At 38.3% G+C, this 72,089-nt stretch overlaps 1 protein-coding gene and 2 long non-coding RNA genes across 5 annotated transcripts; all 3 read right to left on the reverse strand.

The window, feature by feature from the left end:
- Positions 1–4,398: 4,398 nt before the first annotated feature.
- On the reverse strand, positions 4,399–6,862 carry LOC140946945 (uncharacterized). Its single transcript, XR_012166891.1, has 4 exons — positions 6,625–6,862; positions 5,902–6,002; positions 5,583–5,672; positions 4,399–4,967 (listed from the first exon to the last, which is right to left on the reverse strand). It is a non-coding gene; the product is annotated as an uncharacterized lncRNA (long non-coding RNA).
- A 27,725-nt stretch (positions 6,863–34,587) lies between these two features.
- On the reverse strand, positions 34,588–40,668 carry LOC140946687 (uncharacterized). The gene has a single exon (XM_073395796.1). It carries the CDS (start codon positions 40,666–40,668, stop codon positions 34,588–34,590), a length of 6,081 nt encoding a protein of 2,026 aa, XP_073251897.1.
- An 18,100-nt stretch (positions 40,669–58,768) lies between these two features.
- Positions 58,769–67,255, reverse strand: LOC140946792 (uncharacterized). 3 transcript variants are annotated; one of them, XR_012166863.1, is made up of 6 exons: positions 67,170–67,255; positions 65,147–65,219; positions 61,102–64,447; positions 60,473–60,572; positions 60,154–60,236; positions 58,769–59,638 (listed from the first exon to the last, which is right to left on the reverse strand). It is a non-coding gene; the product is annotated as an uncharacterized lncRNA (long non-coding RNA). The 3 variants fall into 3 exon arrangements; XR_012166862.1 differs by having other exon boundaries at positions 61,102–64,457; XR_012166861.1 differs by having other exon boundaries at positions 61,102–65,219.
- Between the last annotated feature and the right edge of the window lie 4,834 nt (positions 67,256–72,089).

Here is a 72,089-nt window from a genome sequence, read left to right on the forward strand (position 1 = left end):
ACCCTAACCCTAACCCTAACCCTAACCCTAACCCTAACCCTAACCCTAACCCTAACCCTAACCCTAACCCTAACCCTAACCCTAACCCTAACCCTAACCCTAACCCTAACCCTAACCCTAACCCTAACCCTAACCCTAACCCTAACCCTAACCCTAACCCTAACCCTAACCCTAACCCTAACCCTAACCCTAACCCTAACCCTAACCCTAACCCTAACCCTAACCCTAACCCTAACCCTAACCCTAACCCTAACCCTAACCCTAACCCTAACCCTAACCCTAACCCTAACCCTAACCCTAACCCTAACCCTAACCCTAACCCTAACCCTAACCCTAACCCTAACCCTAACCCTAACCCTAACCCTAACCCTAACCCTAACCCTAACCCTAACCCTAACCCCTAACCCTAACCCTAACCCTAACCCTAACCCTAACCCTAACCCTAACCCTAACCCTAACCCTAACCCTAACCCTAACCCTAACCCTAACCCTAACCCTAACCCTAACCCTAACCCTAACCCTAACCCTAACCCTAACCCTAACCCTAACCCTAACCCTAACCCTAAACCCTAACCCTAACCCTAACCCTAAACCAGGGTTAGGGTTAGGGTTAGGGTTAGGGTTAGGGTTAGGGTTAGGGTTAGGGTTAGGGGTTAGGGTTAGGGTTAGGGTTAGGGTTAGGGTTAGGGTTAGGGTTAGGGTTAGGGTTGGGGTTGGGGTTGGGATTGGGGTTAGGGTTAGGGTTAGGGTTAGGGTTGGGGTTGGGGTTGGGGTTACGGTTAGGGTTGGGGTTGGGGTTGGGGTTAGTGTTAGGGTTAGGGTCGGATTTGGAGTTGGGTTTAAGGTTTGGATTGCAGTTAGGGTTAGGGTTAGGCTTGGGGCTGGGGTCGGGGTTGGGGTTAGGGTGACAGCTTTACTTTTTTTTGTTTCTTTCAGGGTGATTCTTATTAATTTTTCACCCTTCAAGGGTGAATTGCTTCAAATTTTTTCCCTTGTTGAGATTTAATTTTGTTGCAAATGGACCAAAATTTTCTTTTGAAAGCTTTTTGGCTAAATTTATCCTTTCTTTATGATTATTCGTTGACTTTTTTCACTCTTTGTGGGTAAATTGCTTTAAATATTTAACTTTTTGCGTGTCCTTTTGTTGACAATTGACAAAAAATTACTGTTTTAAGGGTAAATCTTTTCAAATTTTTATATTTTCTGAAGTGAGTAGGGTTATTTTATCTGGAATTCTTTGAGGGTTTGTTTTTGGCGCAATTCAGTCGTTTTTTTAGGGTGATTCGTTGACATTTATTACTCTTTTAGAGTAAATTGCTTAAAATTTTTACCTTCTTGAGATTTTATTTTGGTGAAAATGGACCAAAATTTACTCTTGTAAGGGTAAATCGTTTCAAATTTTGATATTCACTTTAATGATTGGGGTTATTCCATCCTCAGAGACCCAGGGGCAGATAGTGGGTGCGAGGGAAAGACTAAACGGACTGGAAAATATAGCACGAAGAAAAGTAAAGAACGGCGAGAAGAGCACCTGGGGACAATGTCTTACCAGACCAGTTCCAAACAGTCGCCGCCGTTCTGACTTCTGATTGGTGCCTGAAAACTTTTGTGTTTTTTTTTTCCATTAGAAGGCAGAACGGCGGCGACCGTTTGGAACTTGTCTGGTAAGACATTGTCCTCAGGGGCTCTTCTCGCCGTTTTTTACTTCTTTCGTGATATATTTTTCCGCCCGTTTAGACTTGCCCTCGCCCCCACTATCTGCCCCTGGGTCTCCGAGGATGGGGTTATTCTATCTGGAAATCTGCGACTGTGATTTTTCCACACGATTCACTCTTTTGTGAATACAGTGCTTTTTTTTTAATTTTGGTATGGGAAAATGAAGTCAGAAACGATGGCGGGTGATATTTTAGGCTCGTACTTAGGTAATTTTTATTTAATTTGAAGATTTGAAACTTCGTTTGGCGCCATCTTGGATTTTTTTGAAGGGGTTAGTCTATGAATTTGGGTGGAGATTTCAATTTTTTTCAAGTCTCCTTTTTTTTTTCAGGTTAGACCAGGAATATATTTTGGGGATGTTTTCGGGATTTAAAGGCCACCATCTCTTTTCCAAAGATGTTAGACTATGACTTAATGTGAAAATTTCAATTCTTTAAAAGATTCGCATATGGTCAAATTGATGATGGCAATAATGTTTGGGTGATTGTTTAGAGTGGTGGCAAAAACATTTACAGTCTGGTGGATTTGCCCCCTTTTTATATTTATTTACCTCCTTAAGTGCTTATATGCCCTCATGTGTGCCGACATGCCCTCCTCGTGTTTGTCGATTTGCTCTCTTTTGTATGTTGATTCGCCCTTTTCTGTTTTGTTTAGTTATTAGGGGTGAAGAGAGGCTAATTAATGTTTTTTAATAACTTAGCCTAAAGTCTACAGTTACATATCGGGAGCATGTGCCGAACTCTACTGGCCGTGGCGTCCCGTCTCAACAATGATTAACATTCAATTGTCACTGTCAATAAGGACCGGGCAGGAGCCACGGATGATGGTGAGCCAATCTCCTTCAAACTTTTACCGTTTGTTCTCTATCCGATAAGATTGTGATGGGTGATATTATTGGAAATATGAAATAAATCGTATCCAATTTTGACCACCCCTTAAGTTTTCGCGTCATTTTAGAAGGTTGAGAGAGGAAACATTGGTGAAATTAAAATGCTACTTTTTCTTGCTTTGCATTGTTCTCCTGAAATTGTATGATGCATACGTATTTGTGTGTATTTTAACAACTTATTTCTACCATGACATGGTATTTACGCAAAAACTGGTTGCTCTGGCACCCTTTAAAACACTACCACTGTATTGCGTCAAGAGGATAAACACGATTTTAGTCAATTTTAAAGCTTAATTTTTCCAAGGTTCGGCATTTTACTGATAAACTGGGGCTATTCTTTATCAGTCCTTCTATAGCTTTCGGGAAAATTAAAATCGTTTAGAGAGAGCTTTCTCGAAAGTTTGGCCTTATTAGCATAATCGTGTAAATTTCCGAGAAAAATGTCACGTTTTTATAGTCACGAGATCAAGCGATAACGTAAGAACCATTTCATAACATACCATGGGGAATTGTTTTGCAGTTTCTGTCATATGTTCTTTTACAGGGCAGGTGCTCTGCGTTTATCCGAGGTATATACTATTATAAATCATTGAGTTCAATAAATTAACAATTGTACGACGTGACTTTATTAAAAATGTTGAAGACGTACGGTTTCGAAAAATTGAATTACTTTTCAAACTTTTTATTAATGCTAACAAAGAAAAAGAAAAAAACAAGAATAATTTGACCTGTCACTTAAAAATTATCTTGCGCAAAGAAACGTGGTTGTAATATGATACCAACTGATGACACAAGGCAAATTTATTCAAAACGCCAAGTATGAGTTGATCTTTCAGTTGGCCCGACTCTGTTTGCGGTTTAGAGGGCACAGGATCCAAAATCCTACCCTTACTCGCTTGTAAACTGTAGCTTGTAGACGCGAGGATCATCGATTACTGTTCTTTTTTCCAAAGTTTTCTTTAACCTTTATCTTGTTACTGTCTGATTTTGTATATATATGTAAACAGAAAGTCCCTGGTATTATGATGTGTCTGTCCTTCAGAAACTGACGTTAAGGTTTTTTGGCTTTTTCTCTTTTACTTCGCTTACGTTTCAAAAACCTTCCTTTGTAATTAGTAACAAAGCTTTAACAACTCAGGCCAGGCATGACTCCCTAATTGAATATGCATATTTTAGTAAATGCTATTTAGAACGGTTTGCTTCCACCAGTGCTCATGAAAAGTGAGGTACGAATGTGGCTCAACGAAAAAAACACGTGAAACGTGATTTCAAATAACACGTGACATCGCTTCGTCAATGACATCACAAAACACGTTTTCCTAAACGGGAAAGGGTTGCAAACCTTAATCTTAGGAACATGTTACATAAACAGTGTAAATCGTGTGCAGTGTAAATCTTTCCCCACTTTAGGGTAAATATTTTGACCGTTAATTCTCAATTATCAGTCACGTGACGAAAATTTGAGCTTCTAAAATGCACTCATATTGCTAAGGCTATTAAGCTACATTTTTAGTTCAATTTTCAGGATCATTGATACAAGCAAACCGTTCTAAATGGCATTTTATCAAAATATGCATATTCAATTAGATAGTCATGCCTTAAGTGGCCAGAGGAGGCGATCTGTTTCTGCGATAAAATGGCTGGACCACTTTGAATGCGTTTTTTAATGCAAAACGTTCAGAAATTAATGGCTCTCAAATGCGCAATAGTGTCTAAGTGGAAAAAAGAGCGGTGGTGGTTTAAACTTAAGGTAAAAATCTAAATTAAAAACAGACAATGTAACCATGTTTCATTAATCGATAACTTTATTTCAGTGCCAAAGAGGTCAGTACTCTGCAATTTCTGAACTCTACTTCACTCTAATTTGATAAAACCTGAAAATTGCTATGTCGAATAATTAATTATATTACAAACTTGCATTCGGCAAGACTGAGATATTGAAAAAGGGTATCAATAGAGTGCTGTTTAGTGAAAATCAAAACCATCTGGGTAGTTCTTTTAACTTCGTCTAGTCAGGCAAAAAATACTAGAAAAACGAAAGACAAAACGTTTTCAGGGGAATACGAATCAACTATCCATAGGATGAAAAAACCCTTACGCGATTGCTACAGAAGCCATAGTAAGGGAAAAATCCCGGCCCTATGGATCGTATACCCCGACCTGCCGGGCGCGGTCTTCGTTTAAGGAAAAAAGGCTGAAATGTTCCCTGAGGTAATCACGCCTCTATGTTTTTCATTATTTAAGGCTTCATTCACGACCTAGCTTAGCCGTAGGAACTGTTACAACTATACATTATTCTCATTATTGTAGACATCTGCATCGTGCTGTGTGATTCTTGTTTATTGTTGAGCCAGTCATCATTCTGAAACTCAGGGATAATTCACAGGAATTAGTTAATTACGCGTTTCCGCCTGCCTTAATTTGCATTTAGAAGGCATGCCTTTATCATTGTATCTTACCGTTGTCATTTCAGTAAATTTATCCCTAAATGAGATTTGAACTGTGAATAAGATGTACTACTTGATCCATGGCTATCAATTCAACAATGTGAACTTTTGTTTTTGCAAGGAAAACGTAGTTAAGAAATATTATTGTACGATTTTCATTCTTTGAATTGCTAAAAACTTGAAACAAAACCGAGTGGTAATTAACTGACCATGGAAAGGGGGAAAGCCTAAAAACTTAAGTTTTAGACCAAGAGGAGAATTGTGCTCATAATCGAAGTAAAACTGGAAAGGTATCTCAAAGAATACAGCTAATTACCAGTGACGGATCCTGGGGAGGGGCCCGGCCACTACGCCCTTATTTTTAGACCAAACTGCAGGCCCGAAGAGCCTGAAAAATAATTGCTTTAGGCCTGGCCCATTCCCTTATCTCAGGGTTTGGATGACCGCCCCCCCCCCCCCCCCCCCCCACTTTATCTGAAGGTCTGGATCCGCCACTGTTTACATTTCAGTACTGTTTCTATGTACAATACATCTGCATGATTCGTTCTTGAAGATCCAACAATGAAGGTTGTTGGTCCATCCGTTTGAAATCGTCTTTGCCCATCTTCTTTATACTGGTACTGAAACGAAACAGTATTTCTAACTTAAGTGTTAATCAGTATTATGTATTTCCAACAAGCGAGGGTACAACGCGACAAGAATTTAACCAAGCTTCAATGGATTTAAGCACTAAACAACTTCCCCGTGAACTCTCAAATGCGTAGTTTCTTTATTCAACAGGTCGTCCGTTATCTATCCATAGTGGTAATAGAAAGCAAACAAAGTGGATGTCTGACCTAACGTACATACCTTTAACCCTGTCTGTTTCTTTCTAAATATTCTTCTCTGCTTCCTGTCACTTTTTGGATGCTGTTTAAATTCCTCTTAATCGCGGCGCTTCCTTCTTCCTGCTGCAAAAAAACACATATTGTAACTGTAGCAAAAGCTAGCAAACATGGTTTAATGACAAGTAAACCAGAACCAAAAAATTAAAACCTACCAAAGATTTAAATATACGACAACTCTATAGATTAAATAAAAAATAAAGCTTCCTTTCAAAAAAAATCCTTTAACAATAAGGCATACGTTTTAGTCTGATCAAAAATTACTGTCCTTCCCTAAAACTGATCTACAATGATAGGCCAAGTGTCCACTCGGTCACGATAAATTTTTTTTTGGATAGCAAGACTTTTAAAAATTAGCCCACTAAGTCAGTCAACCAGGTTTTCCAATGTCTTTTTCCCGATTTAAATGAACCCCATAAAAATTGTGACCAATAATCCATGGTTTTTACTGAGTTAAAGAGCTCAATTGTCTGATAATTTAATTTTGTTACTGTCCTCTAAAATGCAGGTTGGTTTTGGACACCAACGACTGGCCAGGCATAATTTTCACGCAGTCAAAAAGGGCCCTTTCAAACTGTGGTACACTCAATACTTCCCCAGCTGTCATTGATCAACCGACTTGTTCTTTTCTATTCCTACACACAGAGTTGAATGAATATAACAATTAGGAAAAATCTAACATAATTACCTTAAAGGTTAATGCACCAGTTGGCAACTGGCAGGAAGCTGACATCATATACTAGGTTCAGAATGCAGATGCAACGAATGCATTGAAGGCAATATCCATCGGTCCAAGATTTCCGCCCCCTTTTCCTCGGCAGTGCGAATACCTCCTAACAACGGATGGACTTGACACGGTTGATTGACAACATAAAACACAGAATGAAGTGTCTGTCAGCTAAAGGCTGCAGCTGACTGCATGTAGTAACGAGTTATATCAAATCTAAGGCACCTGATGCAGTCGGAATACCCTGTCAAATATTAAACCAGATGACTCGGCTGTTATGAATTTAATGGGTGCCCCCAGCTCAGCGCAACTAAACAATAAATTAACACCTACTGTAAAGACTGTTATAAATGTACAATGAATGAAAGGCTTATAAACTCTTTTCAACTCAGAGACTTATAAGTCAGACTCTAAAAATTAAAAACTACCAAAGATTTAAATATAAGACAACTCTATAGATTACAACAAAATTATTAAGCTTCCTTTAAAAAAAATCCTTTTTAATAAGGCATAAGTTTTAGTCGGATCAAACATTATTGTCCTTCCCTGAAACTGATCCACGCTGATAGGCCGAGTGTCCACTCTGTCACAAGAAACTTCTTTTTGATAGCAAGAGTTTTAAAAATTGGCCCACTGAGTCAGTCAATCAGGTTTTTAAATTTTCTTTTCCCCTTTTTAAATTAACCCCATAAAAGTTTTGACCAATAATCCATGATTTTTACTGAGCTAAAGAGCTGAATTATCTGATAATTTAATTTTATTACTGTCCTCTGACGTGCAGGTTGGTTTTGGACACCAACGACTGGCCAGGCATAATTTTCACGCAGTCAAAAAGGGCCCTTTCAAATTGTGGTACACTCAATACTTCCGCAGCTGTCATTGATCAACCGACTTGTTCTTTTCTATTCCTAAACACAGAGTTGAATGAATATAACAATTAGGACTAATCTAACATAATTACCTTAAAGGTTAATGCACCAGTTGGCAATTGGTAGGAAGCTGACATCATATACTAGGTTCAGAGTGCAGATGCAACGAATGCATTGAAGGCCACATCCATCGGTCTAAGATTTCTGCCCCCTTTTCCTCGGCAGTGCAAATACCTCCTAACAACGGATGGACTTGACAGGGTTGATTGACAACATAAAACACAGAATGAAGTGTCTGTCAGCTATAGGCTGCAGCTGACTGCATGTAGTAACGAGTTATATCAAATCTAAAGCACCTGATGCAGTCGGAATACCATGTCAAATATTAAACCAGCTGACTCAGCTGTTATGAATTTAATGGGTGCCCCCAGCTCAGCGCAACTAAACAATAAATTAACACCTACTGTAAAGACCGTTTTAAATGTATAATGAATAAAAGGCTCATAAACTCTTTTTAACTACATAGACTTATAAGCTAAAAACTACCAAACATTTAAATATAAGACAACTCCAAAGATTAAAACAAAATCATTAAGCTTCCTTTAAAAAAAAATCTTTCGTAATAAGGCATAAGTTTTAGTCAGATCAAACATTACTGTCCTTCCCTGAAACTGATCCACACTGATAGGCCGAGTGTCCACTCTGTCACAAGAAACTTCTTTTTGATAGCAAGAGTTTTAAAAATTGGCCCACTGAGTCAGTCAATCAGGTTTTTAAATTTCCTTTTCCCATATTTAAATTAACCCCATAAAAGTTGTGACCAATAATCCATAAATTTTACTGAGCTAAAGAGCTGAATTATCTTTTATTTTACTTTTGTTACTCTCCTGTAACATGGAGGTTGGTTTTGGAAACCAACGACTGGCCAGGCATAATTTTCACGCAGTCAAACAGGGCCCTTTCAAATTGTGGTACACTCAATATTTCCGCAGCTGACATCGATCAACCGACTTGTTCTTTTCTATTCCTAAACACAGAGTTGAATGAATATAACAATTAGGACTAATCTAACATAATTACCTTAAAGTTTAATGCACCAGTTGGCAACTGGTAGGAAGCTGACATCATATACTAGGTTCAGAGTGCAGATGCAACGAATGCATTGAAGGCCATATCCATCGGTCCAAGATTTCCGCCCCCTTTTCCTCGGCAGTGCGAATACCTCCTAACAACGGATGGACTTGACAGGGTTGATTGACAACATAAAACACAGAATGAAGTGTCTGTCAGCTATAGGGTGCAGCTGACTGCATATAGTAACGAGTTAAGTTGTGACCAATAATCCATGATTTTTACTGAGCTATAAAGAGCTGAATTGTCTGATAATTTAATTTTGTTACTGTCCTCTAACATGCAGGTTGGTTTTGGACACCAACGACTGGCCAGGCATAATTTTCATGCAGTCAAAAAGGGCCCTTTCAAATTGTGGTACACTCAATACTTCCGCAGCTGTCATTGATCAACCGACTTGTTCTTTTTTATTCCTAAACACAGAGTTGAATGAATATAACAATTAGGACTAATCTAACATAATTACCTTAAAGTTTAATGCACCAGTTGGCAACTGGTAGGAAGCTGACATCATATACTAGGTTCAGAGTGCAGATGCAACGAATGCATTGAAGGCCATATCCATCGGTCCAAGATTTCCGCCCCCTTTTCCTCGGCAGTGCGAATACCTCTTATCAACGGATGGACTTGACACGGTTGATTGACAACATAAAACACAGAATGAAGTGTCTGTCAGTTATAGGCTGCATGTAGTAACGAGTTATATCAATTCTAAGGCACCTGATGCAGTCGGAATATCATGTCAAATATTAAACCAGCTGACTCAGCTGTTATGAATTTAATGGGTGCCCCCAGCTCAGTGCAACTAAACAATAAATTAACACCTACTGTAAAGACTGTTATAAATGTACAATGAATAAAAGGCTTATAAACTCTTTTCAACTACATAGACTTATAAGTCAGACTCTAAAAATTAAAAACTACCAAAGATTTAAATATAAGACATCTCTATAGATTAAAACAAAATCATTAAGCTTCCTTTCAAAAACATCCTTTTTAATAAGGCATAAGTTTTAGTCTGATCAAACATTATTGTCCTTCCCTGAAACTGATCCACACTGATAGGCCGAGTGTCCACTCTGTCACAAGAAACTTCTTTTTGATAGCAAGGGTTTCAAAAATTGGCCCACTGAGTCAGTCAATCAGGTTTTTAAATTTTCTTTTCCCATATTTAAACAATAAATTAACACCTACTGTAAAGACTGTTATAAATGTACAATGAATAAAAGGCTTATAAACTCTTTTCAACTACATAGACTTATAAGTCAGACTCTAAAAATTAAAAACTACCAAACATTTAAATATAAGACAACTCTAAAGATTAAAACAAAATCATTAAGCTTCCTTAAAAAAAAAAATCTTTCGTAATAAGGCATAAGTTTTAGTCAGATCAAACATTACTGTCCTTCCCTGAAACTGATCCACACTGATAGGCCGAGTGTCCACTCTGTCACAAGAAACTTCTTTTTGATAGCAAGAGTTTTAAAAATTGGCCCACTGAGTCAGTCAATCAGGTTTTTAGATTTCCTTTTCCCATATTTAAATTAACCTCATAAAAGTTGTGATCAATAATCCATAAATTTTACTGAGCTAAAGAGCTGAATTATCTTTTATTTTACTTTTGTTACTGTCCTGTAACATGGAGGTTGGTTTTGGAAACCAACGACTGGCCAGGCATAATTTTCACGCAGTCAAACAGGGCCCTTTCAAATTGTGGTACACTCAATATTTCCGCAGCTGACATCGATCAACCGACTTGTTCTTTTCTATTCCTAAACACAGACTTAAATGAATATAACAATTGGGAATAATCTTACATAATTACCTTAAAGATTAATGCACCAGTTGGCAACTGCTAGGAAGCTAACATCATATACTAGGTTCAGAGTGCAGATGCAACGAATGCGTTGAAGGCCATATCCATCGGTCCAAGATTTGCACCCCCTTTTCCTCGGCAGTGCGAATACCTCCCAACAACGGATGGACATGACAGGGTTGATTGACAATATAAAACACAGAATGAAGTGTCTGTCAGCTATAGGGTGCAGCTGACTGCATATAGTAACGAGTTAAGTTGTGACCAATAATCCATGATTTTTACTGAGCTATAAAGAGCTGAATTGTCTGATAATTTAATTTTGTTACTGTCCTCTAACATGCAGGTTGGTTTTGGACACCAACGACTGGCCAGGAATAATTTTCATGCAGTCAAAAAGGGCCCTTTCAAATTGTGGTACACTCAATACTTCCGCAGCTGTCATTGATCAACCGACTTGTTCTTTTCTATTCCTAAACACAGAGTTGAATGAATATAACAATTAGGAATAATCTAACGTAATTACCTTAAAGGTTAATGCACCAGTTGGCAACTGGTAGGAAGCTGACATCATATACTAGGTTCAGAGTGAAGATGCAACGAATGCATTGAAGGCCACATCCATCGGTCTAAGATTTCTGCCCCCTTTTCCTCGGCAGTGCGAATACCTCCTAACAACGGATGGACTTGACACGGTTGATTGACAACATAAAACACAGAATGAAGTGTCTGTCAGCTATAGGCTGCAGCTGACTGCATGTAGTAACGAGTTATATCAAATCTAAGGCACCTGATGCAGTCGGAATACCATGTCAAATATTAAACCAGCTGACTCAGCTGTTATGAATTTAATGGGTGCCCCCAGCTCAGTGCAACTAAACAATAAATTAACACCTACTGTAAAGACTGTTATAAATGTACAATGAATAAAAGGCTTATAAAATCTTTTTAACTACATAGACTTATAAGTCAGGCGCTAAAAATTAAAAACTACCAAAGATTTAAATATAAGACAACTCTATAGACTAAAACAAAATCATTAAGCTTCCTTTCAAAAAAATCCTTTTTAATAAGGCAAAAGTTTTAGTCTGATTAAACATTATTGTCCTTCCCTGAAACTGATCCACACTGATAGGCCGAGTGTCCACTCTGTCACAAGAAAAAACTTCTTTTTGATAGGAAGAGTTTTAAAAATTGGCCCACTGACTCAGTCAATCAGGTTTTTGAATTTCCTTTTCTCCTTTTTAAATTAACCCCATAAAAGTTTTGGCCAATAATCCATGATTTTTACTGAGCTAAAGAGCTGAATTATCTGATAATTTAATTTTATTACTGTCCTCTGACGTGCAGGTTGGTTTTGGACACCAACGACTGGCCAGGCATAATTTTCACGCAGTCAAAAAGGGCCCTTTCAAATTGTGGTACACTCAATAGTTCCGCAGCTGTCATTGATCAACCGACTTGTTCTTTTCTCTTCCTACACACAGAGTTGAATGAATATAACAATTAGGAATAATCTAACATAATTACCTTAAAGGTTAATGCAACAGTTGGCAACTGGTAGGAAGCTAACATCATATACTAGGTTCAGAGTGCAGATGCAACAAATGCATTGAAGGCCATATCCATCGGTCCAAGATTTCCACCCCTTTTTCCTCGGCAGTGCGAATACCTCTTATCAACGGATGCACTTGACACGGTTGATTGACAACATAAAACACAGAATGAAGTGTCTGTCAGCTATAGGCTGCAGCTGACTGCATGTAGTAACGAGTTATATCAAATCTAAGGCACCTGATGCAGTCAGAATTCGATTTCAAATACTAAACCAGCTGACTTAGCTGTTATCAATTGCATGGGTGCCCCCAGCTCAACGCAACTAAACAATAAATTAACACCTACTGTAAAGACCGTTTTAAATGTACAATGAATAAAAGGCTCATAAACTCTTTTTAACTACATAGACTTATAAGCTAAAAGCTACCAAACATTTAAATATAAGACAACTCTAAAGATTAAAACAAAATCATTAAGCTTCCTTTAAAAAAAAATCTTTCGTAATAAGGCATAAGTTTTAGTCAGATCAAACATTACTGTCCTTCCCTGAAACTGATCCACACTGATAGGCCGAGTGTCCACTCTGTCACAAGAAACTTCTTTTTGATAGCAAGAGTTTTAAAAATTGGCCCACTGAGTCAGTCAATCAGGTTTTTAAATTTCCTTTTCCCATATTTAAATTAACCCCATAAAAGTTGTGACCAATAATCCATAAATTTTACTGAACTAAAGAGCTGAATTATCTTTTATTTTACTTTTGTTACTCTCCTGTAACATGAAGGTTGGTTTTGGAAACCAACGACTGGCCAGGCATAATTTTCACGCAGTCAAACAGGGCCCTTTCAAATTGTGGTACACTCAATATTTCCGCAGCTGACATCGATCAACCGACTTGTTCTTTTCTATTCCTAAACACAGACTTGAATGAATATAACAGTTGGGAATAATCTTACATAATTACCTTAAAGATTAATGCACCAGTTGGCAACTGGTAGGAAGCTAACATCATATACTAGGTTCAGAGTGCAGATGCAACGAATGCGTTGAAGGCCATATCCATCGGTCCAAGATTTGCGCCCCCTTTTCCTCGGCAGTGCGAATACCTCCTAACAACGGATGGACTTGACAGGGTTGATTGACAACATAAAACACAGAATGAAGTGTCTGTCAGCTATAGGGTGCAGCTGACTGCATATAGTAACGAGTTAAGTTGTGACCAATAATCCATGATTTTTACTGAGCTATAAAGAGCCGAATTGTCTGATAATTTAATTTTGTTACTGTCCTCTAACATGCAGGTTGGTTTTGGACACCAACGACTGGCCAGGCATAATTTTCATGCAGTCAAAAAGGGCCCTTTCAAATTGTGGTACACTCAATACTTCCGCCGGTGTCACTGATCAACCGACTTGTTCTTTTCCATTCCTAAACACAGAGTTGAATGAATATAACAATAAGGAATAATCTAACATAATTACCTTAAAGGTTAATGCACCAGTTGGCAACTGGCAGGAAGCTGACATCATATACTAGGTTCAGAGTGCAGATACAACGAATGCATTGAAGGCCATATCCATCGGTCCAAGATTTCCACCCCCTTTTCCTCGGCAGTGCGAATACCTCTTATCAACGGATGGACTTGACACGGTTGATTGACAACATAAAACACAGAATGAAGTGTCTGTCAGCTATAGGCTGCAGCTGACTGCATGTAGTAACGAGTTATATCAAATCTAAGGCACCTGATGCAGTCGGAATACCATGTCAAATATTAAACCAGCTGACTCGGCTGTTATGAATTTAATGGGTGCCCCCAGCTCAGCGCAACTAAACAATAAATTAACACCTACTGTAAAGACTGTTATAAATGTACAATGAATGAAAGGCTTATAAACTCTTTTCAACTCAGAGACTTATAAGTCAGACTCTAAAAATTAAAAACTACCAAAGATTTAAATATAAGACAACTCTATAGACTACAACAAAATTATTAAGCTTCCTTTAAAAAAAATCCTTTTTAATAAGGCATAAGTTTTAGTCTGATCAAACATTATTGTCCTTCCCTGAAACTGATCCACACTGATAGGCCGAGTGTCCACTCTGTCACAAGAAACTTCTTTTTGATAGCAAGAGTTTTAAAAATTGGCCCACTGAGTCAGTCAATCAGATTTTTAAATTTTCTTTTCCCCTTTTAAAATTAACCCCATAAAAGTTGAGACCAATAATCCATGATTTTTACTGAGCTAAGGAGCTGAATTATCTGATAATTTAATTTTATTACTGTCCTCTGACGTGCAGGTTGGTTTTGGACACCAACCACTGGCCAGGTATAATTTTCATGCAGTCAAAAAGGGCCCTTTCAAATTGTGGTACACTCAATACTTCCGCAGCTGTCATTGATCAACCGACTTGTTCTTTTCTATTCCTAAACACAGAGTTGAATGAATATAACAATTAGGACTAATCTAACATAATTACCTTAAAGTTTAATGCACCAGTTGGCAACTGGTAGGAAGCTGACATCATATACTAGGTTCAGAGTGCAGATGCAACAAATGCATTGAAGGCCATATCCATCGGTCCAAGATTTCCGCCCCCTTTTCCTCGGCAGTGCGAATACCTCCTAACAACGGATGGACTTGACAGGGTTGATTGACAACATAAAACACAGAATGAAGTGTCTGTCAGCTATAGGCTGCAGCTGACTGCATGTAGTAACGAGTTATATCAAATCTAAAGCACCTGATGCAGTCGGAATACCATGTCAAATATTAAACCAGCTGACTCAGCTGTTATGAATTTAATGGGTGCCCCCAGCTCAGCGCCACTAAACAATAAATTAACACCTACTGTAAAGACCGTTTTAAATGTATAATGAATAAAAGGCTCATAAACTCTTTTTAACTACATAGACTTATAAGCTAAAAGCTACCAAACATTTAAATATAAGACAACTCTAAAGATTAAAACAAAATCATTAAGCTTCCTTTAAAAAAAAATCTTTCGTAATAAGGCATAAGTTTTAGTCAGATCAAACATTACTGTCCTTCCCTGAAACTGATCCACACTGATAGGCCGAGTGTCCACTCTGTCACAAGAAACTTCTTTTTGATAGCAAGAGTTTTAAAAATTGGCCCACTGAGTCAGTCAATCAGGTTTTTAAATTTCCTTTTCCCATATTTAAATTAACCCCATAAAAGTTGTGACCAATAATCCATAAATTTTACTGAGCTAAAGAGCTGAATTATCTTTTATTTTACTTTTGTTACTCTCCTGTAACATGGAGGTTGGTTTTGGAAACCAACGACTGGCCAGGCATAATTTTCACGCAGTCAAACAGGGCCCTTTCAAATTGTGGTACACTCAATATTTCCGCAGCTGACATCGATCAACCGACTTGTTCTTTTCTATTCCTAAACACAGAGTTGAATGAATATAACAATTAGGACTAATCTAACATAATTACCTTAAAGTTTAATGCACCAGTTGGCAACTGGTAGGAAGCTGACATCATATACTAGGTTCAGAGTGCAGATGCAACGAATGCATTGAAGGCCATATCCATCGGTCCAAGATTTCCGCCCCCTTTTCCTCGGCAGTGCGAATACCTCCTAACAACGGATGGACTTGACAGGGTTGATTGACAACATAAAACACAGAATGAAGTGTCTGTCAGCTATAGGGTGCAGCTGACTGCATATAGTAACGAGTTAAGTTGTGACCAATAATCCATGATTTTTACTGAGCTATAAAGAGCTGAATTGTCTGATAATTTAATTTTGTTACTGTCCTCTAACATGCAGGTTGGTTTTGGACACCAACGACTGGATAGGCATAATTTTCATGCAGTCAAAAAGGGCCCTTTCAAATTGTGGTACACTCAATACTTCCGCAGCTGTCATTGATCAACCGACTTGTTCTTTTTTATTCCTAAACACAGAGTTGAATGAATATAACAATTAGGACTAATCTAACATAATTACCTTAAAGTTTAATGCACCAGTTGGCAACTGGTAGGAAGCTGACATCATATACTAGGTTCAGAGTGCAGATGCAACGAATGCATTGAAGGCCATATCCATCGGTCCAAGATTTCCGCCCCCTTTTCCTCGGCAGTGCGAATACCTCTTATCAACGGATGGACTTGACACGGTTGATTGACAACATAAAACACAGAATGAAGTGTCTGTCAGCTATAGGCTGCATGTAGTAACGAGTTATATCAATTCTAAGGCACCTGATGCAGTCGGAATATCATGTCAAATATTAAACCAGCTGACTCAGCTGTTATGAATTTAATGGGTGCCCCCAGCTCAGTGCAACTAAACAATAAATTAACACCTACTGTAAAGACTGTTATAAATGTACAATGAATAAAAGGCTTATAAACTCTTTTCAACTACATAGACTTATAAGTCAGACTCTAAAAATTAAAAACTACCAAAGATTTAAATATAAGACAACTCTATAGATTAAAACAAAATCATTAAGCTTCCTTTCAAAAACATCCTTTTTAATAAGGCATAAGTTTTAGTCTGATCAAACATTATTGTCCTTCCCTGAAACTGATCCACACTGATAGGCCGAGTGTCCACTCTGTCACAAGAAACTTCTTTTTGATAGCAAGGGTTTCAAAAATTGGCCCACTGAGTCAGTCAATCAGGTTTTTAAATTTTCTTTTCCCATATTTAAACAATAAATTAACACCTACTGTAAAGACTGTTATAAATGTACAATGAATAAAAGGCTTATAAACTCTTTTCAACTACATAGACTTATAAGTCAGACTCTAAAAATTAAAAACTACCAAACATTTAAATATAAGACAACTCTAAAGATTAAAACAAAATCATTAAGCTTCCATAAAAAAAAAAATCTTTCGTAATAAGGCATAAGTTTTAGTCAGATCAAACATTACTGTCCTTCCCTGAAACTGATCCACACTGATAGGCCGAGTGTCCACTCTGTCACAAGAAACTTCTTTTTGATAGCAAGAGTTTTAAAAATTGGCCCACTGAGTCAGTCAATCAGGTTTTTAGATTTCCTTTTCCCATATTTAAATTAACCCCATAAAAGTTGTGACCAATAATCCATAAATTTTACTGAGCTAAAGAGCTGAATTATCTTTTATTTTACTTTTGTTACTGTCCTGTAACATAAAGGTTGGTTTTGGAAACCAACGACTGGCCAGGCATAATTTTCACGCAGTCAAACAGGGCCCTTTCAAATTGTGGTACACTCAATACTTCCGCAGCTGTCATTGGTTAACCGACTTGTTCTTTTCTATTCCTACACACAGAGTTGAATGAATATAACAATTAGGAATAATCTAACATAATTACCTTAAAGGTTAATGCAACAGTTGGCAACTGGTAGGAAGCTAACATCATATGTTAGGTTCAGAGTGCAGATGCAACAAATGCATTGAAGGCCATATCCATCGGTCCAAGATTTCCACCCCTTTTTCCTCGGCAGTGCGAATACCTCTTATCAACGGATGGACTTGACACGGTTGATTGACAACATAAAACACAGAATGAAGTGTCTGTCAGCTATAGGCTGCAGCTGACTGCATGTAGTAACGAGTTATATCAAATCTAAGGCACCTGATGCAGTCAGAATTCGATTTCAAATACTAAACCAGCTGACTTAGCTGTTATCAATTGCATGGGTGCCCCCAGCTCAACGCAACTAAACAATAAATTAACACCTACTGTAAAGACCGTTTTAAATGTAAAATGAATAAAAGGCTCATAAACTCTTTTTAACTACATAGACTTATAAGCTAAAAACTACCAAACATTTAAATATAAGACAACTCTAAAGACTAAAACAAAATCATTAAGCTTCCTTAAAAAAAAAAATCTTTCGTAATAAGGCATAAGTTTTAGTCAGATCAAACATTACTGTCCTTCCCTTAAACTGATCCACACTGATAGGCCGAGTGTCCACTCGGTCACAAGAAACTTCTTTTTGATAGCAAGAGTTTTAAAAATTGGCCCACTGAGTCAGTCAATCAGGTTTTTAAATTTCCTTTTCCCATATTTAAATTAACCCCATAAAAGTTGTGACCAATAATCCATAAATTTTACTGAGCTAAGGAGCTGAATTATCTTTTATTTTACTTCTGTTACTGTCCTCTAACATGGAGGTTGGTTTTGGACACCAACGACTGGCCAGGCATAATTTTCACGCAGTCAAAAAGGGCCCTTTCAAATTGTAGTACTCTAAATATTTCCGCAGCTGACATAGATCAAGCGACTTGTTCTTTTCTATTCCTAAAAACAGACTTGAATGAATATAACAATTGGGAATAATCTTACATAATTACCTTAAAGATTAATGCACCAGTTGGCAACTGGTAGGAAGCTAACATCATATACTAGGTTCAGAGTGCAGATGCAACGAACGCATTGAAGGCAATATCCATCCGTCCAAGATTTCCGCCCCCTTTTCCTCGGCAGTGCGAATACCTCCTAACAACGGATGGACTTGACAGGGTTGATTGACAACATAAAACACAGAATGAAGTGTCTGTCAGCTATAGGGTGCAGCTGACTGCATATAGTAACGAGTTAAGTTGTGACCAATAATCCATGATTTTTACTGAGCGATAAAGAGCTGAATTGTCTGATAATTTAATTTTGTTACTGTCCTCTAACATGCAGGTTGGTTTTGGACACCAACGACTGGCCAGGCATAATTTTCACGCAGTCAAAAGGGGCCCTTTCAAATTGTGGTACACTCAATACTTCCGCAGCTGTCATTGGTTAAGCGACTTGTTCTTTTCTATTCCTACACACAGAGTTGAATGAATATAACAATTAGGAATAATCTAACATAATTACCTTAAAGGTTAATGCAACAGTTGGCAACTGGTAGGAAGCTAACATCATATACTAGGTTCAGAGTGCAGATGCAACAAATGCATTGAAGGCCATATCCATCGGTCCAAGATTTCCACACCCTTTTCCTCGGCAGTGCGAATACCTCTTATCAACGGATGGACTTGACACGGTTGATTGACAACATAAAACACAGAATGAAGTGTCTGTCAGCTATAGGCTGCAGCTGACTGCATGTAGTAACGAGTTATATCAAATCTAAGGCACCTGATGCAGTCAGAATTCGATTTCAAATACTAAACCAGCTGACTTAGCTGTTATCAATTGCATGGGTGCCCCCATCTCAACGCAACTAAACAATAAATTAACACCTACTGTAAAGACCGTTTTAAATGTAAAATGAATAAAAGGCTCATAAACTCTTTTTAACTACATAGACTTATAAGCTAAAAACTACCAGACATTTAAATATAAGACAACTCTAAAGATTAAAACAAAATCATTAAGCTTCCTTAAAAAAAAAAATCTTTCGTAATAAGGCATAAGTTTTAGTCAGATCAAACATTACTGTCCTTCCCTTAAACTGATCCACACTGATAGGCCGAGTGTCCACTCGGTCACAAGAAACTTCTTTTTGATAGCAAGAGTTTTAAAAATTGGCCCACTGAGTCAGTCAATCGGGTTGTTAAATTTCCTTTTCCCATATTTAAATTAACCCCATAAAAGTTGTGACCAATAATCCATAAATTTTACTGAGCTAAAGAGCTGAATTATCTTTTATTTTACTTTTGTTACTGTCCTCTAACATGGAGGTTGGTTTTGGACACCAACGACTGGCCAGGCATAATTTTCACGCAGTCAAACAGGGCCCTTTCGAATTGTAGTACACTTAATATTTCCGCAGCTGACATCGATCAACCGACTTGTTCTTTTCTATTGCTAAACACAGACTTGAATGAATATAACAATTGGGAATAATCTTACATAACTACCTTAAAGATTAATGCACCAGTTGGCAACTGGTAGGAAGCTAACATCATATACTAGGTTCAGAGTGCAGATGCAATGAATGCATTGAAGGCAATATCCATCCGTCCAAGATTTCCGCCCCCTTTTCCTCAGCAGTGCGAATACCTCCTAACAACGCATGGACTTGCGAGGGTTGATTGACAATATAAAACACAGAATGAAGTGTCTGTCAGCTATAGGGTGCAGCTGACTGCATATAGCAACGAGTTAAGTTGTGACCAATAATCCATGATTTTTACTGAGCTATAAAGAGCTGAATTGTCTGATAATTTAATTTTGTTACTGTCCTCTAACATGCAGGATGGTTTTGGACACCAACGACTGGCCAGGCATAATTTTCACGCAGTCAAAAAGGGCCCTTTCAAATTGTGGTACACTAAATACTTCCGCAGCTGTCATTGGTTAAGCGACTTGTTCTTTTCTATTCCTACACACAGAGTTGAATGAATATAACAATTGGGAATAATCTTACATAATTACCTTAAAGATTAATGCACCAGTTGGCAACTGGTAGGAAGCTAACATCATATACTAGGTTCAGAGTGCAGATGCAACGAATGCATTGAAGGCAATATCCATCCGTCCAAGATTTCCGCCCCCTTTTCCTCGGCAGTGCGAATACCTCCTAACAACGGATGGACTTGACAGGGTTGATTGACAACATAAAACACAGAATGAAGTGTCTGTCAGCTATAGGGTGCAGCTGACTGCATATAGTAACGAGTTAAGTTGTGACCCTTTTCCCATATTTAAATTAACCCCATAAAAGTTGTGACCAATAATCCATAAATTTTACTGAGCTAAAGAGCTGAATTATCTTTTATTTTACTTTTGTTACTGTCCTCTAACATGGAGGTTGGTTTTGGACACCAACGACTGGCCAGGCATAATTTTCACGCAGTCAAACAGGGCCCTTTCGAATTGTAGTACACTTAATATTTCCGCAGCTGACATCGATCAACCGACTTGTTCTTTTCTATTGCTAAACACAGACTTGAATGAATATAACAATTGGGAATAATCTTACATAACTACCTTAAAGATTAATGCACCAGTTGGCAACTGGTAGGAAGCTAACATCATATACTAGGTTCAGAGTGCAGATGCAATGAATGCATTGAAGGCAATATCCATCCGTCCAAGATTTCCGCCCCCTTTTCCTCAGCAGTGCGAATACCTCCTAACAACGCATGGACTTGCGAGGGTTGATTGACAATATTAAACACAGAATGAAGTGTCTGTCAGCTATAGGGTGCAGCTGACTGCATATAGCAACGAGTTAAGTTGTGACCAATAATCCATGATTTTTACTGAGCTATAAAGAGCTGAATTGTCTGATAATTTAATTTTGTTACTGTCCTCTAACATGCAGGATGGTTTTGGACACCAACGACTGGCCAGGCATAATTTTCACGCAGTCAAAAAGGGCCCTTTCAAATTGTGGTACACTCAATACTTCCGCAGCTGTCATTGGTTAAGCGACTTGTTCTTTTCTATTCCTACACACAGAGTTGAATGAATATAACAATTAGGAATAATCTAACATAATTACCTTAAAGGTTAATGCAACAGTTGGCAACTGGTAGGAAGCTAACATCATATGTTAGGTTCAGAGTGCAGATGCAACAAATGCATTGAAGGCCATATCCATCGGTCCGAGATTTCCACCCCCTTTTCCTCGGCAGTGCGAATACCTCTTATCAACGGATGGACTTGACACGGTTGATTGACAACATAAAACACAGAATGAAGTGTCTGTCAGCTATAGGCTGCAGCTGACTGCATGTAGTAACGAGTTATATCAAATCTAAGGCACCTGATGCAGTCGGAATACCATGTCAAATATTAAACCAGCTGACTCGGCTGTTATGAATTTAATGGGTGCCCCCAGCTCAGCGCAACTAAACAATAAATTAACACCTACTGTAAAGACTGTTATAAATGTACAATGAATGAAAGGCTTATAAACTCTTTTCAACTCAGAGACTTATAAGTCAGACTCTAAAAATTAAAAACTACCAAAGATTTAAATATAAGACAACTCTATAGACTACAACAAAATTATTAAGCTTCCTTTAAAAAAAAAATCTTTCGTAATAAGGCAAAAGTTTTAGTCAGATCAAACATTACTGTCCTTCCCTGAAACTGATCCACACTGATAGGCCGAGTGTCCACTCTGTCACAAGAAAAAACTTCTTTTTGATAGGAAGAGTTTTAAAAATTGGCCCACTGACTCAGTCAATCAGGTTTTTGAATTTCCTTTTCTCCTTTTTAAATTAACCCCATAAAAGTTTTGGCCAATAATCCATGATTTTTACTGAGCTAAAGAGCTGAATTATCTGATAATTTAATTTTATTACTGTCCTCTGACGTGCAGGTTGGTTTTGGACACCAACGACTGGCCAGGCATAATTTTCACGCAGTCAAAAAGGGCCCTTTCAAATTGTGGTACACTCAATAGTTCCGCAGCTGTCATTGATCAACCGACTTGTTCTTTTCTCTTCCTACACACAGAGTTGAATGAATATAACAATTAGGAATAATCTAACATAATTACCTTAAAGGTTAATGCAACAGTTGGCAACTGGTAGGAAGCTAACATCATATACTAGGTTCAGAGTGCAGATGCAACAAATGCATTGAAGGCCATATCCATCGGTCCAAGATTTCCACCCCTTTTTCCTCGGCAGTGCGAATACCTCTTATCAACGGATGCACTTGACACGGTTGATTGACAACATAAAACACAGAATGAAGTGTCTGTCAGCTATAGGCTGCAGCTGACTGCATGTAGTAACGAGTTATATCAAATCTAAGGCACCTGATGCAGTCAGAATTCGATTTCAAATACTAAACCAGCTGACTTAGCTGTTATCAATTGCATGGGTGCCCCCAGCTCAACGCAACTAAACAATAAATTAACACCTACTGTAAAGACCGTTTTAAATGTATAATGAATAAAAGGCTCATAAACTCTTTTTAACTACATAGACTTATAAGCTAAAAGCTACCAAACATTTAAATATAAGACAACTCTAAAGATTAAAACAAAATCATTAAGCTTCCTTTAAAAAAAAATCTTTCGTAATAAGGCATAAGTTTTAGTCAGATCAAACATTACTGTCCTTCCCTGAAACTGATCCACACTGATAGGCCGAGTGTCCACTCTGTCACAAGAAACTTCTTTTTGATAGCAAGAGTTTTAAAAATTGGCCCACTGAGTCAGTCAATCAGGTTTTTAAATTTCCTTTTCCCATATTTAAATTAACCCCATAAAAGTTGTGACCAATAATCCATAAATTTTACTGAACTAAAGAGCTGAATTATCTTTTATTTTACTTTTGTTACTCTCCTGTAACATGAAGGTTGGTTTTGGAAACCAACGACTGGCCAGGCATAATTAATTTTCACGCAGTCAAACAGGGCCCTTTCAAATTGTGGTACACTCAATATTTCCGCAGCTGACATCGATCAACCGACTTGTTCTTTTCTATTCCTAAACACAGACTTGAATGAATATAACAGTTGGGAATAATCTTACATAATTACCTTAAAGATTAATGCACCAGTTGGCAACTGGTAGGAAGCTGACATCATATACTAGGTTCAGAGTGCAGATGCAACAAATGCGTTGAAGGCCATATCCATCGGTCCAAGATTTGCGCCCCCTTTTCCTCGGCAGTGCGAATACCTCCTAACAACGGATGGACTTGACAGGGTTGATTGACAACATAAAACACAGAATGAAGTGTCTGTCAGCTATAGGGTGCAGCTGACTGCATATAGTAACGAGTTAAGTTGTGACCAATAATCCATGATTTTTACTGAGCTATAAAGAGCCGAATTGTCTGATAATTTAATTTTGTTACTGTCCTCTAACATGCAGGTTGGTTTTGGACACCAACGACTGGCCAGGCATAATTTTCATGCAGTCAAAAAGGGCCCTTTCAAATTGTGGTACACTCAATACTTCCGCCGGTGTCACTAATCAACCGACTTGTTCTTTTCCATTCCTAAACACAGAGTTGAATGAATATAACAATAAGGAATAATCTAACATAATTACCTTAAAGGTTAATGCACCAGTTGGCAACTGGCAGGAAGCTGACATCATATACTAGGTTCAGAGTGCAGATACAACGAATGCATTGAAGGCCATATCCATCGGTCCAAGATTTCCACCCCCTTTTCCTTGGCAGTGCGAATACCTCTTATCAACGGATGGACTTGACACGGTTGATTGACAACATAAAACACAGAATGAAGTGTCTGTCAGCTATAGGCTGCAGCTGACTGCATGTAGTAACGAGTTATATCAAATCTAAGGCACCTGATGCAGTCGGAATACCATGTCAAATATTAAACCAGCTGACTCGGCTGTTATGAATTTAATGGGTGCCCCCAGCTCAGCGCAACTAAACAATAAATTAACACCTACTGTAAAGACTGTTATAAATGTACAATGAATGAAAGGCTTATAAACTCTTTTCAACTCAGAGACTTATAAGTCAGACTCTAAAAATTAAAAACTACCAAAGATTTAAATATAAGACAACTCTATAGACTACAACAAAATTATTAAGCTTCCTTTAAAAAAAATCCTTTTTAATAAGGCATAAGTTTTAGTCTGATCAAACATTATTGTCCTTCCCTGAAACTGATCCACACTGATAGGCCGAGTGTCCACTCTGTCACAAGAAACTTCTTTTTGATAGCAAGAGTTTTAAAAATTGGCCCACTGAGTCAGTCAATCAGATTTTTAAATTTTCTTTTCCCCTTTTAAAATTAACCCCATAAAAGTTGAGACCAATAATCCATGATTTTTACTGAGCTAAAGAGCTGAATTATCTGATAATTTAATTTTATTACTGTCCTCTGACGTGCAGGTTGGTTTTGGACACCAACCACTGGCCAGGCATAATTTTCATGCAGTCAAAAAGGGCCCTTTCAAATTGTGGTACACTCAATACTTCCGCAGCTGTCATTGATCAACCGACTTGTTCTTTTTTATTCCTAAACACAGAGTTGAATGAATATAACAATTAGGACTAATCTAACATAATTACCTTAAAGTTTAATGCACCAGTTGGCAACTGGTAGGAAGCTGACATCATATACTAGGTTCAGAGTGCAGATGCAACGAATGCATTGAAGGCCATATCCATCGGTCCAAGATTTCCGCCCCCTTTTCCTCGGCAGTGCGAATACCTCTTATCAACGGATGGACTTGACACGGTTGATTGACAACATAAAACACAGAATGAAGTGTCTGTCAGCTATAGGCTGCATGTAGTAACGAGTTATATCAATTCTAAGGCACCTGATGCAGTCGGAATATCATGTCAAATATTAAACCAGCTGACTCAGCTGTTATGAATTTAATGGGTGCCCCCAGCTCAGTGCAACTAAACAATAAATTAACACCTACTGTAAAGACTGTTATAAATGTACAATGAATAAAAGGCTTATAAACTCTTTTCAACTACATAGACTTATAAGTCAGACTCTAAAAATTAAAAACTACCAAAGATTTAAATATAAGACAACTCTATAGATTAAAACAAAATCATTAAGCTTCCTTTCAAAAACATCCTTTTTAATAAGGCATAAGTTTTAGTCTGATCAAACATTATTGTCCTTCCCTGAAACTGATCCACACTGATAGGCCGAGTGTCCACTCTGTCACAAGAAACTTCTTTTTGATAGCAAGGGTTTCAAAAATTGGCCCACTGAGTCAGTCAATCAGGTTTTTAAATTTTCTTTTCCCATATTTAAACAATAAATTAACACCTACTGTAAAGACTGTTATAAATGTACAATGAATAAAAGGCTTATAAACTCTTTTCAACTACATAGACTTATAAGTCAGACTCTAAAAATTAAAAACTACCAAACATTTAAATATAAGACAACTCTAAAGATTAAAACAAAATCATTAAGCTTCCTTAAAAAAAAAAATCTTTCGTAATAAGGCATAAGTTTTAGTCAGATCAAACATTACTGTCCTTCCCTGAAACTGATCCACACTGATAGGCCGAGTGTCCACTCTGTCACAAGAAACTTCTTTTTGATAGCAAGAGTTTTAAAAATTGGCCCACTGAGTCAGTCAATCAGGTTTTTAGATTTCCTTTTCCCATATTTAAATTAACCCCATAAAAGTTGTGACCAATAATCCATAAATTTTACTGAGCTAAAGAGCTGAATTATCTTTTATTTTACTTTTGTTACTGTCCTCTAACATGGAGGTTGGTTTTGGACACCAACGACTGGCCAGGCATAATTTTCACGCAGTCAAACAGGGCCCTTTCGAATTGTAGTACACTTAATATTTCCGCAGCTGACATCGATCAACCGACTTGTTCTTTTCTATTGCTAAACACAGACTTGAATGAATATAACAATTGGGAATAATCTTACATAACTACCTTAAAGATTAATGCACCAGTTGGCAACTGGTAGGAAGCTAACATCATATACTAGGTTCAGAGTGCAGATGCAATGAATGCATTGAAGGCAATATCCATCCGTCCAAGATTTCCGCCCCCTTTTCCTCAGCAGTGCGAATACCTCCTAACAACGCATGGACTTGCGAGGGTTGATTGACAATATAAAACACAGAATGAAGTGTCTGTCAGCTATAGGGTGCAGCTGACTGCATATAGCAACGAGTTAAGTTGTGACCAATAATCCATGATTTTTACTGAGCTATAAAGAGCTGAATTGTCTGATAATTTAATTTTGTTACTGTCCTCTAACATGCAGGATGGTTTTGGACACCAACGACTGGCCAGGCATAATTTTCACGCAGTCAAAAAGGGCCCTTTCAAATTGTGGTACACTCAATACTTCCGCAGCTGTCATTGGTTAAGCGACTTGTTCTTTTCTATTCCTACACACAGAGTTGAATGAATATAACAATTGGGAATAATCTTACATAATTACCTTAAAGATTAATGCACCAGTTGGCAACTGGTAGGAAGCTAACATCATATACTAGGTTCAGAGTGCAGATGCAACGAATGCATTGAAGGCAATATCCATCCGTCCAAGATTTCCGCCCCCTTTTCCTCGGCAGTGCGAATACCTCCTAACAACGGATGGACTTGACAGGGTTGATTGACAACATAAAACACAGAATGAAGTGTCTGTCAGCTATAGGGTGCAGCTGACTGCATATAGTAACGAGTTAAGTTGTGACCCTTTTCCCATATTTAAATTAAGCCCATAAAAGTTGTGACCAATAATCCATAAATTTTACTGAGCTAAAGAGCTGAATTATCTTTTATTTTACTTTTGTTACTGTCCTCTAACATGGAGGTTGGTTTTGGACACCAACGACTGGCCAGGCATAATTTTCACGCAGTCAAACAGGGCCCTTTCGAATTGTAGTACACTTAATATTTCCGCAGCTGACATCGATCAACCGACTTGTTCTTTTCTATTGCTAAACACAGACTTGAATGAATATAACAATTGGGAATAATCTTACATAACTACCTTAAAGATTAATGCACCAGTTGGCAACTGGTAGGAAGCTAACATCATATACTAGGTTCAGAGTGCAGATGCAATGAATGCATTGAAGGCAATATCCATCCGTCCAAGATTTCCGCCCCCTTTTCCTCAGCAGTGCGAATACCTCCTAACAACGCATGGACTTGCGAGGGTTGATTGACAATATAAAACACAGAATGAAGTGTCTGTCAGCTATAGGGTGCAGCTGACTGCATATAGCAACGAGTTAAGTTGTGACCAATAATCCATGATTTTTACTGAGCTATAAAGAGCTGAATTGTCTGATAATTTAATTTTGTTACTGTCCTCTAACATGCAGGATGGTTTTGGACACCAACGACTGGCCAGGCATAATTTTCACGCAGTCAAAAAGGGCCCTTTCAAATTGTGGTACACTCAATACTTCCGCAGCTGTCATTGGTTAAGCGACTTGTTCTTTTCTATTCCTACACACAGAGTTGTATGAATATAACAATTAGGAATAATCTAACATAATTACCTTAAAGGTTAATGCAACAGTTGGCAACTGGTAGGAAGCTAACATCATATGTTAGGTTCAGAGTGCAGATGCAACAAATGCATTGAAGGCCATATCCATCGGTCCGAGATTTCCACCCCCTTTTCCTCGGCAGTGCGAATACCTCTTATCAACGGATGGACTTGACACGGTTGATTGACAACATAAAACACAGAATGAAGTGTCTGTCAGCTATAGGCTGCAGCTGACTGCATGTAGTAACGAGTTATATCAAATCTAAGGCACCTGATGCAGTCAGAATTCGATTTCAAATACTAAACCAGCTGACTTAGCTGTTATCAATTGCATGGGTGCCCCCAGCTCAACGCAACTAAACAATAAATAAACACCTACTGTAAAGACCGTTTTAAATGTACAATGAATAAAAGGCTCATAAACTCTTTTTAACTACATAGACTTATAAGCTAAAAACTACCAAACATTTAAATATAAGACAACTCTAAAGATTAAAACAAAATCATTAAGCTTCCTTAAAAAAAAAAATCTTTCGTAACAAGGCATAAGTTTTAGTCAGATCAAACATTACTGTCCTTCCCTGAAACTGATCCACACTGAAAGGCCGAGTGTCCACTCTGTCACAAGAAACTTCTTTTTGATAGCAAGAGTTTTAAAAATTGGCCCACTGAGTCAGTCAATCAGGTTTTTTAAATTTCCTTTTCCCATATTTAAATTAACCCCATAAAAGTTGTGACCAATAATCCATAAATTTTACTGAGCTAAAGAGCTGAATTATCTTTTATTTTACTTTTGTTACTGTCCTCTAACATGGAGGTTGGTTTTGGACACCAACACTGGCCAGGCATAATTTTCACGCAGTCAAACAGGGCCCTTTCAAATTGTAGTACACTCAATATTTCCGCAGCTGACATCGATCAACCGACTTGTTCTTTTCTATTCCTACACACAGAGTTGAATGAATATAACAATTAGCAATAATCTAACATAATTACCTTAAAGGTTAATGCACCAGTTGGCAACTGGTAGGAAGCTGACATCATATACTAGGTTCAGAGTGCAGATGCAACGAATGAATTGAAGGCCATGTCCATCAGTCCAAGATTTCCAGCCCCTTTTCCTCGGCAGTGCGAATACCTCCTAACAACGGATGGACTTGACAGGGTTGATTGACAGCATTAAACACAGAATGAAGTGTCTGTCAGCTATAGGCTGCAGCTGACTGCATGTAGTAACAAGTTATATCAAATCTAAAGCACCTGATGGAGTCGGAATACCATGTCAAATATTAAACCAGCTGACTCAGCTGTTATGAATTTAATGGGTGCCCCCAGCTCAACGCAACTAAACAATAAATTAAAACCCACTGTAAAGACTGTTATAAATGTACAATGAATAAAAGGCTTATAAACTCTTTTCAACTACATAAACTTATAAGTCAGACTCTAAAAATTAAAAACTACCAAAGACTTAAATATAAGACAACTCTATAGATTAAAACAAAATCATTAAGCTTTCTTTCAAAAAAATCCTTTTTAATAAGGCATAAGTTTTAGTCTGATCAAACATTATTGTCCTTCCCTGAAACTGATCCACACTGATAGGCCGAGTGTCCACTCTTTCTCAAGAAACTTCTTTTTCATAGCAAGAGTTTTAAAAATTGGCCCACTGAGTCAGTCAGTCAGGTTTTTAAATTTTCATTTTCCCCTTTTTAAATGAACCCCATAAAAGTTGTGACCAATAATCCATGATTTTTACTGAGCTAAAGAGCTGAATTATCTGATAATTTAATTTTTATTACTGTCCTCTGACGTGCAGGTTGGTATTGGACACCAACGACTGGCCAGGCATAATTTTCACGCAGTCAAAAAGGGCCCTTTCAAATTGTGGTACACTCAATACTTCCGCAGCTGTCATTGATCAACCGACTTGTTCTTTTCTATTCCTACACACAGAGTTAAATGAATATAACAATTAGCAATAATCTAACATAATTACCTTAAAGGTTAATGCACCAGTTGGCAAGTGGTAGGAAGCTAACATCATATACTAGGTTCAGAGTGCAGATGCAACGAATGAATTGAAGGCGAAATCCATCGGTCCAAGATTTCCAGCCCCTTTTCCTCGGCAGTGCGAATACCTCCTAACAACGGATGGACTTGACAGGGTTGATTGACAACATAAAACACAGAATGAAGTGTCTGTCAGCTATAGGCTGCAGCTGACTTCATATAGTAACGAGTTAACTTGTGACCAATAATCCATGATTTTTACTGAGCTATAAAAAGCTGAATTGTCTGATAATTTAATTTTGTTACTGTCCTCTAACATGCAGGTTGGTTTTGGACACCAACGACTGGCCAGGCATAATTTTCACGCAGTCAAAAAGGGCCCTTTCAAATTGTGGTACACTCAATACTTCCGCAGCTGTCATTGATCAACCGACTTGTTCTTTTCTATTCCTAAACACAGAGTTGAATGAATATAACAATAAGGAATAATCTAACATAATTACCTTAAAGGTTAATGCATCAGTTGGCAACTGGTAGGAAGCTGACATCATATACTAGGTTCAGAGTGCAGATACAACGAATGCATTGCAGGCCATATCCATCGGTCCAAGATTTCCGCCCCCTTTTCCTCGGCAGTGCCAATACCTCCTAACAACGGATGGACTTAACGGGGTTGATTGACAACATAAAACACAGAATGAAGTTTCTGTCAGCTATAGGCTGCAGCTGACTGCATGTAGTAACGAGTTATATCAAATCTAAAGCACCTGATGCAGTCGGAATACCATGTCAAATATTAAACCAGCTGACTCAGCTGTTATGAATTTAATGGGTGCCCCCAGCTCAACGCAACTAAACAATAAATTAACACCTACTGTAAAGACTGTTATAAATGTACAATGAATAAAAGGCTTAAAAACTCTTTTAATGTACATAGAGTTATAAGTCAGACTCTAAAAATTAAAAACTACCAAAGATTTAAATATAAGACAACTCTATAGATTAAAACAAAATCATTAAGCTTCCTTTCAATAAAGTCCTTTCTAATAAGGCATAAGTTTTAGTCTGATCAAACATTATTGTCCTTCCCTGAAACGGATCCACACTGATAGGCCGAGTGTCCACTCTGTTACAAGAAACTTCTTTTTGATAGCAAGAGTTTTAAAAATTGGCCCACTGAGTCAGTCAATCAGGTTTTAAAATTTTCTTTTTCCCTATTTAAGTTAACCCCATAAAAGTTGTGACCAATAATCCATGATTTTTACTGAGCTAAAGAGCTGAATTATCTGATAATTTAATTTTGTTACTGTCCTCTAACATCCAGGTTGGTTTTGGACACCAACGACTGGCCAGGCATAATTTTTACCCAGTCAAAAAGGGCCATTTCAAATTGTGGTACACTCAATACTTCCGCAGCTGACCTTGATCAACCGACTTGTTCTTTTCTATTCCTACACACAGAGTTGAATGAATATAACAATTAGCAATAATCTAACATAATTACCTTAAAGGTTAATGCACCAGTTGGCAACTGTTAGGAAGCTGACATCATATACTAGGTTCAGAGTGCAGATGCAACGAATGAATTAAAGGCCATATCCATCGGTCCAAGTTTTCTGCCCCCTTTTTCCTCGGCAGTGCGAATACCTCCTAACAACAGATGGACTTGACAGGGTTGATTGACAACATAAAACACAGAATGAAGTGTCTGTCAGCTATAGGCTGCAGCTGACTGCATGTAGTAACGAGTTATATCAAATCTAAAGCACCTGATGCAGTCGGAATACCATGTCAAATATTAAACCAGCTGACTCAGCTGTTATGAATTTAGTGGGTGCCCCCAGCTCAATAGACTGTTCACAGTCCCCTATTTTTCCGTAAGATCATCAAGATCGAGCGCTTTGCGTTACGGGCTGCCATCTTAGATGAGTGTCAAAACCGTGACTTAGGGGGCGGGGGTGGTTTGGGAGGAAGCGAGAAAAATAGAGGGACTGTAATAACATCACTGCAGCTCGCGTTCAGGAGGCGTGACAGGAAGTTCACGCCTTTTACCATTCATTAATTAAGAAACTCCTCTAGTGATGAAAAACATGGCAGACACATTTAGCATCGATTACGCGTGTTACAAATATCTCCTTTCGAAACAGTTATTTTATAATGTTTCTAGGCTCATTCCTCGAAATTTAATCGGCAAACACACACAAGAAAACATTTTTCTAATCAAAATACCAAAAATCCTTCGTGTGTTTGCGCAAGATGTGCCTTGTGGTATGAAAGCTTATGTTTTATGGAAATATCGACTTGTCAACGACTTGTCAGTATCGGCAACTTAAACTAAACCCGTTGTCAATGCAAATCAACATCTATTGTCTAATGACCAATCAAACGCCTGCGTTGCTGGTACAACGCGCTCCGTGAACGCGAGCTGCAGTGATGTTATTACAGTCCCTCTATTTTTCTCGCCCCCCCCGACCCCCCCAACCAGAGCTATAATCCCCGACGCCCGCCCCCTCGGTACATTTGAAAATCAAGATGAAGCCGTGACGGTAAGACGCGGTATATCTAAACGATCTCACGAAAAAATAGGGGACTGTGAACAGTCTACCAGCTCAACGCAACTAAACAATAAATTAAAACCCACTGTAAAGACTGTTATAAATGTACAATGAATAAAAGGCTTATAACCTCTTTTCAACTACATAAACTTATAAGTCAGACTCTAAAAATTAAAAACTACCAAAGACTTAAATATAAGACAACTCTATAGATTAAAACAAAATCATTAAGCTTTCTTTCAAAAAAATCCTTTTTAATAAGGCATAAGTTTTAGTCTGATCAAACATTATTGTCCTTCCCTGAAACTGATCCACACTGATAGGCCGAGTGTCCACTCTTTCACAAGAAACTTCTTTTTCATAGCAAGAGTTTTAAAAATTGGCCCACTGAGTCAGTCAGTCAGGTTTTTAAATTTTCATTTTCCCCTTTTTAAATGAACCCCATAAAAGTTGTGACCAATAATCCATGATTTTTACTGAGCTAAAGAGCTGAATTATCTGATAATTTAATTTTATTACTGTCCTCTGACGTGCAGGTTGGTATTGGACACCAACGACTGGCCAGGCATAATTTTCACGCAGTCAAAAAGGGCCCTTTCAAATTGTGGTACACTCAATACTTCCGCAGCTGTCATTGATCAACCGACTTGTTCTTTTCTATTCCTACACACAGAGTTGAATGAATATAACAATTAGCAATAATCTAACATAATTACCTTAAAGGTTAATGCACCAGTTGGCAACTGGTAGGAAGCTGACATCATATACTAGGTTCAGAGTGCAGATGCAACGAATGAATTGAAGGCGAAATCCATCGGTCCAAGATTTCCAGCCCCTTTTCCTCGGCAGTGCGAATACCTCCTAACAACGGATGGACTTGACAGGGTTGATTGACAACATAAAACACAGAATGAAGTGTCTGTCAGCTATAGGCTGCAGCTGACTGCATGTAGTAACGAGTTATATCAAATCTAAGGCACCTGATGCAGTCGGAATACCATGTCAAATATTAAACCAGCTGACTCAGCTGTTATGAATTTAATGGGTGCTCCCAGCTCAACGCAACTAAACAATAAATTAACACCTACTGTAAAGACTGTTATAAATGTACAATGAATAAAAGGCTTATAAACTCTTCTCAACTACATAGAGTTATAAGTCAGACTCTAAAAATTAAAAACTACCAAAGATTTAAATATAAGACAACTCTATAGATTAAAACAAAATCATTAAGCTTCCTTTCAAAAAAATCCTTTTTAATAAGGCATAAGTTTTAGTCTGATCAAACATTATTGTCCTTCCCTGAAACTGATCCACACTGATAGGCCGAGTGTCCACTCTGAAACTGCAATAAGCGTGTAAGTCTCTTGGCCTTTAATAACAACACCACAAACCAAATTCGAATTAAGATTTATTGTAGCCGACGTGCTTGGTACTAAGAGTGTGCATACAAACAGCTTGGGTTGAAACTAAAACGATAAAAAAGCAAAAAAGTTACAAGTTGCGACTAAGGTAAATTAGAGTAAGGAAATAACAAAACTGCAAAACGAGGACTGTGAAGTACACTTACATTGTTTCGGCCAGAGAAAACTGCTGTAAAGCGGACTGCGAATAACGCGAAGAGACTTGCAAGAAACTAAACAGAACTGCGCTAAGCGCGGACCAAAAATGAGCTGCACAAACTGTACTGCAAAACTACGATATGAAAAATACGCTAGAAAAAATAAAACTATAACTAAAATAAAACTATAGAAACTTAGAAAGGCGCTAATGAAGATGAAACAGCAAAGAAACGCTAACGAGGGCGCGAAAACTGACAGAAAAGGAATAAACACCTAAATTAACGCAAAAAGAAAGACTAAACAAAAGGACGAAAAGAAGTATAAACTAATTTGCGTACGCAAAGGAAAAACAAATTACGCAAGAACGAATAATAGAAAAAATGTTACACTTGGATCTTACATACCGGCCCCATAAGTGGGGAGCACACGCGAGGCACTTAAATGAAACAATTAAAGATCTAAGTGTCTTTCTAAGAGTTCTTAATGTTCTCTTCTCCTGAATTCAGAAAATTGCACAGAAAATAACTCCAAAGGGAAAGTTCAAGCTTCTATCAGCAAGCAAAGCTTGTCAATTGGCCTCTCCAAAACTGCTCCTTTTACTTTCACCCTGGTACGGCGCACCAAACCTTTCTTGTCGGCGAAGACTTCTACCACTCTACCAAGGGGCCATGAATTGCGAGGGGAATTTTCGGCGCTCACTAGAACAATATCCCCAACGGCCAGGTTCTTGCGAATCGTCGTCCATTTCTGCCTACTTTGGAGCAGAGGCAAGTACTCCTTAGACCATCTCTTCCAAAAGATATCTGCCAGATATTGCACTTGTCTCCATCTGCGTCGAGAGAAGGAGTCTTCCTTTTGGAATAACCCAGGGGGCATCTGAGGCTCCGAGCGTAAAAGAAGCAAATGGTTTGGTGTAAGGGGCTCCGGATCATTGGGGTCACCTGAAACTGTGGTGATTGGACGACCATTAATAATGCTTTCCACTTCGCATAGGAGGGTGACTAAACCTTCGTCGTCAACAGTTTGAGTTTGAAGCAAAGCTCGAAGGACCTTGCGCGTTGTTCGAATGCAGCGCTCCCAAACACCTCCATAATGGGAGCCATAGGGGGGGTTGAAGTTCCACTTGATACCCTTCTGAAGTAGAGCTTCGTGAATCTTGTTGTGATTCCACGCGTTGATGGATTCCCTGAGCTCCCTCTCTCCACCGGTGAAATTGGTACCATTATCGGATCTGATCTCCTTTACCTGGCCCCTTCTTGCTATAAACCTTCTGAGCGCCATCAGGAAAGAATCAGTTTCCAAACTGTGCGCCACTTCAATGTGAACCGCGCGGATAGAAAGACACGTGAAAATGACCCCATATCTTTTCACAAGACTTCGCCCACGGCGTACCTGAAGAGGACCAAAACAATCAATGCCGACAGATGTAAAAGGTGGCTGACCTGGGGTAACACGATCCACGGGAAGGTCAGCCATTTTCTGCTCACAGAACGGGCCTTGACGCCGCCGGCAACTGAAACATTTCGAAAGAACTTTCCTGACAACAGAACTTGCGTTTACGATCCAAAACTTCTCGCGCGCAAGACTGATAACGTACTCTCTTCCAGAGTGACCGGAGATCTGGTGGTAATATTCTACTACAAGGTTGGTCACGTGATCCTTCTTTGGCAAAATAATCTGATGTTTGGCCTCAAATGCAGTGGACGCTAAACTTAACCTCCCACCGACACGTAAGACGCCGTTCACTAAGATTGGATCCAGACTTCGAAGGCTGCTGCTTTTCTTGACTTGCGTAACGTTTTCAGACTTGCTTAACAGCTCAAGCTCATCCGGAAAATTAAACTGCTGGACGTTCCTGAGGATTTCTAGCTCCGCGATTTCCAACTCTGTAACGGTAATTGGTGGTAAAGAAAGGATGGGAGTTGAATGGATCGGCTCTCTCGATTTTCCGCGTTCACTTAACCTTTGCAAGTTTCCACGGTACCGTAAAAACCATGCAACTGACTTCTTCAATCGGTGCCAGGAAGACGCGCGTTTAAAGTACTCAACCACAGGATGCTCCGACTCGGAAACAGAAGCGTGACAAACCTTATAAACCATCTTCACTTCCGGGTCTCCGTCTTGAAGACATCCAAGCGATAAGGGGTTCCTAGGCCAATCTTCTTCTGACTTCCAGAGAAACTCCGGCCCCAGTAACCATCTTTGGCAGCTCAACAATGCATTGGCAGTCAACGCTCTTGAAGCGCAATCTCCAGGATTCGCTACACCTTCCACATAGCGCCACTGATCTGGACTTGAGCCCTCTCGTAGTACGGCAACCCGATTGGCAACAAACGTGTGGAAACGCGTACTTTCATTCTTCACATAACGAAGCACTGACATGCTGTCTGACCAAAACACGGATTCGCAATTAGGAGGCGTCTCCAGCTCTTCCTTGAGCATCTTGTCTTGTCGCACAGAAACGGTTGCGGCCGAGAGCTCTAAACGAGGGACAGAAATAGCTTTCAAAGGAGCAACGCGTGATTTTCCGAACAGGAAGGAACAATGAACTCGGTCCTCACGGCTAACCAGTCGAAGGTAAGTCACTGAACCATAAGCTGCTTCTGAGGCATCAGAGAAGTGATGTAGCTGACTGGATTTAACGGGACCAAAATCCTCTGGCTTTAAACAGCGACTCACAGCAAACTCCGAGAGCTTTGGAACATCTGCTAGCCAATTTTCCCAACGTGCAGCGTACTCAGTCGGGATCTCGTCATCCCATCCTAGCTTAATGCGACAAAGATCTTGAAGGATTTCCTTCGCGGTCAGAACGAACGGTGCCAAGAATCCCAACGGATCGAAAATAGCACTCGCTAGAGACAAGATACCCCTACGCGTTGGTGGACGGGAGCTAATGTTGACTCTGAAGCGGAACGAGTCGGATTCTACACACCATTGAACTCCTAGGGCTCGCTGAACAGGCAACTCTTCCTTCCTTATGTCCATGTCCTTGATGTCCTTTGCTCGCTCCTTCTCAGGGATAGCTTGCAGAACATCACGGCTATTGCTGACCCATTTGGTTAGCTTGAAACCACCACGCGATAGTAAAGTGCATAAACTGCCAACATGCTCAATGGCTTTCTGTTCGCCAGGGAGGGACTTCAAACAATCATCAACATAAAAGTTTCTTTTAACTGTGTTAATGACATCAGGAGGGAAGCTGTGACGATTATCTTCTGCTGTCTTGCGGAGTGCGAGATTTGCGCAAGCCGGTGATGAAATGGCTCCAAACAAGTGAACGACCATCTGATATTCTTGTAATTCGCGCGCCATGTTGCCATCCTCCCACCAAAGAAAACGCAGAAAGGAACTGTCAGGATCGGGAACTCTCACTTGGTGGAACATGGACTCTATGTCCGCCATAACAGCCACTCTCTCTTCACGAAACCTCAACAGGACTCCTACAAGAGAACTGGTTAGGTCCGGGCCCTTGTACAGCATGTCATTGAGAGACTTTCCCATAAATTTGGCCGAACAGTCAAACACGACGCGGATCTTTCCTGGCTTGCGAGGGTGGTAAACACCATGGTGCGGTATGTACCAGGCGGTGCCCTTCGCTGGGCTCTTCTGATCAGGGGACACTTTGCGTGCATATCCTTTGGAGAGAATGTCTTCCATAAAGGCCTTATAATCTTGGTACAACTTCGGATCTCTTTCCAGCCTTTTCTTCAACCAAATGGCGCGCTGCCAGGCCTGATCCTTGTTGCTGGGTACAGGCGTTTGGCGATCCTTAAAAGGTAAAGAGATTTGATAGTGCCCATTTCTCAACTCCACCGTCTGTTCGGCGATTTGCATAAATCTACGTTCGTCTTGAGACATCTCTGTCTTGCTATCAACGGTGGGATCAGTAAAATCGCGATTGTAGAAGTCTTCTATCATCTGTTGGAGCCCGTGATCGACTTTAGCAACAAAAGCGGATGACCGTGAACTATGGTGACGACGGCCTAAGGGACCATTTACCGCCCAGCCGATTCGCGTTCTTGAAGCATAAGGACCACCGTCTTGACTGTGTTTGATATCAAGTGGATCGAGAGCCTTGGGAACGTCACTAGCAATCAAAAGGCCAACCTCAGCGTCGAGACGAGGCAGAAAAACTCCTTGCAAGTGGGGCCACTGATCAACGTCGTCCTGAGTTGGAATGTCGCTGCTGGACACAGGAATCTCCGGCCTGGTATAAAGGGTCGGGAGGCTAATCCACTCGTTCTCGTCCAAATCGGATACAAGAAGGTCGCGAACCAGGAAGCTGTTGGTGATGCTATTTTTCTTCTCAAGAGTAGACAGGGATATCTTAACTTGCTGACCATTAATCCCGAGCTGCTTCATGAGTGATTCAGTACAGAAACTGGAGTTGCTACCGTTATCCAAAAAGGCGTAGGTGACGACGCTCTCATCACTATCTTTAGCTCTTACTCTAACTGGTATTACGGCCATGCCTGTCCTACGACCCTCTCCTGAGGTCTCACTGTTGGCACTGGTGCTCGTTTTTACCATGTGACTACAAACTTGAGTGCTGATTACGTCTTCCGTACCCACTCCAACATCGACAGCTGGTCTCTCACGAGGGCTTGTATGTAAAACAGTAGGATGCCGTCCTTTGCAGTTCGGAACCTTGCAATTTTTCCTCTGCGGGCAAAACTTTGCGACATGTTCGGTGGATAAACATCCAAAGCACAGCTTTTTGGACAACAGGAATTGAATTCTCTCTTGGTAGGGTTTCCACCGCAATGACTGACAATCCTCAAGGGCGTGGTTTCTGCTACAATAGAGACACCGATTTTTCCCTTGTGAGGGACCCTGATCGATTCCAGATCGCTGAACCTTGCGAGTCTGAGGTCTCTGCTCTCCATCGGCGCGTTGACTTGGCTCCTTTACACCGTGCGGAACCGTCTCACTGGTAGGACTTTCACTATCGCCTACATGTGCTAAAAGACTGAGATTCTTGGGATTGGATGTCTTGCCACCAGAGGACCGCTGACCAGGCGCCGATCTTACGGTATCGGATATCTTGCCAAAGACTGGGTTGGTTAGTATTCTTGCTTCGCGATCAACAAAGGCGACGAAGTCACTAAACTGTACTGGCCTTAACTGTCTGTCCATGATGTCATCAGCTAAGCGACGCCATCTTTCTCTCATGCTGTAAGGAATCTTGAGCACCAACTTTTGAATGTTTCCTGGCTGATCAAACTTAGAAATGTACTGGCTACCTGCCAATGCGTTCTTGCAACTTGCGAGAAAGACTGAAAAACGATTCAAAGCCACACCATCTTCTGCCTTTATGCTCGGCCAGTCGAGGGCCTTCATCTCGTAAGCGGATGCTATGCGATAATCGTCACCATACTTCCTTCTCAAAAGCCTACGAGCCTCATCGTAACCTTCTTCCGCTGGTAAATGATGACAGGATCTTACAAGTTCCTTAACGTCCCCTGCGGTGAACTGCTCGAGGTAATAGAGCCTATCAGTACTGCTAAATGTTCTGGATTCAACCAAATTTTCAAAGGCGCGAACGAAGGTGCGGTACTCAATAGGGTTTCCGTCAAACACAGGAACACGGGGCTGCGGAAGTTTGTTCCTATTCTGATTATGCGCTAGCAATTCCATTATTCTATTCTGCTGAAACTGAAGAGCAGTCTGTTGCCGCTGCAAACCAATCGTTTCCTTTCTCAGATCCTCGCCGACTGTACCCGCTTGATAATCAAAGTGGCCGTAAGGAACAGAATCCACGGACACGCCCTGGCCTGGGTGGTGCACCTCGCCTGGAAAAGACCTTTTCGCGCGGGGGCTGGTACGAGGGGGATCCTGATCCTGGAGCTCTGTCTCCAATTTTAAAGGCTTCACCTCCGATAGAGAAGGGGAGGTCATTGCTGCGTAGACCCTCTCCTTAGCTGTTGTCTTGACTATTTCGGCTTCGAGGTTAAGGCGTAATTCTTCCTGCTGTAAACGAAACTTTTTCTCTTCGAGTGTTTGGCGCTTTTCGAGCATAGAAATTTCAGCTTTTAACTCGGCAATTCTTGCGGCTTCTTTGGCTCTCGCGGCTGCAACTGATGAAGCACGGCCACCACGTGAACTTGCACGACTAGAATGTTTTGAAACCTTGGAAGCAACTGAAGGAATTGGCGTACCAGCACAACTAATTGAATCCTCGGGATTCACCGCCGAATCTACTTGAAGCGATTCTGCTAATAGCTTGTGTTCAATATTAATTATCCAATCGACGATCTCCTGACGGAACACATGAACCTTTCTCTCTTTGTATTCAAGATAGCGTTGACCCTCAATAAGGGCGTTCTCATCCACAATTTCTCCCACGTAGTCGCGATGGGCCTCTTTGAATCTTTCAAAAGCGTTGTCCAAGTAAGGAAGCTTCTCTTTAACCTCCTGAAGATTATGATCATCAGTAAGCAAGCCAGAAATTTCATTGGAAATGGCGGTTACGGTAGATAGGTGACCAGACCTTGAATTTTTCTTTAAACGAAGTGTTTCCAGGTAAGACGCTTCAAAATCCAGCGAACGGTTTGGTTGTCGCACGCGTGTTCCAACTCGCCGGGCGACGGGATCTGTAAGCTCCTTGCGGCTAAAGCTCATGACGAAACGACATGTCACCAACAATTTTCAACGATGAAACTGCAATAAGCGTGTAAGTCTCTTGGCCTTTAATAACAACACCACAAACCAAATTCGAATTAAGATTTATTGTAGCCGACGTGCTTGGTACTAAGAGTGTGCATACAAACAGCTTGGGTTGAAACTAAAACGATAAAAAAGCAAAAAAGTTACAAGTTGCGACTAAGGTAAATTAGAGTAAGGAAATAACAAAACTGCAAAACGAGGACTGTGAAGTACACTTACATTGTTTCGGCCAGAGAAAACTGCTGTAAAGCGGACTGCGAATAACGCGAAGAGACTTGCAAGAAACTAAACAGAACTGCGCTAAGCGCGGACCAAAAATGAGCTGCACAAACTGTACTGCAAAACTACGATATGAAAAATACGCTAGAAAAAATAAAACTATAACTAAAATAAAACTATAGAAACTTAGAAAGGCGCTAATGAAGATGAAACAGCAAAGAAACGCTAACGAGGGCGCGAAAACTGACAGAAAAGGAATAAACACCTAAATTAACGCAAAAAGAAAGACTAAACAAAAGGACGAAAAGAAGTATAAACTAATTTGCGTACGCAAAGGAAAAACAAATTACGCAAGAACGAATAATAGAAAAAATGTTACACTTGGATCTTACACACTCTGTTACAAGAAACTTCTTTTTGATAGCAAGAGGTTTAAAAATTGGCCCACTGAGTCAGTCAATCAGGTTTTTAAATTTTCTTTTACCCTATTTAAATTAACCCCATAAAACTTGTGACCAATAATCCATGATTTTTACTGAGCTAAAGAGCTGAATTATCTGATAATTTAATTTTGTTACTGTCCTCTAACATGCAGGTTGGCATTGGACACCAACGACTGGCCAGGCATAATTTTCACCCAGTCAAAAAGGGCCATTTCATATTGTGGTACGCTCAATACTTCCGCAGCTGACCTTGATCAACGGACTTTTCCTTTTCGATTCCTACACACAGAGTTGAATGAATATAACAATTAGCAATAATCTAACATAATTACCTTAAAGGTTAATGCACCAGATGCAACGAATGCATTGAAGGCCATATCCATGGGTTCAAGATTTCCGTCCCCTTTTCCTCGGCAGTGCGAATACCTCTTATCAACGGATGGACTTGACACGGTTGATTGACAACATAAAACACAGAATGAAGTGTCTGTCAGCTATAGGCTGCAGCTAACTGCATGTAGTAACGCGTTATATCAAATCTAAGGCACCTGATGCAGTCGGAATACCATGTCAAATATTAAACCAGCTGACTTAGCTGTTATGAATTGAATGAGTGCCCCCAGCTCAGCGCAACTAAACAATAAATTAACACCTACTGTAAAGACCGTTATAAATGTACAATGGATAAAACCTTTGAAAATGCTGTGAAAAATATGTGAAATACCCTGTGACAAGAAAATACTCTGTGAAAAACCCTGTGAATTTTGCACAGCCTAAAATTTGAGAAAATTTCAAAATTTAGGAGCCTGTGAAAAAACCTGTGACTAAAATAAGCCTGTGAAAAACCCTGTGATCAAAGTTTAAGAAAATATCCTACAAAACACCTCTGAAAAATCCTGTGAAAAAACGTATGAGAAAATTTTTCAGCTAAGAAGGACTTTACAGAAAACCAATGCAGGCCATATATCTGCTGCATGCTAATAGTGGAACTTAATGACATATGTGATTTCTTCCACTTCCACAAAATGATGTTTAAGTTTGAGAATTTTTGGACCTAAATGTTGAAACCTAGTTGAGAAAGTGTTGAAAGAAACCTAAATGTTGTTAAATTTCATTCGACATTGTGTCTACATCTTTGTTCTCAAGGATGTTTGTGTTAAAGCATGACGAGTTATCTCTGTTCTCACCATTTGGTTTAATGCTGGATCATGTTAAACAAGTATAATTATTGTTCTAAATGAGAAAGGCACATTAAATATTTCTCATTTATTATTTATGAGGATAATTAAATGAACACCATGACATTGCAAAAGTGACCACATGTTGAAACCAGCACTGAATTTAACAAAATGGTAAATGCTTATCTTGCAAGCATCAAGTTATGGATGCTTGTGGTTGGTTGCTAAGCAGGAATGAAGCATAGGATCAGAGTTGCTTGATGTGATAGCGAAGAGCAATTCAGGTCTAAAACTGAGTCACTGACAAGGTATATTGTAAAATTTTCTTGGTTGTTCGCACAATATGCAACATCATATATCACATCAGCAGCCATGTGCAATCAAATAATTATGTAGTAGGCTGTGTCATAAAAATCAGCCTAGCATTGGATGTGAGCCCATGACCCTCGGCGATGTGTTTTTGTTTGTTCATAAATAAATAAACTTGTCAGTGATGAATAACTGAAAGTGATAATTTGAAAATCATCTTTTTAACTAAATAAGCATTTGCTGTAAAGGAAACCTGCTTTGAAGTTGTGAACATAACTGCAATAATCTTTTACTAAATGGCCAGTATGGGGAGATGGACTGACTTGTGTGACACTTTTTTTGGAAATAGAATATGTTTAGCTAATACTTGTTCTACCATCATAACAAGCGACACCATGACCATGTCAGTCTGAGAGGGGAAATGGATTTCAGACAGATTCTTGCCCAGAACAAAACTGAATAAAGCAAATGATCAAGGGGAAAATTTGGCTTCAAGTAGTAGTATACTTTTTGCAAGGGAGGTCAATCATATTCGGTGATAAATGATGTACTAGTTCGTATTTTTGGTCATTGAAAGGATAGTTTTGGTCAAGCTGTTAAAAAAAAAAGGTCAAACCTAGAGCTAGTTAAAATAATGGAGCCGTGAAATGTTGTTAATTATATATCTGTTTATTGTTCATTCAATTAGTATTTGTCTATTTCTGATTGGCTAAAATCTCCCAGATAATTCTCCATGACCAGCTACCATTGACCAGTTTAGGAAGACATAATGCTAATATCAGTACAGTTTCCCATATTGTACTGATAATCAAGGAAAAGGGACAGCAGGAGCACAGTAGTTCAACTGCTTTGGTGGAGATTCAGTCTTAAGTGTTATGAAGAAAAAATAACTTCAGTTGTACAGCCCCAGTAACTCAAACTCTGAAGGGAAACGAAAAACTGATTGAGTTAGTAAGGAATTTGAGTTATCAGGGTAAATTTCATTGAAATTTAGAAAGCTAAGGGAAGGGAAATTTAGTTTGAGTTACTGGGGAATTCGAGTTATCTGAGGTTTTACTGTAAACTACTGCCTAAAGCAAATAGGAATCAAGGATGACAACTGCTATTTGAAGAATATCTGCTATCAAAACTAAACATCCACTGCCAAAGAACATGCAAATACATGTATTATGAACATTGAGGCAGCAACTTACATAAGTTTTTAACTTGGAAACAATTTTGAATGAATAATAATTGTTTTAAAAACAATCATTATGCAGCTATAAAGGGGGCTCGATCCACATAATTCTTCGCAAAATAGTGACTCCAAACTGAATGCAAATAGAATATGTGAAACTCAATATAACTTTCACTCTTCGAGAACCAAATTAGGAAAGGACTTTTTTCATCATATTCAATTTATCAAAGTGAGGTTGTGCATTTCTAAATGAAATTCATGTCAAAAAAGAAAGGAGAGTTTTTGATCACAAGAATAACAACTTAGAGAATCAAATAACTTAAAAGGAGGAAGCATCTTAGTCAGAGAAAAACAAAACTTAAGCTTACTGTAAAAGTTCAAATTTATATGTTTATCTGTTTTCCCTAATTCAAGTGGCTAAATCTCCAGCCCGCTGTAAGAGTAAGTTCATTCACTGGATGACCCTATCATAAGCAGCATCTTCAAGCAAGTCTGTCCACCCTAATTGAAGAACTGGTAAAGAATGACGAGAATTTATTAGATTTAAATGTGTGTTAAATTTGTACAGGAAAAGGGAAAAGCTTTCAGATATGGAATTAATAAAGCGGCATCTGCTCAAGATTCGTTCATGCATTAAAGCTTAAATCAAAGAAAGCAAGAAAAATTGTATTGTGCAATTAAAATGACCAAAAATACAGCCGTAAGTACTCACCTTAAAGAACTTTTTTTCTTCCATTCGGGATATCATTGAGCTTCTGCTTCTGTATAACAACAGGTAAAAATATCATAAACGGAGACTGACTTCACTTGTGAACTCAACTCTTTTGCTCCGACCTCAGTTTGGATCTCATGCTTGTCCCTCACATATTTTTCTTTAAGTTAACCAGTCAAACAAAAAGAATATGCGCAAAGACGATCTAGATCGATCCGAACGTTCAGAAACCAAGATGGCCGCACTCGGACGAGAAAGACTGGATCCTAGCAACCGTGTTTTGGCGGTTTTGGCGCGAATTTCTGAACGCGGCTTCCACACTCTCTTCATTCGTTCAATCACAACAAAGATAGAGATGACGTGTAAAAGCTGAAAAGACAAAAACAAGACTTTATTTTTCCCTACATCGATTTGTAATCATAGCCTTTTCTTCGATGAAATTTTCATTTTTAAAATAATCAAAGACTGGCTGAAAAGGTAAGTGCTATCCTTCCTTTAATTTTGATAAATGGGCCTTTTGTAGAAACATGTTGATACTGGTGAGTTTTAGAAAGGAACTACATATATATACATAGCTGTATAGCTTCTTCTCTGCTTCTTCTTATTTTTTTTTTACTATAAACAGGTCCAACGTTCATTTGAAGTTGAGCTATTAAGCTAGTGAATTGTATTAAACAACAACTGTGCAGCAAAGTTCTTGTAATGAACGCTTTCAGTTTATATATCAGTGGTCCATAATGGGTGATTCCAGAAAATATCCATATCCTACCACGGGTGGCATGAGTATTTTAACCCCCCCCCCCCTGCCCTCGGAAATTCCAAAATGCTTATCCCCCCCTTGCCCTCCGAATTCCAAAATCGCTAACCCCCCCCTCCCCTCCGGAGTTTTCCACTTTTGTTTCAGACCCTTTGGAATTCCTGTTCGTCTGCCTAAATCTTCAAACGAACGAGAAACTTGCACTTTTTCCCTCTGCAAAAGAATTCTGTTCACAATTTTTAGTCAGACGATCAAGCAACTCAAGTTTGTTAACGTTAGTACACCGTAGCTATTCCTTCCAAGCATTATCTTTAAGCTGCTTACCACCTAATAGAACTTTTTGTTTTCCATTCAATACCGTCATATTTGCGCATAAACAGTTTTGAATTAAACAGCGCATCAAAAGGCACGCTGTCGGATTTTACTACCTACATGTTGGCGTGAAAATCGGCGCGAAAAACAAAATCTGTCAAGCGTTCTATTTGGAAACGAGAGACTGGTGCGAGTTTTCAGCACGCAACAACACACCGTCGATCGACAATCGGCGAGAAACACCGACTTGGTTATATTTTTATTAATCAGTTGACTAATTCATCAACTTTAAGGCCTCTTCGATGTGGAGCTTGCTGCGCAACCCATCTGCATGAACGCATACTTCTTCCCTGGTCGGTTCGTGCTTCATTTACAAACTGGGAATGTTAACAGGTCAGCGATTTCAAGCGGAGCTTTCGCCGTCTTTCCTCTGGAAATTCACTGAATTCAGAGCTGAAACACCCCCCCCCCCCATGCCTTTGGAATTCCAAACTGCGTTACCCCCCCACGTCTTCGGAATTCCAGTCCAAGAAATCCCCCCTCTCCCTCGGAATTCCAAGATGCCGCCCGTGGTATGGTATGGATATTTTCTGGAATCACCCAATACAGGATTGATAAAACAAGCCTTTTTGTGTATTTAACTATCGTACATGTTGTTTGGAGTATCTGATCTGGATTCTTGATTCCAGGTACTGGATTTCAGTCCTTGCGCTGTATTTTCGGGACTGTAAGGCCAAGGATTCCAGATTCCCTTACAAGGGGCGAGTTTTTAATAACTCTGTGATTTGCTTAAAAAATTCATTGTTTTGGATCCTTAAACACCTTTTTATCTAACAGTAACAGTACAGTATTTCTTACAGTTTAGGACTTTTCTTTTCTGTTTTAGCTTGTAACAAGCACACCTCTCATCTGTTCTTTATTTCAGATTTTTATTTCAAATTGTTGTGAAACTAAATAGCTACTTCTTTTTATCACCTACCTGACTATTAAAACTACTTAACTAATGAAGTTAAATACTTTTTTAAAAACAGTAACAAAGACTTCTGTAAAAATGCCTGTGTCTTGATGGCCAAGCTGAATCAAGCACTCAGTATATAGCATTCATGCATATCATGCCAGTTCATCTGACAAAAAGTTTGTGGTTATTTGAAGACTACCAATGTGAGTACCTCTACATTTTTTTAAGTTAAGAAAACCATCATCAATCAGGATCCAATTTATTTTGTGTAGTTTTATATGAGATATTAGCTAATAAAATAATTAGACGTATTTACGCTGTATTAGCTAGGAAAATAATAAGATGTATTTACCTGTGTTCTTGTTTCTTTTTGAGTTGTTGTGGAAGGGATTTGAATGCGAGGAAATCAGAGACAGCAAACATTGCCAGCTGTTGCTGGTATCAAATGTTTGTTTGTCTGGTGCTTCATAAATAGGATGCAACAGTTACATGTCAAGTTTCCAATATTGTTAACTATTAACTCTCCATGGTAAAGAGAAGAAGAGAGAAAAGAGACAATAAATTATTAAGGGATGAAACCTAAACAAGGGTAATTTTATTTTGAGACATAATTCCCTTGTTACTCAACAAAATCGGCTAGTATCCCACACCTCCATTGATTAAAGGTTAAATTCATCCGCTGTTGATTGTATTGTTTGTTTTGACAGCCATTTTTCTGCTTAGAATTGTGTTGTTTTTAGAGGCTACTTTTCATCTGTGCTGTGACTACACTTGACTTGACCAGAAGCAAATTTGTCATAAACATGTGCTTTGTCAGGATGATTCTATTGTTCTTGTCACAGTCACTTTGATGTGTGTCAGAAGTAGAAAAACAGACCATACCATACGGAATGCGCGAGATACATTTTAACACTCATGCAGTAAATTCTAATGTTATAAACCAATTTGTCACTGATGAAAAGAAAAAATGTCCAATAATACTGTGACAAGGATCACTTGATAGCAATCTCTTGGTAAAAATATGCTATGATCATAATAATAATTTCTGTTCTCTTAAATCTGGACAGCATTTGAGGAAAATACCTGAAAAATATAATTGGACTCACAAGTAATAAAATTTAAAACAACATTTCAATATTACCATGAACAGGAGATTGATTCACATAATGTCAAGTGTCCCTGAGATTACAGTCAAAGGCTGCTGGTCGCTAGATCAAGTTTCCATGCGCATTTCCATGGGTGACTGGTCAAGTCAACTGGAGTCATATACAGCTATTACGAGAAAGGTTGTCGGAAAAAGTGCACGCGACAATCCCAAAAGGTATTGTGATTGTTTTTGGGTTCACTGTTCTTCGAAGAAATTTGAAAGAATGGCACGAGAGGCCGCGGACTTATGCTTGCGAGTGCTAAAGGAAAGCAACAAAAGTAGGTTCGACAGCTACAGTGTCAGGAACAGAGTATTGATCATATCCCATATTACCTTTCGGTATTGTTGCGTGCACATGTTTTGCGAACAACCTTTGTCGAAATAGCTGTATATATCGTACAAATACCCGGCTACAATTGAGTTTCATCCTTTGTGTCTTTTCTCTTCTTGTGGCCTTTAAATTGAAATCCCAGACAAGCAAACATTTGATACCAGCAATGTTAACCATCTCCTGATCGGATTCAAATCCCTTCTAATTTAAAATGACTTATATATACAGGAACACAGGTAAATAAATCTTATTTTATTAGCTAATACAGCTTAAATGCATGCGTTCAGGTTCCCTGTGACTTGGGGACAGAAATCAGACTTCAACATTAATTTTTTGCTTGGGGAGTGGAGGGGAGATCTCTGGCAACATGCAGCCGCCAGGTAAACTCCTCCCATTTAAGAGGGTTTTTCACAGGTTCTGACCCTGTGAAAAATGCCCTGTTCACAGGTTTTGAAATTTTATACCCGGTGAAAAACACTGTAAAAGTTCACAGGTTTTTTAACAGGGTAAAAATTCACAGGGTTTTTCACAGGGTTTTGCATGGGTTCTGACCCTGTGAAAAATGCCCTTTTCACAGGTTTTGACATTTTCTACCATGTGAAAAACAGTGTGAAAGTTCACAGGTTTTTCACAGGGTCTTTCACAGGTTTTTTCACAGGGTATAAACTCACAGGGTTTTTCACAGGGTTTTGCATGGGTTCTGACCCTGTGAAAACTGCCCTTTTCACAGGGTCTCAACAGTTTCACACCCTGTGAAAAAGGTGTGAAAAACATGTAAGAAAACATGTGAAATTGAACAGTTCACAGTTTAATTCACAGGTTTTTCACAGCATTTTCACATGTTTTTATCCAATAGTGGATAAAAGGCTAATAAACTCTTTTCAACTACATAGACTTTTAAGTCAGACTCTAAAAATTAAAAACTATCAAAGATTTAAATATAAGACAACTCTATAGAGTAAAACAAAATCATTAAGCTTCCTTAAAAAAAAAATCCTTCTTAATAAGGCATAAGTTTTAGTCTGATCAAACATTACTGTCCTTCCCTGAAACTGATCTACACTGATAGGCCGAGTGTCCACTCTGTCACAAGAAACTTCTTTTTGATAGCAAGAGTTTTAAAAATTGGCCCACTGAGTCAGTCAATCAGGTTTTTAAATTTCCTTTTCCCATATTTAAATTAACCCCATAAAAGTTGTGACCAATAATCCATGATTTTTACCGAGCTAAAGAGCTGAATTATCTGATAATTTAATTTTGTTACTGTCCTTTAACATGCAGGTTGGTTTTGGACACCAACAACTTACCAGGCATAATTCTCAAGCACTTATATAGGGCCATTTCAAAGTGTGGTGTACTCAATACTCCCGTAGCTGACATCGATCAACCGACTTGTTCTTTTCTATTCCTAAACACAAAGTTGAATGAATATAACAATTAGGAGTAATCTTACATAATTACCTTAAAGGTTAATGCACCAGTTGGCGACTGGTCAAAGCTGACATCATATACTAGGTCCAGAGTATTCTTAGTAAATTGGCAGACCACTCAATGGCAAAGAACAAATACTGAAAACTCGATATTATTTCGATACATCAACTCAAAGTTAAGAATATCTTGTACAAAAAAGCTATTTTGTTTTATCATAACGTCAACAAGATAATATTGAAGTGTATTTTAGCTCCAGAAGGGAACTAATGCATAGAGACTTTTCCCGCCTGTTTTCCACGGAGGCCGCATGAAAGGTCAAGATGTTATGACGTCAAACGTCGCCTGTCATGCCATGCTTTGGACAGAAAATAGTAACGAATATCCAAAGACTCGAGACCAACAAAAACATGATGTAGAAATCCCACAAAACCAGCTGGTTTGATCAGGATCACTACTTATGATAGTTCAGAATGGCTGAATTTTTTCAATTTGTGAAATTTACAGAGAATATGGGACTGCGGGCCATTTAGTTTTTTGAAAACCTTGACCGGCAGGCGAGCTGAAAAAAGTTCTAAGTGTCACAAGACACGGTCTCGTCTTCTGAGCCCAGCATAGACTAAACACTAGACTTGATATCTATAAAGCATTTCAGGATCACTTGACTTGTCTTAATCGACATATGGTAGTTTAGATTAGCTAGAATCTTTCAATATTGTGAAATTTATGGAATATGGGACTGCCGGTCATTTAGTGTTTTGAACACCTTGACCGGTTACCGGCCATATAGCGTTAATTTTAATCACCTTGTCATTTCTTTGGTATTGGCTACCGTGCGTTATGGTAAAGCAAATGAAATTGAAATGATTGAAGATTTGGTGCGGGTAACGCATGGGAATGTGAGATGTTTTCACAATTTATAAGCTTAATTAAGTCTATCTTCTCATCAGTCCATATTCCCTGCTAGCAGAGGTCTCTCACAACGAGGCAAAAATGAGAGAAAGGAGAGAGAGTCTCCCTCCTTTCTCTCATTTTTGCCTCGTCGTGAGAGACCTCTGCTAGCAGGGAACACTCCATACTAGTTTAAGGTGATTCCCTAGTAAAAGAACCTAACATGGATTGTAGATGAAACTTGGTACACTGATCTAACAAGTCAAGAAGATGATAAAAAAGTAATAAAAAGTCGGGGTCACCGTGCTTGTTTTGACGTCACAATGCTGACAAATACGGCTATTTAGGACCCTTTGGCAAAAACCCCGCGCAGCCCAAAACTAGATAAAAAGGAGAGATTTTTTTGATGATGCATGTGGTATTGCACAGAATTTGACTTTAATGTGTTGTTTATCCACTTACGTACCAGAAAAATGCCTTTTAATGCCCTTGTTTTTCCTTTACGCTCCAAAGTAGAATTAAATTGGACACGCGCTATTCGACACCTGATAGCTCAATCCGTACAATTTAGTAAAATTGCCAAAAAACTGAACATAGATTTATGTCAATTTTTTTATCACCGAAAGGAAGCACTGTCCTTATTAAAATCATGAAATAAAAAAGGGGGGTCACCGTACTCGTTTTTGCAGTAGAGCTGCAGAAAGTGCACACCAAATGCATTTTCCCTGATTTTTGAGAGAGGACTGGGACAAGTTTTAAAATAGAGTGTATGCGAAAGGGGGAAGAAAGTATTAAAAAATCCGTTTTTACAGAATTTACATCGAGATATCACATTTAGGACACAATGTGGTAAAGAAAGCATTTAAATGAAAATCAAAGTGAATAAGCACATATTAAACATCCACTATCGAGGTTCTCCGTGAGGAAGTCGAACTCAGCAACACGTGTACTGCTTACGTTATGCACATTCCCACCAAATTAAGTCTTACCTCAGCAAGAAACAACCCCAAGCAAAAATTGCAATAGCGTTTCTCTTTGGTCAACTTCATTTCAATAATGTTACTTCACATGCTCTTTTTTACGGAGGCCATCTTGTTATGCACAGTAAGAGATGCGCAGTGCAAAACCAGGGAAGAACAAGAATGCTGTATAGAGTGGTTTTCGTTTGAGTGTCGTAAAACCAAAACCAAAGTAATTACTCTGGCCAATCACATAGGACACAGACAATAAATTGAACCAATCAAAACTCGAAGTAATTACATGTGGCTGACGCAAAGCGCGGGAAAATGCATGCGAGCGCGTCACAATTGGCTTTGGTTTTACTTCTGATTGGATGAAAAGGTGGCGCGAATCTTTTAAGCCAATCGCATCGTGTAGAAAGTGCAAAACCAATTACTTTTCGACACTCAAATGAAAACCGCTCTAACAACAAATAGCGAAAACTATAATTTCTATATGTTTGAAATCGCTCGCATTTACAAGGCCCTAAAGCTTTTTGCTGACTTGCAAGGACCCATCTGTTATAACGATCCCCAAAATAAAGAGATAAGTCTCATAGTTTATTAGATATAATCGTGTAAAGTTTGCTTATCATTTTTGCATAAATTATGACCTAAATTTGGAAACCGCTGAATTTCTCGAATTGGGTCTTTGCGATTTTGGTGAAACTCTGTTCAGCGCAAGGCACTAATGCGCACTATATTTAGCCAAGAGATTTTCACGAAAAAAATGCCTGCAACAGCAGATTTTCGACTCAGACCTCAAAGGGGTGTGGCATTATAACCACATGACATTTACTCTGATCGCCAAAAATTTTGTTATATTGTAGATTGAACTATATGTTATCCATTCTATGTGTTAGCCTTACGATAAAAGTAAAAGTAGGGATACCAGAGAGCTTCAAAGTAGGATGGTACCCCCCCCCCCCCCAAAAAAACTGGGTCGAGTCACCTTAAGTGGAATCAAAACTGTATAATAATATATTTTGAAGTACCTAACAGTGTTCAGATTAAGCCATTTTCCTAAAAAATCGGAATCATTAACAAAAAAATCCTTCTTTGAGAGTCTCCGCATTTCCTGAGTGACGCCACGTTTCCCAGCACTCTGTAAGACTCAAAAGACTTATCACAAAACCGCCAAAGTTGACCGATTTCCCAGCCTTCAAAATGTTCAAATTTCTGGGTCACTTTAGTAAAAATAGGAAGATAAACCTCTAAATTACTTAAATGTTGGACTTAATTAAACAATGCCCTACTAGAAAAGAAACTACAAACATGTTTTCGGAACCATTCCTTGGCAGTGAACGATGACATATCAGGATATCACAATTCAAATACGAAAAAATATACGTTTTAGAAAAAATACTCTCGTAAAGCTTCCTTTTATGAAAAGATAAAAAGACAAAGAATGTATGAGTGGTCTTTCTTACCTCTAGTTAGGATTCTACCCGGTAAAACTGTCACACAAAAACTCCGTAAAAACACCATGTGCGAAGGAAAACTCCGCCATCTTGGAAGAAACACAATCGCAATGCACTCTGGGAAGACGTTCACTCCTGTAGATTGGACCAAACGGTGAAGAATCGCGGTAGTATAGGAAGTTTATTGCTGGTCACTTAGGGACACTTAGGGACACCACCGCGGTCAAACGTCTAAATAGTTATTTTTGTTTTTTATTGCTGGGATTTCATTTACCAGTTAGAGAAAAATGGGCAAAGATGTATAAATCAGTTAGTCAACATAACTATCTTTCCATTTTTCTCAAAATTTTGAGCTTTTTTCGCTGAAAACGCTTCGCGCTAAAAGAGAATCATGTTTGAAAATGGCGCCGATAATAACGTCAGCATCGGTTTTCAATCACCTAGAACTTTTTTAGTAAACTTTTAAAAAGTTTAGTGAACTAACAGGATGTTGGTAATACCCTAAACTTTCGATAGTGAAAGTAGCAACCTTAACTTTGAAGTATTTCGCTTAACTTTTGCAAATTTCACTCGTTTGACCGCTGTGAACTTAGGGACAGACCGTTAGAAAACTTATGGGGGGAGCGGGCGAAGTACAAAAAAAAATAATCGCGCAAGGGGAAATGAAATGGAAAAAAAATCATGCACGCCTATTAACCCTAAAAAATATTCATGCTATGGGCTAAAAAAATTCATACGAGGAATTTGATAACAAAAAAAAATTCCTGCGGCTCGAAAATTCCCCTCCCACCCCCATAACTTTTCTTATGGTCCGTCCCTTATAACCTAGCGTCCTTAATTGCAGTAGGCAAAAAAAATCGTATGCGGGTCCTCATACTGCAAACATTTAGCCGCCGGGCGCTAAACTGATTTTCTTCCAGAAACATTTTATTTTGAAATATTTCCAAAAACTAATGCGGTTTCAATTACTTTTGGACCAAGATAAATTCATGAGCAAAGTTTGAAGGAAACTGATTTTCCGACCTGAAATGCAGTGGACTGGTTTTAGGGAGACAGGACAATAACTGAATGGAACAAACTTCCAGAAGAAACTGTTTCCAGCCAATCCCTCTGTATTTTTAAAAGCAAAATAATTAAGTTTTATTTTTATCAGTAGTTTTTAATAGTTTTTAATAGTTTTGTATATTTTAGTATAGTTTTATTTATTATTATCTTAGAGTTGGCGTGATGTCCCAAACGATTTTGCCGACATAACGATATTTAGATTTAGATTTAGATTTAGAGACTCTCTCTTAACAAATAATAAGGATGGTATGGTGTCTATTATCATGTTTTCTGCTCACCTCTCTATTCCTACATTATACTTCTCGCATGGACATGACTAGTGCCCAGTGAGCTATACCAACTACGCTAGTTTTTTGTTGTGCTATAAACTAAGGTGTTCCCTTTGTCTAGTAGAAAGAAAGGCGACTAAAGAAACTCGGTCGGTCGCCTTATAGACCAAAGTATCCTACGGACCTCGTTGAAGATGACTTTCTTCGCGTAATTCTTCATAAAAATAAACCTAGAAAAAATCTCATGCTAACTACTCCGAATCTAATAGTCTGAACAGAAAGAGGCTAGTGAAATCATAGGCATACAGGCCGGGGGGGCGAGGGGAGCTGCAGCCCCCCCCCCCCAAATTTTGGGCAACTCAGTTTTTTTGGGCAGCAAGAGAAAATTTGGGCAAAGCCAGTTTTTAAAGACGTCTCCATGGTTATTTGATTATTTTTAAGACCTGAATATTAACCTGAACTGGGCGTAATGATCCAGTTACATTCACACGAGACAGTGGTTACCTAGCATGTGATAAGTAATTTATATTTTTGTAGTTTTTTATTGATGGGCACTGTACTACACTGCACTAGCTGGAATGGGTTATTTCCAGTTGTAAATTGATTAGAATAAACTTTCGCATAACTTTCTACAATCATCCCCACTCAAAGAACAGTGTATGGCAGATGGCATTAGCAGTGGGTCTAAAAATGAAGAAGTGGCTGACTAATTTTCAGTTTGAATTACGAGAAGAATCTGAATTCTTTTAAAGAATCTATCGTTAGGTTTAAAATTATTCGCTAATTTGGTGAAGTAGACCGAAATGTTTACAAAACCGCTAACAAGAGCACCTTGATATGTACTAATCAAATCCCTCTTTCTAGCACTCGGTGCAGAGCTGTCTCCACGGTCTTTCACACACGTTTTTAAATAGATTAAAACTACTATGAGGTTAAATTGCCTGTCAAAAGCGCTTAGTTTTCTACAGATAATGCATCAGTCAATTCCAGCTGCGCCCAGCACCCCCCCCCCCCCCCCCAGCTACTGCGGGGCATTTGTCCGCCTTGTCAGTCCCGGGGATGGGGCATTTGCAAATTTTGTGCTGCCCGAGGGCCGGGCATTTGCCAACCCCGGGGCCATTCCTGAGCTTTTGACACGCACGCGGTATCCTATCAGAAAATAACTACACAGAGGATTTTACTGGGAAAGAAAGCAGATTTGCTCGTCTGTCAAGGACAGGAAAAATTGAAGAGGTTTGTAAAGGCATGTTCGTGATTTTATGCATGCATTTCTTCATTGCTTAGCGAGCCAGAATTACATAGCGCAATCGGGAGCTATCAACGTGAATCAACGTTTTTTGGTTATTGAATCAAATTTCTGTCGAGGTTATTTGAAAAACATCCTTTCATATTTATAAAACTATTCATAACGTATAACTTGACAGCGCTATATTATTTTAATGTCAATAATTTTACATCAATACTAAAATTATAAACTGGTGCATGTCGTTGCGGCGTGAAGTCTTAATTAGAATCATAGCGCTATAACAAAGGAAGACGTTAATTGAAACAAAAAATTGCACATTAAAATGCTTAAAACAACACTATTCGACTGTGCAATCAATGAAAAATGTTGCAGTGTTTACGGAGCATGGGGCATTTGCCCTCTTTTTTCGTCCCCACCCCGGGGGATCTGACAGTTCAAGAGTCCCCAACCCCGGGAATTTGCCATCCAAGGCCAAAAAATGCTAATGCCAGGGGGTCAGCCTGGGGGGGCACTGGGCGCAGCTGGAATTGACTGATGCATAACGGCCAAACATCAAGATTTTCCTTTTGTACAGTATTTCTTACGATAAGAACTTCACCCTACAATATCTCGATAACACTCTGACTTACACACTTTGCTTAAACTTCACGAACATTGAGGCGACCGTATTGGAGAAAAAAGCTCCTGTGAACAGTTTTGTAAGGTTCCCAATGCCGAGAATTATTGCTGAAGTAAAATAGGTAATGGCGTCATTTCGTTGCTATGACAACTCCGGTGTCATTGCAACCCTGATCATGACAAATTTTCATCTTAATAAAACTGTGGTGGCAAGTTTTCCAAATGGTTGTTTATGGCGACATAGTTGATACTCAAACTTGGTATTGACCCTGAAACCTAACTGTATCAAGCCATCTTCATATGCCAGTACGGCCTATGTGTAATACGGCCCTCCTTTCTTTCCGACTCTTTCGTAAAAATTTGGGCAACCTGCGAGATTTTTTGGGGCAAATGGTTTACCGTCCCCCCTGGCAAAAAAATTCCCATACGCCTATGAGTGAAATATTACCACCTTCTACTCAGCAAGACGAAATTCCAAGAAAATATATTCTTATCAATACGCATGCAAAGCAGAAAAACAAATTGAGGTCGAAAACATTTCCTTTTCAGGCAGCCGGGGTTTTTCAAGTGTTGACCTCTTTCACGATACCCCCCATCCTTGCTTGGCCTTAAGGACTACTTGAATAATTCACGTGTTTGCCCCCTGAAATGTCACGTAGTTTTGCTTTTACCCAATCAATCCTAAAGCGCATGTAAAGATGGCGGATATCGTGAGTAAGATCATTTGGCTTTTTGCCTTTGATACAGGATTCTACCGTTTATTTCACCCTTAGAGTCAAATAGTAAGCTTAGTTCGGGATTTTACACTGAATTAAAGGAGAAGTTATTTTTTACAAGTGACATGTAGTTAGACCAAAAAAGCCCCTTTATCCTCTCTTGGTTAGACTTAGGGAATAATACGCAGGGGCCCGTTTCTCAAAAGTCCCCGTAACTTTTCGGGCCCGAAATCGAATATTCAAATCAAAATATAAAACTGAATGCAGGGCTGGTACTACGGCAAAGGGCTGATTTATTTATTGGGCTATAACAAAAAAAAGCCCTTTGCCGTAGTACCAGCCCTGCATTCAGTTTTGTTCTATTTTACACCCGGGATTTTACACTTTCAGTGACGTCTGGTTATAGCATCTTTTCAATTAGAGATCCGGCAAGAGGAACCAGTCAGTTATATTTACGTGTTCCGTGGACATCTGCATTCAAACAGTTTTTCCTTTGTTACTCTATTCTGTTTCACTGACAGAAAGTTTTATCATGTTAGATGCAAAAGTATTGAAGGCCTCTATCTTGCATGTAAAAAACACCAGCTTGACGGGCCCGTTAATTATTGGGGCTTTCGAGAAACGGGCCCCAGCTTCTAAAAACCTCTAATTTCATTGGTTCTCCATAACAAGTAGCTCCATTGTTTTAGGGATAGAGTCATTGTTATAAGCAAGCACTTCACCCTAGTGGTCATGTTGTGGTATTGGGAAATGTTATTTCTGACGAATGAGTCGACGAAGAAGGCAGAAATAAATATTTTGAGTGCCCGAGATACAACTTGGCCTGGGTACTAGGGCGGGTGCACCATGGGTAGCCATATCGGGGGGTATATAAGGCTGCGTATATCACGTGTACGTCATCTAGGCTTCTGAACCAACCTCCCCTTTATCATTATTACTTTTTATTTTTTTAGGAGCAGTCTATTCTCGATCACTTTGTAAAGTCCCGTAGGAAGGGCTTTGAGCTTGAGCCTTGGTTCCTAACCAGATTTCCTGCCGGCACTTTTTCCCTTCGGGTTTTTTTTGGGAAGGTTTTTTCTGGCCTCCGCATTTGTTTCAGCTGTAAGCGGTAGCTCAGCTCTGCTAGTTTTCAGCTTTTTTCCCGTTTATCTTATGTACTTGTCCGGTTTTCACAGTTGTGCACCTGTTCCTTTACTTAATATATTTACGATAGAGCTCTATATGAAATAGATCATTTGATTTTTAATATATTTAGTTTCTATGTATGCTTAGGTCAGCTGTCCCAGGACCGCTCTTTGAGTGCGAGATATGTCTAGCTTGACGCAGTTACATTGCTGGTAATATTACAGATTTCTTGTAAGGGTCGTTAGTCATTTCAGTTTACTCTTAATGTCGTGCCCTCGCCTTTTCTGGTAGCCTAACTGCCAATTGGCCTACCATGCCTTGATGGGTACGTTAGTGAACGATTCTCAGTTTTTTCCCGGCGCTCAGCCTCTGCGGTCCTACAGTGTTCCCTATAATAACAATAATAATAATAATAATAATAATAATAATAACAATAATAATAATAATAATAATAATAATAATAATAATAATCTTTATTGAGGATATCAATTTCACTGATAAGTGATTTACAAAAGAGTCCTCGCAGAGTCCTGTCCCAGAGTCCTGTTCCAGTTATCCGTTAATCAGAGTTCTATTAAGTTTCCCCGGCCTAACTGGCAGCCTAACTGACACTAAGCCTACGTGCTTAAATGGGGGATTCAGGTCGAGATCGACCAGATGTAGCAGTTCATTCTTTCTGTGAAGGCTGGTTGGGATGGGCTAGTTCTAAAGTAAAACAAACACTGAGAAACAATGTTCAATTGGATTTATCGATGAACTTTATTCTGTTGTCAAAATGGTCAGTGTTTCTACTAACTGTGGACACAACTTAACTCTACTTTAAAAAAAGGAATTGATAAGCCTTATTATTTTCATTTTTTGTAACTTTATTTAGTTAAGTTCCTTCTATTCTTTCTATACAACTTCTTACGAGGAAATTTCACTAATAGAATTTGACTTTTTAATTTGGTATTGAACTGTATTTACTAACGCACCTTCTAACCTATCCGTTTTCTATTCTTAACTGGATTAGTAATTGTCAGTTTCGCCATGTGCTTTTCCTTTTTCCTTCGCAGAATAAAAGACATTCTTATAAACAAATTGAATAGAATTACTTTAGCACTGTAATTATATATAAGTTTCCGTTATAGTAAAGGTCTTACATAGACTTTTCCAGACTAACCTCTGACGGAGCGGTCAGTCTTCATTGGAAGTTTAAGGTTAAAACGAGATTCTTGAGTTGTTACTAATAGTCAAAAGCATTGAAGAATTGTTTCCCAGTAGTAATCTTTACTGGAGAGAACAAAAGACATAACTATTTTAGGGGAATACGAAGCAAGCATCCATAGGATGAAAAAACCCTTCCGCGCTTGTTACGAAAGCCACAATTAGGGAAAAATCCCGGCCCTATGGATCATATACCCCGACCTGCCGGGCGCGGTCTTCGAATAGCCAAATAGCCTAAAGTGTCCGTGACGTTGTATTTTCTTTTTGTTCATTGTTGATTATTTCATCTATGACTTATTCTTGCTATGAAAACTTTAATAAACTGCCTCATTATCATTATTGTGGACATCTGCATCGTACTGTCATCCTCTTTTTGTCGAGCCAGTCATCATTCTGAAACTAATAAATAATTAAAAAGGAGGAATTAATTACATATTACCGCCTACATTATTTTACACTTAGCATCCATCCTTGTATCTTTTTTCAGCCAATTCAGTAAAGAGGACAAACTAGCAATGACATTTGAAGTCTACTAACTTTTCCTTGCTCATCAAATTAACAATCTTAACTTTCCTTTTGGTCAACAAATAATAATTATAAATAAGGCATTATAAAACAATTTATTCGCACTATAAAATGCCGAGATTTTAAAACTATTAAAAACAAGTGGTATAATTGGCTGACTGTTTTTCAAGAGCGTGAAGGCAAATCAAAGCAGTTAAGACTCTGAAAGCAGACGCAGTTTAGCCGCTACCAAGACGTACCACAAACGGTGGAAAAGCCGCGAAACCTGAGCTTTTGGACCCAAATAAATTGTGCTCGTAAGCGAAACAAAAGCAATCATTAAACTGAAAACACTCCGTCAAAAAATAGAACTGTTTGAATTAGAATTAAGGTCATTTACTTAATTATACCTCTGTATGATTCCCTCATCAAGATCTCAGGATGAAGTACCGTCGATTTGAATTTGTTTCCTTCCTTCCTCTTTCTTCTTTTTCTGAAATAAAAAAGTATTTCTAAGTTAATAATTAATTAGTATTAAGTATAGATAGGTATTTCTCATTAACGAAGGTACCCACGCAACAACAATTTAACTCAGCTTCAACAAATTTAAGTACGAAAGAATTTCCCCGTCAATTATGAAATCGCGGGGTTACCCTAGCAAAAGGCCGTGTTTATTTATCGATAACCGGAATGAAAAGCAAACGAAGTGAATATCTGTCCCTCACATACCTATAACCCCATTTGATTGTCCAGTCTGCCCATTGAAATCTGCTTTCCATCTCTTCTTGGATGTGGCTCGAATTTCCTCTTAATTGACTCCTCCTTCTTGCTGCAAAAAATATACTTTCAAACTATTAAAGTTATTTACAAAAATATACGTTTAAAGAAAAACAAACTGGAACCAAAACGTTTTCCGCTATAGTTTTTTTTTGGGATGAATACCACGAGTTATAATTCGAAATTTTCATAGGTAGTTTACGAGCCGTCAGGCTGGTGAAATTTGAGACGAGTGGTATTTATTCCACGTAAAAATTATGCTATTGTTTGTTTATACTACTACCCAAAAAAAGTTTTGTAATTTTCACATGTAGGTATTTCAAATTAAGCTAAAATACCACCGATGTAAGCTAATCAAATTGCAGCAATTTCTCAATTCACTTGTAAAGGGTTTACTAAAAAAAATGACCCCAGTGCTAATTACTTTCTCGTCTGTTCGGAAAGGACATGCTTTTTCTTTCTCTTTTGGCTTGTTACAATGATCACAGTCTAAATTACAAACACTCTTATTTGTAGACAGAACATTAGCAGAATAGTTATTATTGCAAATTTAAAAAGTTTACATAAATTATCTTACATACCTGTGATTTTGTTTCTTGCATTTAGCCACTAATACCAAAAGGAAATAATAGGCTGCTTCAGCAAAGTCGTCTTTCTCTAAAACCGTTACAGCGTCTAAAAGGACTTGAACAATACATTGTTAGCATAACAAATCACCAGTAGAATTGACCACCTCATATCTTTAGGAAAAAATGTATTACATTGATATGAATTCAGAGTAAGAAATTAAGTGGTGTTTCGCGCACGTAAGAGCTTACCCTGTGAAACCACTATTCTGCGGTCATTCTCTATCCTTTACGCAAACAGACATCAGTAACAAACAAAAACAATCACAATAACAACAAGAGTGACGAATAAATAAAAACTTATTTATAAATAAAGATAGAGCAAATCAAAGGAGCAGCAGAAGGCTCCGTCACAAGTTCCAGCGCTCTTACCTGAAAGACGTAAACATATTTTGGAAACAACTGCAGTGCAAAAATGAAATTGCCATAAGAGCAAAAAGAGAGAATAGTAAGGACAGTAGAAGATTTTGTCAATTGTCAAGGAATTCAACACGAAGACCCAGAACGTTAACACCATTAAGTGCACACTAATGTTCTCTTCCACTTTTTCTCTCTCACCAAATTGTTCACAGACGAACAACAGAAGCAGTACAAAAAACCACGGCAGTATTGAGATGATGAAACTTACGACGACAATGACGATGTTGATGACGATGACGTAGTAATAAGCCGATCGAAAGAGTTACATAGGCCCAGATAAGGTAAAAGCGAAAATAACGATGACGATGTTGATGACGACGACGTAGTAACGAGCCGATCCGAAGAGTTACATAGGCCCAGATAAAGTAAAAGCGAAAATAACGATGACGATCACGATGTTGATGACGACGACGTAGTAACGAGCCGATCCGAAGAGTTACATAGGCTCAGATAAAGTATAAGCGAAAATAACGATGATGATGACGACGACGTAGTAACGAGCCGATCCGAAGAGTTACATAGGCCCAGATAAAGTAAAAGCGAAAATAACGATGACGATCACGATGTTGATGACGACGACGTAGTAATGAGCCGATCCGAAGAGTTACATAGGCCCAGATGAAGTAAAAGGGATGTTAAGGCGTGAAGGAATGGATGGATGTATCGAATTCAAGAATGTTGAGGTTACGAGGATGTTATTTTTATGTCTGGTCTTTGAGGGTGGATAAGAATTATCACCAAAATTAGCTCGAAAGAGTTTTCACCCCTGGCGATGACGTTTCATTAAGTGACGAAATTGTAATCAAGTAAAGACCATTTATGATGCCGAATGAAAACTTATACCATCTGCAGAAGTCAACGAAATAAGGTATCCAAAGGTAGCAGGTAATTGCAAAAAAAAAAACCGGTAAAGGAAGACATTAAGTTAAGTAAGTAACATGTATTAGTGATGCCGAATGAAAGAGATTCTCCTCTATCTGCAACTAGAGATGAGGAGCTGCGCCTTCCTGGGAACGAGGCTAGTCAATCGAATAACGAAAGCGATTACAATACAGGTTATGAAAACGGAGAACCGGGAGAAATGTTCCGAGCATAACTGATAGATTAGGAATAGAGTCGGAATGATATCGGGCTGGAATAATGTAATCATTATATAATAAATTGGAGAGGAGTTTTTATGCTGAAAAGTTTTGATTTGCCACAGTATCTACATAAATAACATCGTGATTTTTATTTCTACTGTAACTCCATTGCTTTTGGTGCATTTTGATTGGATAAAAACGTTGGATATGCAAGGATAAATAAATGTAATATAGAGGGGTTTGTCAAAGGTATAGTATGGACAGTAGAGGATTTCGTCAATTTTTTTTCCAAGGAATTCAATGCGCAGAGCGAGAGCGTTAACATCATTAAGTGCACACTAATGTTCTCTTCCACTTTTTCTCTCTCACGAAATTGTTCATAGACGAGTAAAAGGAGTAGTTAATAAAAAACGTACAAAAAACGAACAGTTTGGAGTCCTTGCGAAAACAAGGCGGTATTGATATGATGAAAATTACGACAATGACGATGATGATGATGATGATGATGACGTAGTAATGAGCCGATCCGAAGAGTTACATAGACCCAGATAAAGTAAAAGCGAAAATAACGATGATGACGAAGTTGATGACGTATTAATGAGCCGATCCGAAGAGTTACATAGGCCCAGATAAAGTAAAAGCGATGTAAAGGCGTGAAGGAATGGATGGATGTATCGAATTTAAGAACGTTGAAGATACGATGATGTTTTTAGATGTTTTTAGATGTCTGGAAATAAGGTATCGAGAGGTAGCAGGTAATTGCAGAAAAACCGGTAAGGGAATGCACTGGATTCAAGAACGTCGAAGTTACGGAGATGTTGTTCAAATCGATCAATAGGCCTTAACGAATTATCAGCACTTCCTCTTATGGCTTTTTCTGACGGTATTGAAGAAGTTAACTAAGCAACATATATTAGTGGTGCCGAATGAAAGAGATTCCGCTCTATCTGCAACTGGAGATGAGGAGCTGCGCCAAACAATGTTGGATAACGTGAATCGAATGACGAAAGCGATTACAATACAGGTTATGAAAACGGAAAACTGGAAGTAAATGTTTCGAGCATAAATGATAGATTAGGAATAGCGTCGGAATGGGGTCAGGCTGGAATAATGTAACTATTATATTATAAATTGGAGAGCAATTTCATTTTGATCTTTCACAGTATCTATATAAATCGCAAGGTGATTTCTTTTAAATCTATTTTAACTCTATTGTTTTTGTTGCATTTTGATTTGATAAAAACGTTGGATATGCAAAGATAGATAGATGTAATATTGAGGGGTAAGTAAAGTGTTTGTTAGGATTATTTTTACATTATATATTATTTTGGTCATTTCAGTAGCTTTGCCAGAAGGCTGGTAAGCATTTCGCTGATGAACAAATGTAAAGCAAATCAAAGATGTTAAGCTTCTCATTGTAACCGTACCTCTTTTGGTTATTCTTCATCAGTTCTTTAATTTTATTGGCAATTTTATTTTTGAACTTAATGTAAATCATCTCGTGTTACGAGATTTAGAGAGCTTGACAACTCAGGTGCACTGGAGTAGAGGAATCTTGATGATCGTGATGGTCTTCTTTTCAAAGGCAAAGCTTTAAATGCAGGATGTCCAACAGCGACTCTGAAGCACGTGTCACACCAATAGTGCCGAATTTGAACGGAGAGGCGTCGCCGGTATCATAACCTGTATTTCAAAAATTTGCCCTCTGGTTATCGTAAGGAGCTGATTCCACTGGAGAAGGCGTTTTCCACTTGATCGCAGAGTTTCAGAAAATTGCTGCTTGTTGCTGCATCCACATTCTTAAAAAAACTCAAGGATAATACAACAAAGAATGAAAAATTCCTCTTCCTGGAACAGGTTAAACGTTAAAAGGATGCCAGATGACTCCCATTAAACTGTTCTCGGGGAAATGATTGGCCACCATTCGCGGTACATTATAAAACTAGTTACTGATACCAATGACAGTGTATATTGGTTCGCAAAATATCGAGACTTGTTTACCGTCAACAAATTCATCTCGGCGAACGACACAGTTGCAAAAATGCGATAATTGACGAGAACACTTGAACAAAATACACGTGGGCAAATGCGTATTCGTCACTTTTAGTTATATGCACTTGATTTCTTTTGGGTGTTGCAGTTTTTTCTTGAGTGGCGAATGAACAAGGCGCAGTTGCTTCGAGGCTTTCTGGTAATTTTTCATATTTGTTTTGGCATTCTTTGTGCTCGGATCTCTTCTGCGAATTTTGCTCTAAAGCCTCGGAGTCATGTTAGGATTTTAAATTTATCGAACCTGGGCAATTTGGTCTGCCACCCTCAAACCCGACAATTAATTGTGGCCCACTCCACACATATTTTTTATTCATAACAAGGATAAAAATATGCTAAATGGCGCATCCGTCGTTTAAGCTGGATCTCCCTTCCGTGATAAAACTACTTTGTCGTAGTGTACCTGCTATTGTGCGGAGACCACCTTTATCGCACATTTTGTTACATACATTCACTGCGTATTCCTTTGCATCATAAAGCACCACCCACACGCATTTGTTCCTCTTCATCGTCTTATTGCCTCTGAAAGTTGAAATTATTTTTAACCTAAGTATTGAAATACAATGTAGGCCATGAAAATGGTTAACGGAAAAAAGCAGGACCCCCTTTAGTTTCAGTTATATTTTAAATTAGCGCATTCCTTTTAAATAAAGTGCACAGCGATAAAAAAAATTAGTTGGCCAAGTGAATCTGACGTCTGTTCCAATATTCACTTTATTTTAGCCTGTTAATTTGTATTCCTTTTTCTTGACATTCATATAATTCGCCCTTATACCTCAGGTTATTATGCCACAAAAATTTCTCTCTATCAGACTGCGTGTAATCGAAACAAATACGGTTATCCTAGTCATTTAAAGAGAAAAAAAGGGTAGAAGTCTCCAATAACTAAATATATCTTCCCCAGAGGGTCTTTCATGGACTGCTCTTAAAACCTTTAAAACGGTTACTTCATAATGACAACAAATCGGCTCCAGACTGTTGAAATTTTGCAACCAGAATAGATAACTGAAATTAATGCAGTTTCACATAAATCAGTGCTCAAATTAAAACCATTTAAATTACAGTGCATAAGGTGATCGAAGGAAAAATCGTCTTTATCCTTAACTTTGTGGGTTACTTATAAACGATTTCAATGCAAGTTTTTTGGCTTCTCCTCTCAATCCTTATAATATACTTCATTCAACTGAAACTAAAAATTTAATATATTGGTATTGGTCGAGGAAGATAAATCCTGGGAGACCCAGGGGCAGTTAATCCCGACGATACAATGTTCTTGGTGAAAGTTTACTGTAAGATCGAGTTCACCACTTTCCCCTACTTCATTATTCCAATTAGCTGAAACTAAAGCGTAGAAAAAACAAAACGTAGGCCTCACAGACCATAACAAGCTGGATTTCCTTAATCAAAAAAGTTTGTTAAAAATAATCCAAAAAAAGCATTTAAAATAAGGTTTAAGAATTCAGGAATTTTAGCTGTTGGGTGGAGGGAAAAATGTGTTTTTCAATGGGTCTATCCTGTCTTTATATTTCCATGTAAGTCTGGTAGATTTTTCTTTTCTTATTTTTATGTCTCAGATCTTTCTTACACAGTACCTTCGATCATCTTTCTTGACTTTAAAGCAGTCTTTAACCTATACATCAAAGTTGTTCTGAGGTGTTTTTTTTACCTGTGATTGTATTTCCTGTTTCAGGCGTCGCTTGAAAAGAATCAGTCGGTGACCTCTGGAAAACTGTCTTACGCTGAAAATACACCCTGCTAAGAGAGACACTAAGCAAATAATTTCATCATTAATATCAAATAGTCATTCATTTGTTGATATCTTACGGAACACTGGTGGGGAACGGTAAAGATCTGGGTTCTTTCAACATCCAGTGAAATTTGGCACACTTTCAATCGTTGCTGTATTTTTTGCTAATTTTTTTGCCAAGTATTTATTTACGTGACGACACTAATCAATCTTCAATTGCTCTCTTTAAACTCATCAAACGAGGAAAACTGTCAACCAATTAAAAATCAGGGTCTCTAAAATAGTTGTGTTAGCATTATACGTAGGCTTCTAAGCCCCTAAAAAAAAAGGTGTGACACTTACAGTATCAAATAGTCCAGCAAGGAAAAGGTGTGGCCTTCTTCATTATCCAATTAGCTGAAACTAAAGCACACAAAAAACAAAACATTAGGCTGACAGACCATAACAAGCTGGATTTCCTTTATCAAACTGTTTGTTAAAAATAATCCAAAAAAAGCATTTAAAATAAGGTTTAAAAATTCAGGAATTTTAGCTGTTGGGTGGAGGGAAAAATGTGTTTTTCAACGGGTCTATCCTGTCTTTATATTTCAATGTATGTCTGGTAGATTTTTCTTTTCTTTTTTTTATGTCTCAGATCTTTCTTACACAGTACCTTTGATCGTCTTTCTTGACTTTAGAGCAGTCATTAATCTATAAATCAAAGTTGTTCTGAGGTGTTTTTTTACCTGTGATCGTCTTTCCTGTTTAAGGCGTCGCTTGAAAAGAATCAGTCGGTGACCTCTGGAAAACTGTCTTACGCTGAAAATACACCCTGTTAAGAGAGACACTAAGCAAATCATTTCATCATTAATATCAAATAGTCATTCATTCGTTGATATCTTATGGAACACTGGTGGGGAACGGTGAAGATCTGGGTTCTTTCAACACCCAGTGAAATTTGGCACACTTTCAATCGTTGCTGTATTTTTTGCTAATTTTTTTACCAAGTATTTATTTACGTGACGACACTTATCAATCTTCAATTGCTCTCTTTAAACTCATCAAACGAGGAAAACTGTCAACCAATTAAAAATCAGGGTCTCTAAAATAGTTGTGTTAGCATTATACGTAGGCTTCTAAGCCCCTAAAAAAAAAAGTGTGACACTTACAGTATCAAATAGTCCAGCAAGGAAAAGGTGTGGCCTTCTTCTTTATCCAATTAGCTGAAACTAAAGCATACAAAAAACAAAACATTAGGCTGACAGACCATAACAAGCTGGATTTCCTTAATCAAACTGTTTGTTAAAAATAATCCAAAAAAAGCATTTAAAATAAGGTTTAAAAATTCAGGAATTTTAGCTGTTGGGTGGAGGGAAAAATGTGTTTTTCAACGGGTCTATCCTGTCTTTATATTTCAATGTATGTCAGGTAGATTTTTCTTTTCTTTTTTTTATGTCTCAGATCTTTCTTACACAGTACCTTCGATCATCTTTCTTGACTTTAAAGCAGTCTTTAATCTATAAATCAAAGTTGTTCTGAGGTGTTCTTTTACCTGTGATTGTCTTTCCTGTTTAAGGCGTCGCTTGAAAAGAATCAGTCGGTGACCTCTGGAAAACTGTCTTACGCTGAAAATACAGCCTGTTAAGAGAGACACTAAGCAAATAATTTCATCATTAATATCAAATAGTCATTCATTTGTTGATATCTTACGGAACACTGGTGGGGAACGGTAAACATCTGGGTTCTTTCAACATCCAGTGAAATTTGGCACACTTTCAATCGTTGCTGTATTTTTTGCTAATTTTTTTGCCAAGTATTTATTTACGTGACGACACTAATCAATCTTCAATTGCTCTCTTTAAACTCATCAAACGAGGAAAACTGTCAACCAATTAAAAATCAGGGTCTCTAAACTAGTTGTGTTAGCATTATACGTAGGCTTCTAAGCCCCTAAAAAAAAAGAAGTTTGACACTTACAGTATCAAATAGTCCAGCAAGGAAAAGGTGTGGCCTTCTTCATTATCCAATTAGCTGAAACTAAAGCATACAAAAAACAAAACATTAGGCTGATAGACCATAACAAGCTGGATTTCCTTAATCAAACTGTCCGTTTAAAATAATCCAAAAAAAGCATTTAAAATAAGGTTTAAAAATTCAGGAATTTTAGCTGTTGGGTGGAGGGAAAAATGTGTTTTTCAACGGGTCTATCCTGTCTTTATATTTCAATGTATGTCTGGTAGATTTTTCTTTTCTTTTTTTTAATGTCTCAGATTTTTCTTACACAGTACCTTTGATCGTCTTTCTTGACTTTAGAGCAGTCATTAATCTATAAATCAAAGTTGTTCTGAGGTGTTTTTTTACCTCTGATCGTCTTTCCTGTTTAAGGCGTCGCTTGAAAAGAATCAGTCGGTGACCTCTGGAAAACTGTCTTACGCTGAAAATACACCCTGTTAAGAGAGACACTAAGCAAATCATTTCATCATTAATATCAAATAGTCATTCATTCGTTGATATCTTATGGAACACTGGTGGAACACGGTGAAGATCTGGGTTCTTTCAAGACCCAGTGAAATTTGGCACACTTTCAATCGTTGCTGTATTTTTTCCTAATTTTTTTGCCAATTATTTATTTACGTGACGACACTAATCAATCTTCAATTGCTCTCTTTAAACTCAACAAACGAGGAAAACTGTCAACCAATGAAAAATCAGGGTCTCTAAAATAGTTGTGTTAGCATTATACGTAGGCTTCTAAGCCCCTAAAAAAAAAAAGTGTGACACTTACAGTATCAAATAGTCCAGCAAGGAAAAGGTGTGGCCTTCTTCATTATCCAATTAGCTGAAACTAAAGCATACAAAAAACAAAACATTAGGCTGATAGACCATAACAAGCTGGATTTCCTTAATCAAACTGTCCGTTTAAAATAATCCAAAACAAGCATTTAAAATAAGGTTTAAAAATTCAGGAATTTTAGCTGTTGGGTGGAGGGAAAAATGTGTTTTTCAACGGGTCTATCCTGTCTTTATATTTCAATGTATGTCTGGTAGATTTTTCTTTTCTTTTTTTTATGTCTCAGATCTTTCTTACACAGTACCTTCGATCATCTTTCTTGACTTTAAAGCAGTCTTTAATCTATAAATCAAAGTTGTTCTGAGGTGTTCTTTTACCTGTGATTGTCTTTCCTGTTTAAGGCGTCGTTTGAAAAGAATCAGTCGGTGACCTCTGGAAAACTGTCTTACGCTGAAAATACAGCCTGTTAAGAGAGACACTAAGCAAATAATTTCATCATTAATATCAAATAGTCATTCATTTGTTGATATCTTACGGAACACTGGTGGGGAACGGTAAAAATCTGGGTTCTTTCAACATCCAGTGAAATTTGGCACACTTTCAATCGTTGCTGTATTTTTTGCTAATTTTTTTGCCAAGTATTTATTTACGTGACGACACTAATCAATCTTCAATTGCTCTCTTTAAACTCATCAAACGAGGAAAACTGTCAACCAATTAAAAATCAGGGTCTCTAAAATAGTTGTGTTAGCATTATACGTAGGCTTCTAAGCCCCTAAAAAAAAAGGTGTGACACTTACAGTATCAAATAGTCCAGCAAGGAAAAGGTGTGGCCTTCTTCATTATCCAATTAGCTGAAACTAAAGCACACAAAAAACAAAACATTAGGCTGACAGACCATAACAAGCTGGATTTCCTTTATCAAACTGTTTGTTAAAAATAATCCAAAAAAAGCATTTAAAATAAGGTTTAAAAATTCAGGAATTTTAGCTGTTGGGTGGAGGGAAAAATGTGTTTTTCAACGGGTCTATCCTGTCTTTATATTTCAATGTATGTCTGGTAGATTTTTCTTTTCTTTTTTTTATGTCTCAGATCTTTCTTACACAGTACCTTTGATCGTCTTTCTTGACTTTAGAGCAGTCATTAATCTATAAATCAAAGTTGTTCTGAGGTGTTTTTTTACCTGTGATCGTCTTTCCTGTTTAAGGCGTCGCTTGAAAAGAATCAGTCGGTGACCTCTGGAAAACTGTCTTACGCTGAAAATACACCCTGTTAAGAGAGACACTAAGCAAATCATTTCATCATTAATATCAAATAGTCATTCATTCGTTGATATCTTATGGAACACTGGTGGGGAACGGTAAAGATCTGGGTTCTTTCAACACCCAGTGAAATTTGGCACACTTTCAATCGTTGCTGTATTTTTTGCTAATTTTTTTACCAAGTATTTATTTACGTGACGACACTTATCAATCTTCAATTGCTCTCTTTAAACTCATCAAACGAGGAAAACTGTCAACCAATTAAAAATCAGGGTCTCTAAAATAGTTGTGTTAGCATTATACGTAGGCTTCTAAGCCCCTAAAAAAAAAAGTGTGACACTTACAGTATCAAATAGTCCAGCAAGGAAAAGGTGTGGCCTTCTTCTTTATCCAATTAGCTGAAACTAAAGCATACAAAAAACAAAACATTAGGCTGACAGACCATAACAAGCTGGATTTCCTTAATCAAACTGTTTGTTAAAAATAATCCAAAAAAAGCATTTAAAATAAGGTTTAAAAATTCAGGAATTTTAGCTGTTGGGTGGAGGGAAAAATGTGTTTTTCAACGGGTCTATCCTGTCTTTATATTTCAATGTATGTCAGGTAGATTTTTCTTTTCTTTTTTTTATGTCTCAGATCTTTCTTACACAGTACCTTCGATCATCTTTCTTGACTTTAAAGCAGTCTTTAATCTATAAATCAAAGTTGTTCTGAGGTGTTCTTTTACCTGTGATTGTCTTTCCTGTTTAAGGCGTCGCTTGAAAAGAATCAGTCGGTGACCTCTGGAAAACTGTCTTACGCTGAAAATACAGCCTGTTAAGAGAGACACTAAGCAAATAATTTCATCATTAATATCAAATAGTCATTCATTTGTTGATATCTTACGGAACACTGGTGGGGAACGGTAAAAATCTGGGTTCTTTCAACATCCAGTGAAATTTGGCACACTTTCAATCGTTGCTGTATTTTTTGCTAATTTTTTTGCCAAGTATTTATTTACGTGACGACACTAATCAATCTTCAATTGCTCTCTTTAAACTCATCAAACAAGGAAAACTGTCAACCAATTAAAAATCAGGGTCTCTAAACTAGTTGTGTTAGCATTATACGTAGGCTTCTAAGCCCCTAAAAAAAAAGAAGTGTGACACTTACAGTATCAAATAGTCCAGAAAGGAAAAGGTGTGGCCTTCTTCATTATCCAATTAGCTGAAACTAAAGCATACAAAAAACAAAACATTAGGCTGATAGACCATAACAAGCTGGATTTCCTTAATCAAACTGTCCGTTTAAAATAATCCAAAAAAAGCATTTAAAATAAGGTTTAAGAATTCAGGAATTTTAGCTGTTGGGTGGAGGGAAAAATGTGTTTTTCAACGGGTCTATCCTGTCTTTATATTTCAATGTATGTCTGGTAGATTTTTCTTTTCTTTTTTTTAATGTCTCAGATCTTTCTTACACAGTACCTTTGATCGTCTTTCTTGACTTTAGAGCAGTCATTAATCTATAAATCAAAGTTGTTCTGAGGTGTTTTTTTACCTGTGATCGTCTTTCCTGTTTAAGGCGTCGCTTGAAAAGAATCAGTCGGTGACCTCTGGAAAACTGTCTTACGCTGA

This window comes from Porites lutea, chromosome 8 (genome assembly GCF_958299795.1).
Source record: "Porites lutea chromosome 8, jaPorLute2.1, whole genome shotgun sequence".
NCBI classification, from domain to species: Eukaryota; Metazoa; Cnidaria; class Anthozoa; order Scleractinia; family Poritidae; genus Porites; species Porites lutea.

Excerpts from the sequence above, each read along its gene's own strand:
- LOC140946687 (XM_073395796.1), bottom strand. The coding sequence starts at position 40,668 with ATGAGCTTTAGCCGCAAGGAGCTTACAGATCCCGTCGCCCGGCGAGTT.